We start from the raw sequence: 72,089 nt of genomic DNA, 5'->3' as shown, positions 1-72,089 counted from the left end.
ATGTTAATTTTTTTATTTGCCGAAAGTAACGTGTCTTATGACAAAATGACGTCATTAATAATTTTATTTTGTTTGATTTGGTGAAGTTGTCTCGCACAAGCACCCATTGTAAGTATTTAATTATACTGAAATTTTTTCGTATTCCACATTATAAAAGAGTTGGCTTAATTCCAGAGTGGTCTATACTGTTGTTGTCATGATAACCATAGAAGATTTGTTGAGTAGATAACATGAAAGGAATTGCAAAAGTAGGTGATGGTAGTTTGATGGTGAAGAGGACTATTCAGGAATAAAAATGAATAGAAGGTGGGTTTGATTTTAATTGAAATCTATTTGGATCAAGGCGCAGAAACCCGACCACTTCAATAACGTGAATCCAAATACAGGTTAATTAACACCTTCAAAGGCTTGGATGTTTACATGTAAGCATGCGCATAACCAGAAATATGGAGAGTGGGGTTTGGGACCAACTGGGATTATGAGAAAATAAAAAAAATTTTGGAATTACAAAATTGTATCAAATTAGTTATTTAAAAGAGTAAAAGAATATATATGAATAAAAAATTTACTTAAAGCTATTATTCCCACTAAATCATACTGAAAGTTGTAGTGCAATTGAGATAGTTCAAAGAAATAGTAATATTGAAGTTTCCAAAGGATTATATTTATTCAACAAGAAAGCAGTTTGTTGATCGGCTGTGTACCACTCAAAACTATTATTCCACCCACATTTTTCTAAAAAGTTGCAGTTCAATTAGGCCACTTTTTAGTAGTTAATGCAATCTGTTAAAATATCTTTGCCTGTAAAGTTAATGATGTAGTATTGCTAATATATTTTGTTTCCTTGTGAAACCGATACTCATTTTTGTCAACTGAAATGCATGTCCTTAGTGAAAGGAGACTGTAAAATTTTAATTGCTTGTGTTTGTCTATTTGAACAACTTAATGCAGTTAGCATTAGAACTGAACAGATACATTAAACTAAGTTGATTCCGGCAGAAACATGAACAGCTATTGTTAAATGCTCTCAATCGTAAATAAACTAAAATAATCAGCAAACAGAAATCAGAAATTCCAACTGCGTTTCAAACGGCAATTGCAACTTAACTGATGCATTTTCAAAACGCTCCTCTGAGCTCATTTGCGTATTGCATTGTCAAGGAAGCATTTAATATTAAAATGAAATATGCATGACACATCATTATCACGCCATAATCACCAACAATTTCAGAAAATGACTTTCGGTCATTTTGTCTATCCGAAGTCGTGTTGTGGTTGAAATTTAGTTACTCGATTTAGCTTATGTTCATTTGAAATTTACAAACAAAAGCAGATACTCGTTCGCTACCGCATGTTGTATCCATATCTGTGAATCTGTTCGTGCTTGTATCTGCAAAGTGACTGACATCATGATATGCGATATCAGGTTACAAAATCATAAAATTTGCACACATAATTGCAGTTGCAGCAATAGTTTCGGTTCGTCTGCGAAAGCTGATTAGGTTGAAATGTACTGAAATTATGTGTTGACAATTACTGTCCGTAAGGTCCCTGCATAATAAATGCTACGAACACGTCATAATAAATACACCCCACTGTTGTCAGACAAGGACTTGTTGAAATGTTATGTTATAAAATAGTTTAAATATTTCTTCAATGTTTCATACGAAACCGCAAATATTAGTAAAAAGTATATCTTACACTCACATACAAATAAAATGAGATCTATTTAAATCAATATCACGTTCTATTGTTAAAATTTTCGCAACTATGCTACAAGATTATAATAAATCAATACACATATTATACACATACGGATTTTTACATTAAACGAAATAAGATGCATTAATACATAATACAAAACCACGTCATTACTGCCTTAAGAAGAACATTATCTCTTCAGAAAATAACATAAAAACAGAGCAGGGAATCTGTTGAAGATTATTATATATGAATAAAGTAGTTGTAAATTACTGATATGTAAAATCTATTTCTTTGGTTTATAAACATTTTGTCGTTACATACATTTCATCGCGGCGTATGTGCCTAAATGAACACTAAATTGCAATGAGTTGTTTACCATAATGAAATATTAGGTGCGGCGTATGTGCCTAAATGAACACTAAATTGCAATGAAATTACGATGAGATGGTAAATAAAATGAAATATTTATTGCAACAAATGCGTTTACTTTAATAGCATAAGATAACTAAATATGTTTTTGATTGAATTATGATTGAATTACTCTAAAGATAGAATTATAGATATATATTTATACGTGACATCATGTGATATACATGTATATGTTTTAATTAATTTAATGAGAAGTTGATTATGATTCAATTTTATTTATTTTCTGTTTTTATAACGAATACATGAACACATGTAAGAATGCTCCATAACTTTTAATATAACTCTCCTAACCCAAATGTCTCAGTAATCTGGATTGAGCTGAATTTTAATGGATCCGGATTAATGGTTTTTTTTTTATATATTTATTTTCATTTTTTTGTTACTTTTTTATTAAATACTTTATTTTTTTACTTTTTCTGTTATATTTCAATATATGTCAATATATCTTCTTAACTGTAATATCATGATTGCATTTTCTTATAGCTCCTATATTTTTAACATTTATATTAATAAACTTAATTTTAAGCATTGTCTTTTTCTGCAGATTTGCTTGATGACACTTTTTCTTATTAGATATTGAGGTTCTTTATTTAAGAGTGACTCTGTTTACATTTGAAGTGGAGTGTTATCCCTTGCTTTTAGTGCTATTATGCATTAACATGGAATGTGATAAGTTACCAACAATATCAACAGAAGCCACAATACTGACTGTATACTATATTAAAATGCAATATATGCTAACAATATTCTTCTATAGCTGTCTATATTTTTTATTAACAAATATCAGAAAACTAAATGAGAACTATATTATTAAATATTATGAAAAATTTTTCTATTTATAGTGCTGTTATAATTCACTTTTTATGTGTTGGATTTCAGTTAAATGTTTTTAATTTGGTTATCATTATTGTGTGCTGTTTATTTTAAGATTTTTCAATACAAATGTCTTAACATACAAACGTTAAATATTGTATTGTAAACAAATTACTAAATAAATTGGAAAATATTTAACTATTATTTTGTTGATGAATTTCAATCAGTTTTCCTTGATTGTTCCGTTCAAGCGGTCGAGTTGTGGATGGAGCAGCTCGTAATAGACAATTTTCTTCCAAACTCGTGAAACACTTAATATAATATTGTTTGCTCATTAATCCAGGCTCTGAAGTCAATTCAATTGATTATATCATTGAATTTAGCGGAAACTAATTTATGAAATTTATATATTGCTTACTAAAGCAAAAATCGACAATCCATTTGTTGTGTCCACCATTAGCTTGATGATTAAGTTGTATAAACTTTTGTTGTAGTCAAAAGAGTAAATTAGAATGGAAAACTATAATCGCACCACAAAATGCTTTCTACAGTTTTACAGCATCAAGAACATGAAACTTCACTTCATTTTATATTGCTACATTAAATATTATATCGGAATTCAAAAAGGATCCACTTAGGCCTATTGTGTTACTGTATAAGGTAACACATCACATTAATACAGATGTTAATTTATATTAAAGGAAGGATGAGTAACATTTAGAGCGTAAGTTTAAGTTATTCAAAGGCAGCTCCACATCACAATTGCCTACTGAGCCTATAGTAGCACCTATTAGCAATAGTGATTCTTCGTCTTATCTCCAGACTGATATCCTTGTTGTTTGTTACGATAGGTAAATTCTTGACAGATTGGAAAGTATAGTCGCCAACCACTAATTTACCGTTTTGCTACGCATGTTTCTTCCAGTAGCCGACATGTACTCCATTTTGCCCTCATTCACCGCCCGTTAAGTTCATTTTTGCAAGTTCCTTTTTCTATGAAGCATTTTTCTGTGAATGTATATGTATGAAACTCAAAAATTAAATAAATGTGGTTAACAAATATTTCTCTACTTCCTACTGAACCACATATATGTCCATATATTCAATATCGTAATACTTAAAAATTTATTTCCAAATAGAAATTAAATGGAAATTCGTATAATATACAACATCAAATACTAAAGTTTCTTTCAAAATGTACACATTTCCTAAAGCAGTAACGTTTTCATTTGAATCTAAGCTTATTTGCATATGCTCTGTAATTTATATTATAATTAAAACTACAGTCATAATTAAAACAAAAGTTTTTGTTTGAGAAAACAATGAAATAAAAGCTAACAAAAAGCAAATTGAATAAACTGCATATAAATTAGTTTTCACCTGTCATCGCCTCACAATGTAATCGCCTGCAAACTTGGAGCTTGGAACGAGACTCAAATATTAACTATAGGAACGTAAAATGTAGTTAAATTTTCAAGCTGTGTCCCCATGCCTCAGCACACAGGAAGTACCAAATGCAAAGGACACTTGTGCATGTTTTACACAATTTTTTCACACTTTTGGGCTCATCTTCAACTTCCATTTCCGACCTAACTAAGCGAATAATTACACAACAATACGAAATACTCATGGAATAACATGAGGAGATAGTAGCAGCGAAAGTTGTGCAGATTTCCAGACGTACTTTCGAGACAATGTAGACTTTTAACGACACAAACCCACAAACAAACAGAAACAAATTTCACAAAAGCATGAAGATTATTCACAGACAACAACAGGTTAGACTCTTGCTTCAAATTTTGAACTGCCAGACAAAAAATCGCACAGATCGACAAACAAATCTCTTGCAAGGACATGAAGATGTACCCGAATGAGTATTCAAATTTGTGGAAAAGCAATGTCTCATCAGGAAATTTTCACTTTTACTGGAGTCAGTCATTTTTTCTGGGCTATTTTGTATGCCATGCACGAGTATTTATTTAGTTATTTTTATTTATAAATAATGTGTACTATATATTAAAATATATATATATATATTAATATCAGATCTTAAAGCATTATATCGATTTAAAGCATCTTCCGATTTATAAAATCTTTTCAAAACAATTTCTAATAATTTCTTTAAGTCACAAACAAAAATTTATTTCATTTTTAAGTAAAAAAATCATGTCACAAAATATTGTTGTTTAAATAAAACTATAATAATATATTTACGGTTGAAGATTTATAATAAAAAAAACTACTTCAGATCATGTAGCGGTTTCATAATAATATATTCTAAGCCTCAATTCTTCGTTAGAATAAAATAAAATAATTGATAAACAGTTTTAAGCAATTAAATAACAATCCTTTAATACTTTCAATCATGTAAATGAATGTGAAAAGTTTTGGAAAATAGTTCTTATATAGTCACAACATATTTGTCCGCATCAATTAATGCATTCTATAGCACCACTTAAAATGACACCGCTATAGCCAAGACACGAAATATATATGACATATAAGGGGGTTCATTCATAATGAAACAGGGCCTCGTGGACAAGTTCACCATGCACATGCCTTTGATATCAGTTTATAGTTCTGTAATTACCATAAAATTTATATTCAAAAAATAATAAGAATTGAATTATAATCTTTCCGAAACATTTAAGACCAAGAACGTATTAGGCGGCAAATTAGAGAATATTTAATGGACTAATTGGTGATTTGATCTATTTACTTTTGGCGAAAGTCTTTTTGTGAAAAATTTACTTTTTTACCTCGAATATTGGTAAATACTATTCATAAAAATGAACACCCCTCCAAATGCATATTTTTTCTGTTAAATATAAACACGTACGGTAATTGATGCTTACTTTATTTATATGTTAATAATGTGATTATATCACACAATAAACAAGCTTTTCTATGTAATAAATGTGATTACATATATACGATTTCAAACACTTTGCAGAATAATAATAATAACAATAATAATAATAATTTTTATATGCAAAAGTCACAGTTATTTGTGCGTTTTAAAATAAAAAACAGAATTTTAAGAGTTAAGGCCCAGTTAGACGGTAGGTAACGTAAGAACTTAAGGAGAAACGAAATGAAAATATTAGTGCTGTTCACATTATTCGAAGTTTTTAAAAATTCGAAGTTCTTCGAATATTCGAATATTCGCATTTCAACGAAGTCTTCGAAGTTGGAAAAAACTTCGAAGTTTTTGTGAATTTTTGTTCTCGAAGTCTTCGAAGTTTAAATGTAGTGAAAAACTTCGAAGACTTCGAAGACTTCGTAAGCAAAAGGTGAAGTGAGAGCGCACAATGCAAACAAACGTGCATCACACAAATTATTTGAGGGATGAAAGCGTTTGCTTTGTTTGTACGGTTTTATGTTTTTGTTGTTATTCTATGCAGAAAATTAAAAACATGTTTTTTTGTTTTATTTTATTACATAAAATTTATTTTTTTATTTTATTATTAAATATGTATTATAATACATATTATTATTAAATATGTTATTATTAAATATTTTTTATATTAAATAAAAAATTCACATTTTAAATAACTTATATTTATTATTTATATTTAAAAAATTATATTTATGAAAATTTTTAATATAATATAAAATACATGAAAATTTGATGGAATTTCTTTTATACAATTTTGCTTATACACTAATTTACATTTTATTTAGATACTTCCTTATAATATTATGTATTTCTTTTCCTAGAATAAGGGATTTAAAAATTTTCCATAAACAGTAAAATAACTGTAACTACAACAAAACATTCAAAATTTTATAATGCAAAAATAAATTTGCGCTTACCTGCGTGATCATCACAGCTCATACAGGTCAAATAATTAGGCATTAATGAGCGAAACTCATTTTTCCATAACTAATTTTCAAGGTTTTAATTTGTGATTTTCTTTTTAAAGGAAAATGAAAATTTTTATAAAATTCCATTACTAATAAAATCCATCAATATCAATATTTTCATATTATTACGTATATATTTTATATTATATTAAAAATTTTCTCAAATATGATTTTTTAAATATAAATAATAAATATAAGTTATTTAAAATGTGAATTTTTTATTTAATATAAAAAATATTTAATAATAACATATTTAATAATAATGTATATTATAATACATATTTAATAATAAAATAAATTTTATGTAATAAAATAAAACAATAATATTTCTGCATAGAATAACAACAAAAAACATAAAACCGTACAAACAAAGCAAACGCTTTCATCCCTCAAATAATTTGTGTGATGCACGTTTGTTTGCATTGTGCGCTCTCACTTCACCTTTTGCTTACGAAGTCTTCGAAGTCTTCGAAGTTTTTCACTACATTTAAACTTCGAAGACTTCGAGAACAAAAATTCACAAAAACTTCGAAGTTTTTTTCAACTTCGAAGACTTTGTTTACTATTCGAATATTCGAATTTCTTCGAATACTTCGTAAATTCGAATATGAACAGCACTAGAAAATATCGCTGAATTAAGTCGGTGTTAGACGGTAAGCAAGCAGCTGATTTTGTTTACATTTGAACATGTAAGCAAAATATTTTCAAAAGTTCCAGTTGGAAGTTTTGTCCGTAATTTCTATATTTTCTTCATACGAAAATATTTGTAAAGCGAAATAATTAAAATGAGTAAATTATTGTGAAATGTGAATAATCGAAATGAGTTGACTGTGCAGGTTTGTAATATATTTCTAAACATATTGCGGTGGTACAGCAGGAGAAATCAAAAGCGCAATAGAAGGTGGCGAGTCCGTTCTATTAATGTGGATCGTGCTCTACATGGTTTTTACCGGACAACGTTTTTAGCCATAAAAGAAAAGATGATGAACAATTTTTCGTCATACACGGATGTCTAAAGAAATATATACTTTATTATCGAACTTAATAGCTCCTTCTGCGAAAAAATTTGAAAAGCAAATAAACGCTGATGAACATTTATCACTTACTCTTAAGTGTACTGTTTTATTAGTAATTTTAAAAAAAGAAGTTCTACAGGTGTAGACGCTACTTCGTCAGATGAAGTCAGCCATGGACAACATTGTGATGACATTTGTAGCAATGTAGGCGTCACACTCAATTCTTCAGCTATTTCCTTCCAAATTGCATTTTTCTTGTCATTATTTTTAAAGTCATTATGACTTTTGTCGTATAGATTTGAATTTTTTTCAACTCGATCAATTAATTTTTCTTCATTCATTTTTTTAAAACTGATAAAAAAATTTAAAACCTTCAGTCTTTTAAACAGAAAAATATCTTTTTATTTATTTTAAAAAAATTTATGAAATTGATCCAAATTTAAGACTTTCTTAATTTAATTTAATTTAAAAATTATATATAAAACAGTAGTTTTTTAATTATGTTTGTTACGTTTAACAACTTTTAACTGCAATAAAGAAAAATAGCACACCCACCGTTGACAAGATTTCACGAACAACCGAACATGTGAACAAAATATTTTCAAAATCTCCGCGTAAAATAATCACGAAATTATTTTATTTAAAATTGAAGACAAATTGTTAATGACATTATCTTTCATATGTTAAAACATTTTTATTTCCTATAAAATAAATTGCATTATAAGGAAAAGAATCAACTGTAAACATTAAAAGGTCCAACCGGTAGTTGCTTGTCCGCCAGTACAGTGAATTTCTATATTTCTATAAATATTTTTTGCACGAAATTACTTTTAAAGTAAAATAATTAAAAATATTTCTTGTGAATTATTTTTATATATGACTAATATCTATTATATTGCTTATCTCAATATTTTTTCATTATATATTTTAAAATTGCATTTTTAATATTATTTATTATTATTAAATAAGTAAATAAGTATTTCTCTTCAATATTTATTATAAATTAAATACTTTCTACTGACTATTGATCAATATATAAGATATTATTGATTATTGATAAAATAAAATATATATATATATTATTAATATTTTCACCTATTGTACAAATTTTATTAATAAAATAAATTGATTAAAATATTTTCTGCTGATTATTTTCGTTATATGGAAATCCAATCAATATGTAACAATATCAATAAAATAATTAAATGAAAAAATATTAGTTAGAAAACAAATTCATAAATATATTAAACCTCTAGTTGTAATAAACATAACCCGCACATCATTGCAACACACCCACCCTCATCGAGGTTTCGCGAGCAACTCAGCACAATTTTTAAATTTGCCAAACTTCAAAATCTAATTGAATTTGATTTTTCTATTTTGTTTCTAAAGGCTCAGTTAGACAGTAGGTAACGTAAGAACTTAAATCAAAGCAAAATGCACAACCAACCAAATGTGTATGTTCGATAGAAACGAATTAATTTCCTACGTTACCTACCGTCTCACTGAGCGTTAAGTTCGCCGCTTTTGTTTATTTCGTTCCTATCAAATACGCAGGTTTAGTTGGTTAATTTCTTACGTTACCTACCGTCTAACTGGGCCTTTTACTTCTGCGCGAGAAAATAAAATGCACATAAAAAATTTGATTTTTGAGAAATATAATATAAAGCAAATTTAATTATTATTTATTGAATTTTATAAATTTTATGTCCATAAATAAAAAGTATGCATAACATGAAGGATAAAAGTTGAGTTTAGACAATTTTTTGTTGATGCTTTTCATTATAAAAAAATTTTGTAATAACTGTAATTGTCGGTCCCTGGGAACTAATAGAATTTAAAAACTATTTGTGGTTTGTGTACAAGCTAAAGAAAATATTTATGACTTGTGCAGAAACTTTGATTTGTGTAAAAATTAAATGATTATATGGTTATGTTTACTGTCTCTATCAGCTGAATATTAATGATAAATGACATTATAAAATTTGTTATATTATATGTTTTTGTTATTGTAGGTTTTATATATAGCATAACAACTACCGCTCTGAGTCAATTGAGCCTCTGTGTATCCATCGCTGTGCCATATAATTAATATTGAATTAAAATAAATTGAAATGTGCACTTTGAAACTTTTGTTAGATTTGAATGAAAACATTCTTAGACGTGCAAGTGTCATAGTAGTGAACTATCTAATAAAGTTCATTGAATGCAAGTCACAATAGTTAAGTTCATGACACCTGTCAAAATTGTCACTAATCAAAGTTATCACTGACTGCTTTTTTTTGTGTTGAGGCTGTGTTGAAAAGTTTAACACCTATTTTTAATAGGAGCAATATGAGTGACATGGAACCAATTAATACTGAGGTTGTTAAATAAAATATTCTATTATAACATGAGTGTAAATTTCAAGCCTTATATAGATCTCGACAGATGCAAAATTGCAAAGTATGAACGCATCGGATAACGTCCTAAAACTATGTGAAAGTGATTCTAAAAAAATGCAGCCCGAAAAGGAAGTGAATGCTAATAAATTAAAAGTAAATGTGGCAATCAATTTATATATATATATATATATTTAATTATTATGTTAATAGCCTATTGGATCATCAGATGAACTTTATGCGCTTTTGCAAAGACCACCTAATAACGAGTCGCAAGTTAGTTTTGAAGATGGAGAGTTATTAGTAAATATAAAGCACAATTTATTTAGATTTTCTTATAAAAATATTTCTGCAGGACCCTGTTTCGTCAGATGATTATGAACCTTTGCAACGTCAAAACACTGAATTCTCAAAAAATAATTTCTTATCTGATAGTGAGAATTCATCTCATAGTGAGAATTCATCTGATAGTGAGGATTCATCTGATAATTCATTTGGCACTCTAAAACCTTTAAGAGTTGAACAAAAAGTTCAGAAGAAGCGTCCTATTATGGTACGTGTTAATACGCCAAATGAGACAGGCACAAAATTTAAGAAAAATAATATTTGGGTAGAAACATTAGAAAAAGAAACCCTTAACGAAACAATGCGATCGATAAACGTTTCTTCTGATTTATTTAACAAAAGAAGTGTTGAAAGTTATCAATATCCAAGAAACCTGAAGCGAAAAGGTAGATTTTCAAGAAATGACTTTCATTGTCATCGTTTTAATTCGAAACAGCGTCGTACTGCGAGCAATAAAAAACAAGATGACGCTTTCGATTTTAGTCGTTTGAAAAATAAGCCTCCACATAATAAAAAAAGGTATATACGTGATCTGAAGGACGTAGAAGGGCGTGATGTGGCCGATATAGCCAAAGAAATGGCCAAAAACCTTCATGAACGGAAATCTCATTTAATAGGTAATTGATGAATAAGATTGAATATAATTTAATATAATTTACGATCCAAAGTCAATAGGACTTTTTTCGAAATAACAATTTATAGTCAGACTATCTTTGTGTAATTACACATATCGGTAAGAAAGATTCTATATTAAAGTACTATACATGTTTTAGTTGTCTTTTTTGGTCAGAGTATAAACAACATTTTTAACTCTGGTCTCACAATCGTGGTCATTATTTGTGATCGCGTTCGCTATGGCATTCGAAGTCACTACACCAACTTAACTGTTCGAATCTAAAGAATTTGACATCGTGTAGCTCTTACTGATATTCTGAAGACAACACGTGATTTTAACAACACATTAGTGAAGAATCTACCTTACCGATGCAATTTAATTTGCAATATCAATATTTTAAAAGTCTCAAACACCAAGAAAACTAAATCAGTCTATATTTATTGACTTTATTCAAATAACTTAAGATTCAGATTATCGGGTGTATATTGTAATAAGATTATATATGCATTTTATGAATGATTTCTCTAAAAAAACTTAAAATATCTATCATATACTTTCAGAACGAATTTTAACTATATTAGGTTTGGAGATTCCTATGGATATATATAAAAAAACACAGGCTATAGAAGAAAAAGATGGAATGATGATTTTGGTAAGAACAGTTAATATATTTGCTGGTTTATTTAATTGTTAAAATTCTCCTACATTTTACAGAATGGAAAACGTAGAAGAACATCTGGAGGAGTATACTTTTATCTTGTCAAAGGCGACGAAAGAATTTCAGAAAAGATACGTGATGAAATATTTGAAGTCGATAAGCAAAGAAATTCCAAATGCACTGAATCAATGAATAATGAACCACGTGATCGAAAAGTAGAAGAATGTTTAGGAGACCACGAAAATTTTCTTCAAGGTTCTGATTTAAGTACAGAAAATAAAAGTGGTGATTGTAAGTATATAAATATGTTCTTTTAGTGAATTACATATTATATTTATATGCATATTGTAGTGTCCAATCCACCTCCATTACAGTTTGGTGATGATAATAGTTCCAATGTTGTACCTGAAGTAAACTTGAAAAGTTCTGTTCCTTCGCCGGTTACACAAAATAATGTTTCAACTGAACCAGAGTATTTGGATAATATTGACTTTAATTACAAAATGGATTTGTCTTGAACAAATATACTGAATAATGATAGAACAAATTAGATATAATTAAAAATGTTTTTTTAAATTTATATATAAATTTATATAAAAACCAAGCTATTAAAATAAAAAAAAGTACATAATTTATTTTAGTTTTATTATTTAATCTCTTGGTACTCCAATAGCGTTTTCGACTGGTACATCTGGGGTAACTTTTTTTATTGAGATTTACAAACACAACTACAAAACTTTAAGTTACTCTAAAAACGTTCGTTAATTTAGAAGACTCTAGATATTACCTAGAGTCTTCGACTTCACTCCAAAATATTGCTTATGGAAATCCATCCCTGCTCAGAACGAATTTTCAATTTTGATATTCGCCATTTATTTCATTTATTTCTTATGAGGTGAACATACCACAAATAAAGGATCCATTAATTACAAGTGGACAGCTTCTTGTTGTAAGTAACTTTCAGATTGGATTCTACGAACTTGACGAATTTAAAACAATGGAAGAGGTCAATGGCACTCCCAAACGTTTTGATGATTTGATGAATTGTATCGCAATGACGTTAGTATTCTTTACATCTGTGAATGATATAGTTTCTAGCAAGTATAAAAACAGTTCTGTACTTGCTACAAATTCTTATGACTTTTATATCATTTTTTTGGTGCAAGTGTATTGATGAACGTATATTTCATGCTTTGAAAATAATGGAAATGGAAAATCAGGGACTAGAGAGACAATACAGAAATATGAAGAATAATTTACAGGTAATATTGGAAAACAAGTAATGTGAGCAGGAATAAATAACCTGGAAAAATATTTAATATAAAAGTTATTAACTCCAATTTATTTGTTATTTATTTCATAACTGTAGGCTTGATTGTATGGGATTCGTATGTATCTGTCGACATAAGAAACTAACTAATTATCATTTTATTTCCAATAAGGCTTTTGGTAGCGTTTCTCAAAAATGTTATGAAGCAGATCATTGCGATTGTGAAGATGAACTTAGTCAAGTGAATCTAGTCTGAATTTGACAATCAAAAACACTATCCATAATTTTAGGGAAATTCTACTATGTACTCAATAAAAATAACTAAATAACTTAATTTAATTGAATACACAGTATTAAATGAATGAATATGTATATATTAAGATTGTAATAGGTATCATATCATAGGTATCATGATTTATTTTTTATTGAGTGTTTCCTTCGTCTCCATGTTAGGTCGATCCACACCGGTGTAGATGTTTGGCCACATGCCTTCACTCTCACATTCTAACAGTGGTCTTGCTAGGCGTAAGCTTCGTATGTCTGAAGTTCTCCTTTGGGTTGAGCCCAGATCTTGAAGATCAGGAGGTTGCACTATATCATCAGACAGGTAGTCGATACCCGCTTCTTTTAGAAGCTTTTCTATTTTATCTTTACACTGAGAAGGGTGTTGTAACTCACGTTTTTTCTTCAAAACACCTGGAGCACGTTCTCCACTCAGCGACATTCTGTATGAAAGAAACGAAACAAAGTTATATATGGTATTATAAATTAACTTGAGTGAGTGTCTACCACTTCATATAATTCGGTCATTAGATTTAATCTATATATTTCTCATTCAATGCGGTAAACGATAATTTAAAAGTTAAAACATGTATTTATTTTCTGTTGATTTGATATTGAAGTATTGCAATTAGCGTATTTTAAATTTAAATGTAGTCTCCGACTAAAGTTCTTGTATGGACTTGCAACTAAATTTCGACTTAAACATATATAATACTTTTTTCCCGAAAAATAGTAATTGAAATATTTATACACATACCTCATGAATGCATCAACATTTGACAAATGGGTGGTAGATGGTGGGGTTTCAACTGGTATATCTCTGAAAAAAAATTATATAAAATTATAATATTACACTTAATACATTTAAAAAATGAAGAAAAAAAATATAGATTATTAATCAATAAATACTTCATACTTATTAATATACTTTGCACGAGCTGTTTCGATTAACGACTTTTTATCGATATTAGGAGTAATTACACCTTTTTTGCCGTGTTCCTCCTCTAACATCTCACCGTAACCATTATTTTGAACCCGTTGTGCCTAATTAGTGAATTAGTGAATTTTTAAGAATTAAAAATCTTTATCTTTCACAACTATTTTTTAAAACAGCGAATTATTATTACAGCGAATATTCAAGAAATAAATACCTGAACGGCAGCCAATTGTTTAGATGACATATTCATTGCTATTTCGGAATAATCAGACATTTCCTGAAATAATATGAAAATAATGCACTTTTATATCGAATATAACATTTATTCAGATCTTTGTTAGAATGCAATTAATATATTTTATATAAGACAAATTTGAATATTCGATAAAAAACACCTTCAACAACGGTCGAAAGCTCTGCTTACTAAAAACACACCTCTTATATTGTTGCACTATTATTTATATTTATTTGTTATTTAAATTTAATGAAATTTTATTTAAAAAATAATAAATTAATAATGAATTATCTTGAAAATGTACTTACTATGAAATTTTCACAAATCAATTCACTTGCATAAGAAAAAATTTTGTAAGTCAAAAAATTGACAGTGCAATTCAATTTTTGACAATCAGGGTTTTGTTTAAAATTTTAATAGGGTACTCCCAAAAACTCCCAAAAAGTCCCAAAAACTCCTAAATGTCTTTTATATTACTAATATTCTGGCAAATATCTTGAAACTTGAAGTTTCTGCTTCATGCAATTCGCCGTGAATAGTAACTGTGCAGCAGCGCAGATGAGATGAGTATGAAATAGATAGAAATAGAGCAAGCAGTAGCTCTAGAGGTATGCTGTAGGTTTGTTTAGTAGGTCTAACAATGGAGTACAGAAATAAAGAAACAATGTTTTTTTTGTGTAATTTTTTTTTTGCGATATGTAAAGTATATTGATTATCGGAATTAATTTGAGTAGGAAAAGATAAGAAAGGAGGAGTTAAAAATTTTTTAGATTGGTTAGAGCTTTTAGGTTTTCTTTTTGTTATTAGAAAAAGAAAAAAGAAAAAAGAATTAGAATTTTATAATTAGTGTGGAGTTTTTTTTTGTTTTCTTTTTGTTATAAAAATAAATGAAGAGGAATTAAGATTTTATATTTATATTTGTTTTTATATTTAAATATGTCAGCGGTGGTAACTAAGTGTCAAAAACCCCATCCCAAAACCGGCGACCATACCAGCCCTGTCACCGTGTCATGCTAGACACCTAGTACCACACCAATGACAAGGCTGATACAACATAATTTCAATAAAAAAAATATTTTTATTATTTGCTTAACTGCAGCTGGTGGCATAAGTTTTGTAATTACTAGTACTTACTACTACTTACTACTTATTACTAGTATTTACACATAATATTAATATACAACAACTTATTTATTTATTTCATTTATTTATTTATTTTTTATTTATTTTATTTTATTTTATTGTATTTGATTTTATTTATTTATTTGTTTGTTTTATCTGAAAATAATTTAAAAATTTACATAAAACACATACATTTAAATTAATAACATTTTGAATAATTAACTAGAATTTTTATTATATATTTTAATTAAATGTTTGTAATCAATTAAGACTTTTACGTACCTTATATTATTTTCATTATATAGTTGTATTTATTTATAACTTTATTTTGTTTAATGGAGCAAATAATATCTATATTAATTCGCAATACCAACGCAGATGTGTTTATATATATAAAAAAAACTGAAAAAAAAACTTTGTGCTTTAAAAAAAATTTCTTTGATAGAGTCTTCGCTAAAGATAAGCAATTTGCTACAAAAAATTGTCGCTCTAAGGGGAAAAACGGAAAAAATTCGAGTATCTTCAAATCGAATTTCTTCAAAAAGATGAAATTTCTTAAAAAAAAATAAAAATTTTCGTTAAAGAAGAGAAATTTGCTTTAAAGAGATTCACTTCAAATTAGTTCATATAATCGAGCCATAACAGGGCACTGTAGACTAAAATACCGCCTTACGAGACTAGGTATATATACAGAGGCAAACTGTAGAGTCTGTGAAGAGAATGAAGAGTCAGTCACACATGTGCTATTAGAATACCTTGCATTAATGCAGAAACGGATTAGATTCCTGGGTATATATATTCTTAGAGAAGAGATAATAAAACTATGTAAAGTAAGTTTTATACTACTTTTTATTGACGCAATAGGGTTTAGAGAGACCTACTTTGAACCTAGAAGGGGGCAAAATAGACCCGACGGTCGCTGTGCCACATATCCTAACAATAATATAATATAATAAATAGTTCATATAAACAAAAAGAGAAATCTGAAAAAAGTCAAAATGACTTCAAAAGAAATGTGGTAAAAGTATTTCTTACAAGTGTACTTAAAACTGTTCGTCAAACATATGTTTTCCTATAGCTGTCTTTGCGTTATAGAGAAGTTTGTCTGTGCTAATATTAATTTGTAATTAATTTATTAATATTTAATTTATAAACAATTTAAGCATTTTCTTTCTTTTTTTTTAAATTTTACAAAGAACTGCTTCATTATTTATTCAATTTTGTTTTAATCCTTTTTATAGTATTTGTTAAGATATACAAATATGTGTACAATATATGTATGTGTATATATATACATAATATATACATACAATATATAAGTCTACATTATAGACCAAGGCTGTCCAGACTATATAAGACCGCGAGCCAATTCGAATTACTGAATAGGTTGGATGGCCGCAGATATAGATACATACGTTCATAATTTTGCGGGAGAAAAATAAAAATAGAGCGATAATGTAAATTTAGTTTTTCTATCAATATTAACATTATTAATATTAGTTGTGACCATAAATAAATTATGGTCATATAATTTATTTAAAATAAATTATTTAAAACATTTTAATTAATTTATTTAGAATAACATAAAAATAAAATAATGTAATGTTACCAAAATATAAGAACGAAAAATTTGCCTACTTGAGGTGGATTAGATACATGTCGCGGCCTGCACAAATATTAGCCGTGACCTCATGAGGCCCGTGACCTATGCTTTCGACACTTCTAATATAGACAATCACTAATCGTACACTAAGGTTGTGCAATTAGGTTTTGATTATTAATTAGACTAATATGTATTTCTTTTATTTTTGGATAATTTTTTATCTATGTAGACTATTCATATATATATTATAGTGAAGGTTATTTTTGAAATAGAGTAAGAATATTTTTTAAAACATTTTTATTCGATTGAATGAATCTACTATATAAACTCATAAATTATGATTATAAAACATAAGTTTTTTCAGTTTATAGATATATAAATCATATGACATGAACTCTTGTATTACATACAAAACAATTTAATTGCAGAAAAACAATTTATTTCACAAGCCATATTAACCATTAACTGTTGTCGTTAATTACTTAGAACATCGTTCAATTGATGATATACCCATATATAGGTATTAAGTATGAAATTAATTTTCCTACATAAAAACAATAAGTTAATTTAAATCCAGCTGCAATTTAACTTATTTAATTAATTTTTCCTTTATACATTGCCATCATAACAGGAAGCTCAACTCGTATTGCAATTAATGGCAAACTTAAAACTATTAACAGTTTTTTCCTTAATACCTGCACAGACCAACTCAAATTAAATGGGTTACACTTAGGGCACGTTTTTAATATTAATAAAGTAACAAGCGCACGTCTTCGATGTCTATGCAATATGGCAACAGTTACATCAACTACAGGCACCAGCTTCATTGCCAGCCATCACCTACGAGTATCAGTAGAGCGGTTATTTGACTTCGGGAAACTGCAATCCTGCCATTTTCTATTTGTACAACTACTTTATTGTTGTTGCTTTTGTGGTCTGCCTCCATTAAAAGCCAGATACTAAAACTAAAGTATTTATTTCAGCTCTCCTTTTATGAATCTATTAAAAGTAAAACAATATAAAAACCATATTTCGCTGCTACTATTAAATACGTTCGTTTCGTGTCTTTCATTTTATGTTTCAGCTCCAGCCTCAGCTCCACCTTCTCCAACCACCGAACTAAAGCAGTCACAGCATTTTGATATTCCTCATACAAAGCGTATTTCCTGGCGACCTTATTTACTCGTTTTGCAGCGATAAACGTGTCTGGAATCAGTAATTATGTAATATTTATCAAACCTTTTCCTTTTACTAAAGATTTTTAATTTGAAGGAACTTTTAAGGAGACAAAATACTTCTAAATAGCCTTCTTTAATCGTTTAAAGCAAAAATAAAAAATACGAGTACTTTAATTTTATAAGTTTAGGAATTATAAAAAATGCATAAACATCTGTTATATAAGTTATTAGACATTAAGTGAAGATAAATCCTTATTAAAAACGAATGACTATCAACAATATATGGAAGACTTTAAAGTACCTTAATTAGAGCTTATCGTTTTGCGACACACTACGTAACTGCCGAACTGATTAATCCTTACAACTACGGTAATTTATCTGTTTTTAGTAGAGAAGAAAGCTGAGACTATTGAGAACTTATCTAAAAGGTCACCTAGTCACAACCAACTCAACAAGATTGTTAAAACTGGATTTACAAAATTTGCTTGATGGCTCTATATCAGGAAAAAAGCTCTACGACAAGGTCTACTATGATTCTACATGGAGTCACTGAAAAGCGACCAAAAGCGCTACAGCGTGTCGGTTTAAATTAATCTAACAAAAGTTTGTTTTCAGTTTTCTAAACACTGCAATCCATTTTCAATACTTCAATATTATTCAATCAATACTGCCTTCATTAAAATTTTCCAGCATCACTCTGGACCACCAGCATACAAATTGTTTATGCATGCAAAACTAATATTTATGAATTATCTTCCAGTAAAGTTTAGCATAACCTGTTGCCTTTGCTCTGAATAAATATAAAGTAAACTTTTAAGTTTGCAAAGTTAATGACGCAAAGTTTGGAACAAAATCACTGAAAACTCCATTCAAAGCCAGAAACAAGCTCACAAATTTAAAATAATTACTTGGAATACACAACAAAACTGAAATGAATAAAATTATCTAAAATTATAAAATGAAGTAAAGGAAACATGAATGCACAAAACAAATATTCAGTCGTATTCAGTCAAATATTCACAAAAACTTCTCATGACTGACTTTACTACCGACAAATCCTCGAACTCAATAAATGTTAAAAAAGAAAACCACATTCACCGTAGTCAGCAGTGCAGTGAAGAATTTGTGAGCTTGATAAAACGTCTATTTAGATTAGGTGTGCCAGGCTTTTTCCAATAGCTGCAATACTAACTATGAGTATCATCACAGATTTTTATATTGACTACTTCAAAGTATTACAATATAGTCGTTAGTCCTTACAAATTTGCATTGAATCATCTCAATTGCAGACAGCACGGTTCTTATTGTTCCGCACCAAATCTATACGCCTTAGAAATTGTACAATTCTCGCCCATGCTTTCTGGCTTAGATGAATCTAGTCCACTAGATATTAAGTCTATCTGTTCTCATCTCTCTCCCCTGATTACTGGAATGAAGTTTCTACATTGCTGTGGAAATCTTCTCCATTTATTCCTAAGAAGTGGTTTTAATGGGTTCAAGTCTTACACTGTGTCTTTCGATGATTTCGAATGGGATTGTGAATATCATTACAGCAATCTCTAACAAATATCGTGAATGATTTGGTTAAATATTGGTCAATAAAACAATTAAAAAAATCGGCAACTTTAAGCAATATTGTCGTTATGTCATTAACAAATAAAAAAATGCCTGATAAAGCATAGGTGTGAACATCATAAAATTTCATTTGGAAGTTAAATTTCTGTTGGGAGTTCACAAGAAATATTTTACGTGGATATGTTGCGGCCTTTAATTTCACGTTAAAAATAAATTGTAAATTATATATATAATATGGTATTTATTCATACAGAATTAAATTTACAATTACACTCAATTAAATAAACATAAATAAAAATATGAATAACAATATTTAAATTTATATTAAAATTATACGATGAGATTCGATGCGAATATTTGAACAACCGTGCTTTTTCCCAACCGATATTTATTCATCATTAAAATTTTAAAGCAATAATTAAAAAAATATTTAAAAAAGAATTTTTAAAAATATAAAACCCGAATGTCAACACTGGAAGTGACATTATTAACACATTTAAAGCCGCAAATGAAAGCAAATGATGCTGAATTGTTGTCAATACAGCTTTCGTCTCATAATTAAAAATGCTAAAGGACATAATTAATGACAAACAGTAATCGAAAAATTTGTACCAAAAACCAAAAAAACAAGTGAAATTAATTACAATTATTCGTGTGGCTTCATTGGTTTACATTCCAAGTTTTGTTACAGTGTGATTACAAAATTGGCAATTCTTTATATTGAAATTATTATTTATGCATATTAAAGCACTTAAGCTCATTTTAAATAATCAAAAGTAATTAATTTAAAAATTTTACAAACAATTCTCATCAAAAAAATTATACAAATAATGATTCACTATGTGAAATACAACTGTGATGCAGTAGAGCACAGAAGAAACAAAATTTTAGGTGCATACCAATTAGAGAATGAAGACCTTCGAAAACTCCCTCCGTAGGAGCTGGTTCGATTCCTCGAGATACTAAATATCTAATAATTAAACCTATCTGTTCACATCTCTCTTCCCTGAATACTGGAATGAAGTTTCCTTAATGCTGTGAAAATCTTCACCATTCATTCTTACGAGTTGGTTTTCCTGAAGTTTTTGAAATGCATTAGATCTGCTTTTTCTAATAGTTAGATATAAGACCATATATCTTCATTGTTCCAAAGTCAACATTCAATGTCTTGAAAGTTTTACTAAAGTAATAATATGTTGCTCATTAAAAGTGATTCTCTTTCCTTCTACACTATAACTAGTTATGAGGAACTAACAAGTAATTTACCTAAAATGTTTTTAAAAACTTTTCTTACTTTATGTGAAATACGAATTAATTTATGTGGTTTCTTTCGATAACGTCGTGAAAATAGACCTGCAGTGTTCAGAAATCTGCCATCTTTTTCGTTTATATAAGTTAACACCCGCGTACCCCAAATCCGACCCTGTGCTTAGTTTCATTAACGGAGCAATCATGCGATATTGTTCGAACGCATGGTTGCTACCAAACGGGACATCCACTTGTTTGTCTGGTAAAGTCCCGTTTGGCTTCGGTAGCTCCCAACTTAGCAAAAGTGCGCTCGGTCTCTCCTGCTTTAGCTTCCGAAGAAGCAACATCAATACTTCTGATTAAATAAAAAAATATTTAACTTTTAATATTATATTAAATAAAAGAATATTTAACTTATACCGCTTAGAATGAATTTTCTTGTCCTTAAATTACTTCAACAACTGTTGAGTTGTTAAGGACTTGATTAATATCATCATCACTGTGAATATACCATGAACTTTAAACAATATTTCGAATAGCTTCATTTTGAAGTCTTTATGTTAATATTGTATTGGGTGACACGGCTCCAAATTTATGCCCCAAAAGACCATATTGGCTAGCTCAAACGTCGCCTGTCCGTAACACTGCGTATATTGTTGGAATATTGTGTCTAAATTTAAGAGGGTCATGGAAAAAAAAATTTAAGGAATCACTAAGGTACTAGTCCTGCAATGACTTAAGACTCCTAAACCAACTTCAACTTCTTACTACAATAACAGGAAAATTTTATAAATTATGTACAAGAATGAAAACAAACTGCAATAGTCATATCAAATATCTCAGAGTTTGATTTATATATCGTAAGCACATTTAAATTGTAAGGCTAAGTTCGTGATATTAAAAGGAAATATTGCACTCAATCATTAAAAAAAGTTTTAATCCACTCCGAAGCCTTACTCTCTAAGCTGGTAGTAGTTGTGTGAAAAAGGTAAGTAATTATACTTATAATTTTTTAAACAAATGAAAATAGTTGCCATTAATCTTAGTATATGTTAACTTTCAGTGTTTCTGTTTTTGGCACAAACATAAAACTGCGTTAGTTTCAATGCAAGATATGAAAAGCATGATTTCTCAGAATCATAAATTTTCTGGCTTACTTCTGAAGGCTTGGTAATCCGGATACTTTGTTTCGCTTGCAGCACGAAATGCAATATATCACGCAATTCTTGATAGTTGCGTGCCAACTACAATAGTTTTTCAAAGTTTTATTAAAATGCATTAGTTTACCAAATACACTTTGTACACAGTGAATGCCTTTTAAATATTTAAAAATATTCAAGCATTCCATTTAAAAATGTGTTACGCATCAAATCTATAGGTATAACTATAAATAGTGGGTAAAATGAATTGAAATCTGGAATCGATTTTGATTTCACGGGTACTATGAACTGATAACGGATTTTAGTATACTCATATATTTCTCTATTGTATACACCGATATAGTTAACTTTACGAGATATCAGAGTATGAAGCTTCAAGAGAAAAATTTTTCGGAAGATCTATGGTCCCTTACGTCTTAGCAGAAAGTATTGAATTAGATTCGCTGGTTTTGACATGCGGTGGAATGGAAGAAACTGCTCAGTATAAAAAAGATGTTTGATTCGGTATCCCGTGATAAAAAACGCGGTAGGGAACTTCCAAGTGACCAACGATATGAATGAAAGCAATCGATACCACCAACTGGCAATAGCAAGTAACTGATTGGGCAGGCAAGATTACTGAACGCGGGCAAAAATGACTCACATCTGTAATGATCAACTAAGCAAGTTAGTATATAAGCGCAACTGGGCACTTTTACTCTTTAATATGTGGGGGTACTACAGGGTCCCACCCATCTCATTGACTAATTTATGTATTGCCTATAAGCTTCATGATTATTTAGTGATTGATTGTTAGTAATAACAATTTATAATACACAAAAGTATGCACTTATATCTTGAAGGTCTTACAATCTTACTTTAAATGCATTGAAATTTTAAAATATACTTGCATTTTAAATTTATTTGCTTTAATATTTACTATTGAATATATTATATATATATATGTATATACTATTGCATTACAAAAATTTTTTACAATATAATTTTAAAACATTTACAAATTTTTCTTCGTGTCAAGCTTTGCCATAAATAAATATTTCATATTCGCATCAATTCGATGGTGGGTACAGTCTTGATCCATAACTTTTTAAATAAATTTTTAATTGTCTCCAACAACATCTCAACAGTTTTGGTCCATCTTTTACATAGCTTAAACTTTTTATATTCTGCATTATCAGTTATTCAAGAAAAGAAGTTTTTACTTACCGCATCATTCTGAATGTTTCTCAACCAATGGAATCAAGTCATCAATAAGCATAGCCAAGACAGCTTTCTCGTTATCACGTATAATGCTTAACATGGGCGGACATTCATTACAGATTTTACGTAAAACTGCACCAATTATTTCTGGAGTACGTTTCATTTCTGGCAGCATTTTTATAAAAAATTTATTAGTACGAAGAGCTTCTAAAGGATCCTCAACATTTACGTCATACACCATAAGTGGTGTGTGACCGTAACATTTTCTTTCAATAGTCATCTTATTCCTTTCGATTTCTTTGTTAATGTTTAACTGGGTTGGACTATGAGTAAAACCATAAGTAAGATCCTTTGGACGCATAAGTAACTTAATAGATGTATTAGAGTTCTCCTATACAAATAAAAATTTAAAAAAATATATTTTAAAAAAACTATTTAAATATAATTTACCTCTTCTTTATTATCTTTTCGGATACCTTGAGCGAAATCTTTAAAAAAATATCTAATGTCTTCCTCACTCGAATCAAATGATGATCCACCATTTGCAGCGTAATTAGCCTTAGGCGGTTCTTTAATTGCAACTATGCTATAATGTTCTTTAAGTTTTGCAGCTGCTTGAGAAGTAGTTGGTTCTGAAGTCATCCTAGGTATCTTATAAGTAAATGTTGTGATTTCTTCTGATGGTTCACTTAATTTAGGAAATGGGCTATGGGTTTTATCATTTTCATTGGGGTCGATGAAAACAATACTATTGTCTTCACATTCTCCATCAAAGATCAATTTATTAATGAAGCGACTTTTACTCTTGGAGCGTTTCAGCACATTAACCTTTAAGTCCCAGTTTGAGTCATCTTTAACAATATCAATAGTAAGGGTTTCACCTTCAACTGTTTTGATATTGAGTTTTAAATTATTCATATCTTCCATTTTTATTTAACAGATTTAAATGGAAATACAGGCTATATAAATAAAAAAAATTAATAAATAAATATAATTTGTTATTAAAAAACTGTGTTGAAAAAATATTTTTGAACTTATATATTAATTCAAACCAAAATTTTCTATGCATATCCTTGCGGGATATTGATTGTGGAGGTTGGAACAGCATCATTGCTTAGGGTTACGGATGCACTTAAATGAGAAAACAGCAAGCCTTTTCCGACAACTTCATCGGAAGAAGACACGCGTTTTAAATGTCGCTGGAGTTAAAGGAGTTGAAAAGATGAAAGTCCCAAAAATATAATAAATCAGTAACGATAAATCGATAATTACACTTCGAATTACTTCTCCCTTTGCAAATTTTAAAAGGATCCTCTTGGGAAAAAATTCGGGTTGCATAAAGTATTGACTATTTGGAAGGTCTCGGAAAATGATTCCACTTTTATAAAATATATTTCAATTTAACGAATAGTATGTAGTTGTAAGGAGCTAAATTAAGTGAATACAGTTCAAGAAGTCTATAAAGTACTATAATGATTTTGTACGATAACGAATTGGGACTCAATCTTTTGAAACAGCTCATCGAATTCTAGCTCACAAGTGTTTTAGAATTCTCAGCTACTCTTCTGTGTTCAACGTTTAACTTTTTTGGATGAGTTCAATGTAAACTCATCCCTTTGGGTGGAAGAAAACGGTCGGCTAATACGGTCATAACTATGCTGCACTTTCACATTGTGCTTTCTTTTCAAATTGGGAAAACAACTTTTCCAATATTATTACAAATTAGAATGGATGATATACTAATAACATATCGTTGTAATATTGAACTCGCTAGTCTTTTTAATTATCTGTGGAATAAAGCGCGCACATATCTTCTTTTTGATAGATTGCGATTCTCAATATTCAATATTTCTTCTCGATAAATATCACAGATATACTGTTGTCACTTTGAGTAATCTTTTTGACTTCGTTGATGTTTAGTTCAATGCGAGTTGTTTATGGTGGAGGTACTCGATCATTGTCCTCTATGAATGAATATCGCTACGAATACGGCCATTATGGATACGGTTAAATCAGCAGAAAATCTGTGCATGAGACATTAGTAAGTTTCTGCGCCAATTTAACGTTGTTGATAACGGAATGTGTAGAGAATAATATAAATCGCTTAGTTTTTTCATTTTAGATTTACAAACGATGTACACAAAGTACGGCAAGTGTATTCTATCAAGTTTCTATAATAATTTGACGGATTATATGTTACACTAATCATCTACCATCACTCACGAATAGTTGTAAGCTGGTATTCTAAAAATTTTTAGGGAACCACTTCCATGAGATTAGATCAGGCTGTGGGTATTGTTGTATCTTTTTACTCTTCTTAACACTCTAAGAAGTTTCTTAGTCAAAAATTATGAAAACAATGTATAGATTGTATATTAGATTTTATTAGAAAAGGTGCTATAAAATTAAAAATTAAATTATTTTAAATAAGTCACGGCACTTGGATAAATAGCCTATTAAAGAAAATGTTCTGCATAAATGGTCAATTAAAGGATCTTTAATTTAAAGTTACTGTGGTTCATTGGGTTTTGCTGTATCAATGTATTTTATTAAATTTTTTTTGAAAATTTTTTATATGTACTTTTTTATTGTTTAAAGATAAACAGATACTTTCTAATGATTAGGTAAGTTAATAAACTTTATTACAGAGAATGATTTTCAGTTGAAATAACACAATGTTAAATCAAAAATTTAGTGATGTTACACAGCAGTGTTTTCCTTCATAAACGAAAGATAATGAAGTGCAAGGAAAAAAGGACTAAAATGATACACTTACACCTTTTCAAAATAAAAAAATCAGAATATAAAAATTAAACTACAGAGTTTGTTTTGATTGATAAAAATTATTAACAATTTTATGTGGAATTTTTATGACAATTTTGTTTTCTCATAAAAATAATGCAATGAAAATTTGCTGACTATATCTATAACAGTCAATAACTGCTGAAATCATAAGTTTTATGTTCATTTAATGGTAATTTTAAAATGTTGCTCATTTGTATTAAAAATTTTTATGACAAAAATATAAATTTTTTTAATAAATTCTTTAGCTTTTTAGGCAGATTTTTTTGTTGAGCTACTACCAAAGAGTGGTCTCAACCGCATCTGTACAGTCAATAACCTATCACAGTATTGGATTCAATAATTCCACATATGAAGTCAGTTGCTTATTGACATGAGTCCCTTACTTAATAAATCATCATATTTATTTATAATTAGAGAGAGTATAGGATACTCAAGTATCCTCGAATAACCTGTAAACTTATGGTTCAATACGTGATGGAATCAAGGAATAACATGTTAGATATACCATTTAAAAGAGCGCTCCATATTATTGAATTTTAAATAATTGAAGAAAATTTTATAACCAAATATATTTCCGTGGACTTTTCAAGTTTCATAATATAAAATAATAAATATTTTTTAATCTTTTAAGAGAACTTACCCAGTAAAATGTTTGCAAATTTCTATTCGTCAACTCTCAATAATTTTGCTGAAATTTAGTTTAACTATACTCTGACTCTAAACCGCTTCTAAGAAAAAGATTTTGTTAATAAATTATTTGAAATTATTTGTAATTGACATATAAGAAATTCTTTATCTGAAATAAGTAAACAACTTTTAAGTTTACTTTAATATTTAATCTAAATATTTTAAAAATATTTCAAAGCTATTTTGATTAAAAATGTTTTCAAACAATATAGCTTAAGAATCCTAAATAATTTTAAAACCGTTGACTTTTCCAACAAAACTGAATTTACAATGTTTATTTCAGCAACAAAATGGATGGTGGCCTATAGATGGTTCAAAGAGCACACAAGATAAACCATCATAAAAACGACAAGATTCTTCTACAATCATAAGAAAATCAAGCAATTATCTTATCTTATGGTCCACACTAATACCGCATTGACAGGAAATTATTTTAGAAGCAGTTATCCCGACAGAATGGAATCTCTTTTTAGCGACTACAATAATAGCTATAGTTGAGAGGAGTAAGTTGAAAAGGTCACTTCGCTGCACTGTCACTCACCAGCATTTACTAAAAGGCGTTTATCTACTTTATTGATGGACACACTCTTTATTATTTATCCGATATTGCACATATAAGAGTCAGAGATATTCTCCCTTTCATTAGAACGATTCCCTGGAAATAAGTAGAGTGTCCCAAAAATTTATGGGAAATTGTATCCTCTTGTAAAATAAACTGCCATTGCTATCTATCTATGGCCGCATGGAAATCTAAATACAACCAAAATATATGTACAATAAGTTATGAAAATATCATTTCATCTGTCACATTTAAGTACAACGTTCAGTACTACTAAAACGTTCAGTATGAATAACATTGTATGATCAATAAAAGTAATGTCAGATATTTACAAATATGTGGAAACGCCTTATCCACTTATTTATTTTAAAATATGTGAAAGTGTATTAATAAATATCATAAAAATATTATTATGTGAATCGTTGTGGTAACTAATTTTAATCATATCATAGTTGGATCCAAGCATCTTGGATTGTTACATCTTGTCATGGTGACCAAGATTTAAAGTGCTTTATCATTTTTTACAGAATCATTGCTAAAGTAGTTAAAACTATAGAATTTACTTAGTCAAGGTTCTATTTTTCACTATCAATTACTATTGGATTTATCAATATGTTATAGTCATCTCGCAGATAAATATAGATGAGAACATGTGGAAGACCCCCTGTAACATTTAAAACTGCAAAAAAATTTGCACAACTTAAATTCTGTCTTGGTACTGGACTGCTTTGTGGTTCGTCTCATCCAATTTATTATTATACATATTACCCTGAGACAAGTTCGGAAGGATTGTACCATTGATGGCGGCGCCGACTTAATATCGTATGCAAATAAAACAGGGTGTGTAAAGAATAACTATGTGTGGCTGTAAACCAAAAACTATATATGCATTTGTGCATTTCTTGTATAACCTTAACTAAAGCTATACTTTCAATTATCAGTTTAAGACATAATTTTTAAGGCAGAAGTTGCTATTTAGGTCAGTGAAATAGGAATAAATGAATATTTGCATTCTTAGTACACTAAGCATACTAATCAACTAAATTACTCTTGAAATTGTAAGTGAGATATGATACAAAAAAAAATACTAATTTACTCTAAACGGATCTGTCTTCCCCAACAAGTGAGAAGCCAATGAGACAATAAAATAGTGCTACATAACTTTATGTTATATTACAACACTACTTTTTAGGGACTCAACTAGGTTCGTTTTTTGATATTGGCTATCAGTCATTATCTGTAGTCTTCAAAGTCTGCTTCACTTTCTTATTTAGATAAAATTCATTAACAACAGTGTAAAGTATATAATAAATTTCATTAAATTTTCATAAATAAATATAGTTATAAATCATACCTGAGAGACCTTTTCCCAATCTTCGGATCTTACTTTATGAAGGCTTTAAATTTGGTGATCACTAATTTTAAAGAAAATGTACTATTTGTTGATTTAATATTAAGTGATAGCGTCTGCCAATTTTGTTAACTCTAAAAGAGTGTCCAAAAATGAAGAGCTGAAACCAAATTTGAAACAAAAACTACAGTGACATATGTTTTATGTTAGAAAATATTTTTAAATAATTTTTGTTTTTTTAAATTGAAATGTTTTTCAATGATATATTATGCATAAAAAAATTTATAAAATATAAAACAAAAGTAATCAATCTGTTTACATAAGAAAGCATTCATAGCAACTTTCACCTCGTTCAGTTATATATATATGTATCTACATATATATATATAAATAACACTATGTCATTTGTTAGTTGTCAGGAATTATGATGTATCCTCAGAAATTATATACTGATTTTTTATAACAATAACTAAACTATGGAACTCTCTATCTGTTAACCAAAACTTAGACATACAGTCTCGAAAACCATCTTAGTATGCCGTAGCATTACAAGGCCTACAAAAAATAGTTATCAAAAGTTGATACTTTTCAGTACAGACATCACTCCACTTGCTACTTAAAATTCAGTGAAAGGAAGTATATTTCTTTTCCTGGAAATTTACGCGATTATGAGAATAAATCTACAAAATTATGCAAGCATAACAAATGTAACATTTGATAACTTATTTCTCAAGATAACCAATCGCGAAACCTTGTAGAGGCTTTCACATTAAGTCTAAAGTACTTGGACAACTTATTTAAGTATTCATAAAGGTGTTTTCACGATAGAATGCTAAAGATTTATAATAATATTTTATTATTCACAATCGTAATAAATCAGACGAATGAAAATCCAAATTAATATTTAGGAACTTTGGGATACGCGTCCTATACATAAATCACCTTCACCTGCCAATATTGTATTAGTGTGATTATTTGTTAAGACGTTGGAACTATACGAATTATAACAACAACATTTGATATCCGAAAAGTATCCGAGAATCAGTCAATAGAACAGTGTAGTGACATTCTTCAGCTATATTATTGACAATCCAAATATATATGTCTTTAAGTTTCATAATAGACAAATTTAATAAAATTGTTAAACTTTTTAACTCAATTAGTATTGCGGCTTAAGAATATTTCATGGTCTAAAGTCTACAGTTTCTCCAATACTATTAATCTTAAATGATCATCATTCTATTATATTGTACTTGACGTGTTGAGTAAGGTTAACTTATTCTTTACTTCCATTCACGATTCAAAGCACCATTTAGTCTTCGTCCCGAAATTTCTTTACGACAAATACTCTCTATGTGTAGGTCCTGAAATAAGTTCCAGGAACAAAATTGTCAATTACCATATCTAAGTATATAAGAAGCATTTACACATATAATAAATAAACACTATACATCGAACAATTTAAATTACCGTACTTTTCTTTATTTGTTTGTATAAATATGGTTACAGTTTATAGTATCTATAATATATATAAGTAGACAGTATCTAATAAATACCATAGAAAAAATAAGTCAAGATCCTGTTAAATGGTGTACAGTTTTAAATTATTTAAATAACATAAGGTAATGTATGAGTGTTTTGTTTTGCTTTGTTCTCACTTTATGAGATGATTCTTTGATAGAGATACGGGGGAAAGAAATTAACGTATACTGCAATACAAGATATCATGAAAAACTCTATCTAAAATAAGGCTTGATTTGAAAAACCCATGATATATCTTGATACTAATGCAATTAATTAACTTCATTAATTAACTGGCATGTGACTTAATTTATATTTTAAATCAATGAATCATCTACTAAAGCCAAAAAAACTTGAAACAAAACACCCTGTAAAATTAAACATATAATATATAGGATACAATAATTTTTATGAAATGTGGATTTGTGATTTATAGATCAATTTTAGTAACGCCCTTGAGCATTTGATTGTGCGCGCTTATCGCCTGGAGAAGTTCGAGGATAGTTTCGTCTACGATGTGGTAAAATGGGTCTAAAAAAAATATTAAAGATGATTTTATAATACGTTTTAACTTATAGGACATAGAATATAAATTGAAAATAATTAAGCTCAGGCTAAAGTAATTGTCTCAGCTTTTTGTTATTAATACAACTCTTTCGAAAATATAACTAACTGAAGATAAAAATTAATAAAATTTTCATAAATTATTTTAAAGAATATAACTTCAAAATAATGATATCTTTCCAACGTATTTAGTTAACGTTATTTTTGTTAAATATACCTATAAACTTGTTGTGCTGACGAAACCTGTTTCTTTGACAGTTGTAGAACCAAATTTTGATTTGTAGATTTTGTTTTTGCTGCAAAATTTCTAAAACAAACAATGTTATATATTAAGCCTCACTTAAACTAGCATAGATATTTTTTTTTTTAATTTTGAATTCAAACGAACAGTAATATTTAATTTAAAACTTACCTATAGTGTCCACTATCAAGAGAGCGATATTCATTACCATCTGCATAAACTACATTTTCATTACTATGAAATCCACTAGGACGCAACCAATTAGCATGACGACCATCATCGCTATAACTATACATATCATCATTGACTCGAACTACTTTACAATGAGCACAAGAATTATTTTCACAAGCATTGTGCCTATCATAAGCAATAAGATGACCGTCTTTGCTAGAACGATGTTGTTTAACACCAAGACGAGGTCCAGCATAACTTACTTGCAGCTTTCTACCACTAACACTAGGTCCATTACCACTTGTATAAAGCCTTTCACCACCTAGACAACGCCTATCATCAGTAATTTGGAGCATTTTATCACCAAGATGAGTTTTATCTTCGCCATAACGATGCCAACCACCTACAGCATAACGACATTTCTTACAATAATGGTGCTCACCTCTAACACCGTGAAGCCAGCGCCCACCTACATATTGACCGCCACCACCTAAATTAAACCAACCTCCACCAACATAAGGGCCATCGTTGGGACTTCCACCAAATCCATTACGTCGATAGTCATCCCAACGAGTACGGCCGGTTGCCATTTCAACCCGAAGTTGGGTGCCGCAATATAGTCTGCATATAAATTTTTCAAATATTTAAATTTGCATAAATTTTGTCAAATTGAAATTTTTGTATCATTTCATAAAGTCAACTGAATTACAAACTTACGCGCCGTTTAAAGCACGAACTGCATTCTTGGCATGATGGGGATATTGGAACTCTATAAATGCAAAACCAGCCGGTTTGCGCGCAACCCATATATTTCGCAACGGTCCATAAACACTAAATGCTTCTTTAAATTTTGCCTTAGAACCAGAATTTCCTAAATTTCCAACATACACTTTACATGCGATGTCCCACATCGGCATCTTATTCACTTTATTATTGAAAAAAATTCACTAAAGAATCTTTGCAGAATCACGATTTCTAGATATTAGGAATAAAAAACCAACAAGAATTTAAATGACGTATAGACGTTAATTGACAAGAAATATTCACAAGGATGTATTTTATGTTTACCGTAAAAATAAAGTCTTATATCAATATTAACACAGTTTACGATTAAAAGTAATGAAATAGTTTTTAGATTTGATTTAAATAATTTTTCCACTGATTACTTAGTAAGTTATTTAAGTAACTTCAAGATTTAGTCGTTCACATTTGGCACAAGTTACTTATGGCATGTGAAAGAAATTTTATGTGTCAGAAAGTTCTTTAAATGTTTAAACAGAGTTTTATGTTTAGATAAATATCACTCAATAATACACATACAAACCATTAAACTAATACTTGATGTATTAAATTATTTATATAAGTATGTATTTTATAAATCTATTACATATTCAAATAATAAAAACAAAAATTATATTAAGTACTTTTATTCACATTTTACATATAAAATATATGACAAATAATTAAAATTTTGGTAATTTGGTTTGTGAGAATTTTGTTTTTTCGACATTTTTGGTCCTATTCTCTTAGCTTTATTTTTAATTAAGTTAAAAAGTACCAAAGCTCGTTGTATGGTTAATGAAATAGTAATTGTAACTTATCAACTAAGAGCATGTTCACACTGTCTCATTTAGGCGATTTTGCTCATAGCCTCTAATAAGGATGATATGCAAATCGCTTTCATACAAATGAGCTCATTATAAATAAATTAGCTCAATTAAGGCCAAAAATAACGAATGAATCCCTTAAAATAAATTTCCCACTAGGGAAGTTACCAAATATGAAATGTACCATATGTCATATGTTTTCTATGTAAAATATAAATAAAGAACAGCTGAGCTACAAACAAAGGCACAGAGTAAGTACGTATTTAATAAAATATTTGTTTTTATTAATTAAATATGTGATTCATACATAAAATGTATATAAATGATTTAAAATAACAAGTGCATATATAATTTTTTTGTGTGATATAATATTTAATGAAGTTTATAAATGTTTGTTAAAGTTCTATCAGCTGCATAAATGAGCTCATTGTAATGTGAACGATCACTCATTAATATAAATAAGCTAATGTCTAAAATAAACAGTGTGAATGTACTATAAACATTGGAAACGTACTATATGTTTATGAAGACTAAATCTAATTTAAAATTTTTTGATCCATTTATTAATTTTAACTGTCTATAATTTGCGCCTTTTGGGGACTTTCAGCTAAGTTTTATCCGGAAAATATCAAGTAAAATTTACTTACAAATATTTTATTAAGCTTCATGTTATGCAATATAAATTTCAAATTTAAGAAATAGTATTCTCATTTTGAGGGTATTACGAGATATTTCGAATAAATCTTGGCATAGACTTATTTCCTTGTCAATATGTATTCCTTGCATAAAGCATAAAATTAAAAATTTTGATACGACTTTTTTATATACAGTATATTACAGTAACCATTCTTCATATGGATGTTCATATAACACAACCCTGACCAGACAATTTTATTGTCATAAAAATGAAAAATGACATAAATTCACTAATATGAATGTAATGATTATATAATGATAATAAATAGTCTGGTAACAGGTATATAAATTTATATCTGTAACCTATTTCCTCACTTAAATATTATCATATTTTTCCCAGAATTCCAATTATATCATTTAAGAAATAATATAGCAAAAATAAGAATAATCTTTAACTCATTTTGCAGAAACTAGACGGCAAAGTATTAACAGTTGAATGACCAGGTTTACTAGTAAACAGTCCAATAAGGGCTTTGTTTTTTATCTCTCTCTCTCTCGCTCTTTCACTTCATCTCATTCATAAGACTGTGGATAGACTGTCCAGATAGTAGATGGACTTACAAAATAATAGATGAACTTACAAGATAGTAGATGAACTGTCCAGATAATGAGTGAACTTTCCAAATAAAGTATTATGACTTAATGTCAAATCAAAAAAAAAACAATCATTGCAGTATAGAGGGCGGGAGCAAAAAAATTTGTCCAAAAAAGGAATTGTAAATCCAATAGCAAAAACTGGAAGATCCAATAAACTTCTTGACAATAAAAACACAATGAAATTACTTAAATAGTGAATATGATTACGAGGGCCCAGTCGAATTAAACGACTACAGCTTCTTTATGTGCTCATATATATAGCATGGCTTAGGAATCTATTTGTGACATTTACTGCCATTAAAAATAACATTTTACCTAACTAAATATTTTAAAAAATTGCAACCTTTTAAAAACGCAGACGTCTTTCTAGGGATATTGGTTTACGCTTTTCTAGAAATTGTCAAGGGAGATACCTATCTCCACTTGCTGCAGCAAACTAATAATAACTGGTCGACCTGCTGGTCGAGTCCATAATATCAGGCTAGTTCAAATTCTTTCAGGTCATTGGTGTATAGGAGTCCGTGCAGATAAATTGCGCCTTTTATTCAAGATTTATTGAAAAAGTTGAGAAAACTTGGACAAAGAAGAAGTCCTCTACTTTTTCTGTGACTGCCCAGAAAAACAGAAGAAACAGATTCTTTTAGAAACATTTTCTTGACAATTTGTTGGATCGAGCTTATACAAAGGGGGTAGTCGTCGCGAATATTGCAAAATCGCCTTTTGTAGAAAAAATAAAATATATATAAAATAAATCGAATTTAAACAATTAATATTGATTTCTATTCTATCTTTATAATGATGGATATTGTGTCATTTTCCACTAGCATAACTGTTCCTCCATAGAAATTTATTGTAATGACCAAGGACCAACCTCTGAAAATATCCCAGAAAACTATCACTACCACCTTGTGTCATCATAATTTATTGACATTTTTATGTTTTCTCTAGAAAATAAAATATCAAATGAACTAAAAACCATAAAATGTGAATAAAAAGTTAATAGAACAGGTGAAAACGTAGTAAATCATTTATATATGACAAAATGCCGACACATGAGTGCATATGAATGCACATGTGAACGTTAAAATACTTTTAACAAAATATCTAAGGTGGCAGGGGAAATGTACTTATTTAAAGCAGGAAGGAAATTATTATGGACAGGAAATAAATTATTAATTGCAAACTGCAGTGCAAAAAGGGAATATAAGATGACTGGAAAAATATGTATGCAACTGAAAATGATTTCAAATTAAAATTGAGCAACTGTGTTTCGTACCGTATGAGTGATTTTAATTAAAAAATTTTCTGGGACCCGCACTTATAACGTTGTAAGCTACAAAAGTGCAGAAAACCAAATAGAGAAAAAATTTTAAATTATTACTAAAATTTAATATCTCTTATTGAGTACAGATTTTGGTACGGTTTTGACATCTGCATCAACTGCAGACTCTATTGTTCTATTGTAATTGTAATTGAAATATATTATATCGAATAATAAAAGTTGTTAATCACATTTAATCGTCTCGATTAGACATGATGCGAATATAAGAAAAGTACCGTACATTGATCTGCACTACTATCATTATGATACCATGTTTACATTACAGACTTTGGTGGTGAAATTTGACTTTGAGTTTAAGACCATTTACTAATTTTAATTCCACATATAAAAATAGGCTGAGATTCATATGAAAATTAGATTTTCTTTGAAAGTAACCATCATTTAACACCTTTTACTTTTACCAGTACTACTCTTCTACTTTTATCAGTACTAGTACCTTTACCAATACTTCTAATTTAACTAATACTTGTACTTTGTACAAGCACTTTTACTTGTACTAGTAAAAAATACAAATACTTTTACTAGTAAAAATACTTTTACTAGCTTTTACTAGTACTTTTACTAGTAAAAATACTTTTACTAGCTTTTACTAGTACTTTTACTAGTACCAGTACTTTTACTAGTACCAGTACTTTTACTAGTACCAGTACTTTTACTAGTACCAGTACTTTTACTAGTACCAGTACTTTTACTAGTACCAGTACTTTTACTAGTACCAGTACTTTTACTAGTACCAGTACTTTTACCAGTACAAGTACTTTAACCAGTTCAAGTACTTTTACCAGTACAAGTACTTTTATTAGTACAAGTACTCTTAGTAATACTAATTCTTTTATTAGTACTTGTACTTTTATCAGTACAAGTACATTTACTAGTACAAGTTCTTTTACTAGTACAAATCCTACTAGTATTACTAGTATCTAAAAGTACTAGTACTTTTAGATCTACAATTTAAAGTTCTCATCTTTAAAACTGTTTGGAATTTCAATTAAGTTCTTAATTAAAACCTTTTTAAGTATTTCTTCTTGTCTTTGAAGTTACATTTTTGTAAAAGAATGTTAAGTTTTCAATAAATATTGTATTTTTTAAATATTTTTACAATATTCCTTTATAGAAATTTTTTTCTACTGACATAATTTATGTATTTTTCCGCTGAACTTTGGCTTCATAACTTTTCCGCATACTGTCGTAATCAAGGGATGCTGCAGTTTTGCAGCTTCACTTTTTGAAAAATCCTCGTCAGGATGTGCAACAGTTACCAACGTTGCATTGCAAATAATGAAAAATTCAAGCTTCTCGCTGCTTTTAATTATTTTCTTTTGCCTTTTAGTTTACCACTATTTTTTCATTATCCGCTGTGCATTAACAACTTTTTTTTATAATTATCCTGATGCCAACGTTACTGAAGTGTACTTAACATTAAATTCCAATGATAAATTTGTATATTGAAAATATTCATAATAGATGAAAACAGATGGCTTGAAAGAAAGGCTTGAAAGCTTTGAAAGATTCGAATTTGTCTGTGATTTAATCATAAACAAAGGTACTTACTGCTATATTTGCATGTACAAAATAATGAAAAATTATTATTGATTAATTTTACCACGTAAAGTAACCAGTTTAGTAAGGACTTTTATCCAAGAACCTAAGATTTATGACAAAGAATAAGGGATTGCTCAATTATTTTCTTTTGAGCTTTTCAATCAGTCCGCAATCTGTTATTCTAACAAACTTTTAGAGAACTACTTTCTGTTTCCTCTTATGCAGCTATCGTGGGGACTATAAACTAATGCGAGTGGTCCAATACAGTAGTACTTCATTAGTGATTTTTGCAACTATAATGACTGGTAGGACTCATATACCAGCACTTTTAGTTTCAACTTCGGTGTCTCGTCGCTTAACTTTATGGTATTTATTGACTTTAATTACTTGAATTATTAAAATATCATATCTTAGTTCCAACGTAGTGGTACTAAGATGATATTGAAATCTTTATACGTTTATGTCAACACCTTTGTTATCCAAGTTCCGCTCGTTTTCACATAAGTGTACTAACAGAAACTTCATTGATAACTGCAATAAAAAAGTAATATTTCATTTCATTTTCTGGCAATATACATAAGATTAAGATGAAGATTACCTTATCGATAGTTTAAACATCTTTCCTAGCAGCTTCGAGACCTAGTTGTCTCCGCCATGCATGTATCGACTGTCCTCTTCGTCGGCTGCCTTTTGAATTCCAGTCCAATTTTTTTGGGTTATAGGTCAATTTAAAAGAGCAGTTTTAACTTATTTAGATTATTAACTGTGTACACAAATTATTTTAAAGGATCTACATTAAGGGTTTTCAGACCAAGCTATGTGAGTTCATGTAAATTTTATATGAATTATCTGTCAAATAGAGATTATACGTAGTCAACTTTATAAAGAGTTACAGTGCTTGGTCTAAATGTATGGTAATTATTTACTTTATCAAAATTTTTGCATACGATAGAAATTGTTCAGTAAATTAACTGACTATGTTACTCTTTTTAAATTGATTAGTTTAATTATATTTAAATTATGTTTACACATTTTTAATTTTTAATTTATTAATATTAATACATCATTATTTTCAGATTCATCGAGCTATTGAACTCTGTGTATTTATTGCCAAAATATTTTTTATTGCCCCATGGAAGTTTGGCATAATTAAAAAAATAAATTATTAACAGTCCATCCCATCCCATCCCATATATTTATTATAAAAGCTTTCATATATTAAATAAGTGTTAATTTCCATTCCGTTTGTTGTTGTCAATCAAATCTCTCACTTGTTTATGCAAAATATTCTCATACTTCAAGCACTTGTTCGAACTTTAATCTAATACAAACTTTTAAATACTTCAAAATAAGTACAAAATCTCAAATACACGAGGATAGGAAGTTTAATGTTAATAAGCGCAAGTACAAAAAACGGAAGAGGAAGGGGGAAATTTAAAAACTCATTGTTAAGCATCAAAAGTGAGGATTTTCTCACATCTTCGAAAATGCGCGTTCGATAACGCGTACAGCATTATTTTGCATAAAATCGATTACCATGTCGTCATTCCCATTCAGATTCCCATTCCCATCATCATCATCACAACCAGCCGTGTCTCCTTCATCGCCTTCTAATAAAACTGCCTGATGGTATGATTTCTGCTACTCTTGCTCCATTGAGCTGTAAATTCCAACACTCACACGTTCAATACAATTGCTGTTATTACCATGAAACCGCCTTGTAGCCCAGGAGCAGCTCCGGATTGTGTACTTTTGTGGCTGCACATTAGCATAACCAAAAAAAAAACAAGGAAAAGGAAAAGGGAATTTTATGGCGTGTTTGCGAAAGAGGGTGGTTAAGCTGCGAAAACAGCTGCTACGGCTGCTTAATCGTACAGATAATGATTCTTTATCTTTTGTATATATTTGGAGTTGTTTCTTTTAACACCACTTTTTTTCCTTGCTAGCTGTTGTCAGCGACATCTCCAGTGCTGGTAAATGGTGTTTAAGTCGAATACGCGTAACGAAAAAATAAAATCATTAAGGTGAAGTGTGGAAACAAAAGCTGATGCGAGAATTCCCCAATGTGATTCACAGATTAACAGATTACAATCATTTATATTTGGAGGCATTTTTTTTTATAAATACAAAAATATTTTAATTTATATGCAATTTTTGCCTTTATTTTATTTTACCTATGGTTTTCTTTTTAGAACTTGTGTTTGCTTATAAGAAAAAAATATATGTATATAATATATAAAATTTATTTATTTTAGGTAAATGCGCCTTTCAGTATTTCCAAAATTGTACTATTGTTTATTTTATCCGAATTTATACTTAATATAAGTACCACTAACAATTTCAATTATTACCGAATATATGTATATATATACACTTAAAAAAAATTTGTAAAGTTACTGTACAGGATCATCCATTTTGTGGTCCCATAAGTAAACGCAAATAAAATAAGTTTGTGATTGAGATGTCACTAGAATATTTATACAGCTTAATATTACTAAATGTATTGACTGCACCATTTAGTGTAAAAAATATAATTTAAATATGTTTCACATAACATCTATAACACTGAATAGTTTTGGAGGAAAATCTTAAAGATTTGTCGGCACATACGAGCCTTTACCAACGACTCGACCAGAACTAAAAATATTCATGAAGATTGTCTACAAAAACACGAGCTTGTATCTTCTTCTTTGCTTGATGAAACGCGAGTTAATGTCTAAAGCACTTTCACTCAATAGTATCTGTAACCACTTTGGAGATCTACTACAACAACTCCTGTGAATAATAAGGAGCTCTGTGATCTTCTAAAAGTATAGTTTACGCCCAGCATGAGAAAATATAGGTATATTGCAGCTGTTTTAAGAAAATCTTTGGATAACCCAACAAAAACGGTTCAATTTGCATAACTTTGCAGGTCTATTCATATCACCAAAACATATTATGTGACACGATAGGAAAATTTCTCGCACAAGAAAGTAAAAAAACAATATTTTGGTTAATGGCACTATTCTGTTAAAATCATATAACTTTCATAATTATAACTTTAATTAATTAAAAAAAATTGTATTGGGTTGTAGCGAAGCATGTAACAGCTGTGACCTAATAAAATTAGGGACTTTGCTAAGTTTAGAACTTGTGAGATTAGTTCACTTTTATTTGAATTGGAGGATCGTACCTTTCAGCACTGTTTATACACTAACCACTGTTTTGCAAATTTGTTTAATCACGCCGATGCAGTATAAAAGACTGCCTCCAAGTCTTCGAAAACGACTTCTTCAATGGGGAGTGTATATACAATAATAATATACTATTTAGACAAGCGCATATATAATGCATATACATGTGTACAATCGTTATATCATAATGGAAGTTCGGTTGGAGTAGTGCTCTTATATTCAAACCTCACTTGAACTGACATAATAACCCATTGTGGCATATATTATGTGGCCTATAACATCTATTCTGAGGCCCGATTTCTTAAATAACCTATTAAACCATTAAAAATGTGTGTGTCGTCATACCCCAAAATCTTTTGATTTGTCTTCATTGAAATTAATATTCTACGACTTAATACTTTTACATATGAGCGACCCAGATAAAAAATGATGCAATATAAGCAATATATATATATATATATATATATATATATATATATATATCAGAATATATATATTGCTATACATATTAGTATATATTGCTATATATACATACATATATATCTATAAATATCAGAATATATATATTGGTATATATATATACATATATATCTATATATATCAGAATATATATATATATATATATATGTTGCTTATATTTCTTATCACATATTAACTAATGGCTTAATTAGTAAATAAAGAAAGTAAACATATGTTAATGCTTTTCCAATTATTGCACTTCATGTTCCAATTATAGGTATTAGATAATTAGACTACATAATGTTATATGTTCTATGTTTATTTGATATATAAACATATGTTTTATCACCATTTTATATTCGTATATACATAACCATTAAATTTAAAATTTTGCATTAAAAAAAGAAAATTCTTTCATATATTCCATATTCGAAAGTTTGTATTTTGCAATTTGCATCGTTGATTACTTAAATATGTTCGAATATATCGATTTTCAACCACGTGAATAATATTTATCGATAAATCTTAATGAGAATAGTCCTTGACGCTTTCTCTAGCTTTTTAGGTTATTGGATTTTGATGCAGGAAATTGATCAAGCTAAGAAAAGAATATGCGTGAGGGATTCCATAAATGTTGCGAATGGAATAGTGCTTTCCAAAATTAATCTATCTTATTAAATTTATAAATTTTTCATTATAGCATAAATGCATAACAAACTTACCATTTCTATCGGTATACTGCGTTTTAGATTGTTCACCCATTTTTAATGTATCTTCCAAATTCGGTAATGCAATTTTTATTTAGATATTGCCTTACACTTTTTATTTAAAAATTTTTTCATACATAATAACACTTTACGAAATCAAAAGCCGTCGTGACTTTAAATAATATTTTTTAAAATATAATTATAATACAAATATTTCCACGAGCCCAGACAATGCAAAACGCAACCACTCACGTCGCTAGAATTCCGCAAATGGACTCTATAAAATCTTTTTCTTAAATATATCAAGTTAAACTCTCTTGTGTTGAAAAGAGAAACTATTGTCGTCAAACGAAGAACAGATCGAATATACGCTTTAATGAGAGATGTCTAAATCAAAGCAGATAAAGAAAAGAAACTAAGAATTATTTAAAAAATTGTGTGTACAATTTTTTGGATTATTCGAATAATATTCAAAATTTTGTGTAATGGGGTGAAAATATCACGTGGTACAAACGCAAAAAGCCTATTGCTTTACAATGGCGCATGATCATTTTCCCCACCCGATCTTGCTATTTTGCCCACCCTGGTTCCTACTCACCACGATATTTGCTGAAGAGCACTTTCTGAGAAATTTCATTGTCTGTTTTGGTTTCTTAACATTAAAAATCCGTTTTGAGAAAATACGCCAAAGTTACCAGATTAATACATAAATACCAGATTAGAAATTAATATAAAATATACAAAAGCATTAAAAAAAGTAATTATTTCACAAAAATTTACGAATTAATACTTAATGAAAATTTATTTACACATGAAACGGAAGTGCGTACTTGGATGTATAAATTTCAAAAATCTCTGTATTTTTCCGAAAAATTATCGAAGGTAAACTATCAATTAAATTACTATAAATCATTAATTATTATGATTAATTATTGTTTAATTAAAAATAATACAATTTATTATTGTGGAAAAGAGTGAATACATAAATGTATTAACACATTAGAGAGTAAGATGTGTGCCAAAGTAGTACATACAATAAACTACCGATCAATTTGCGCATGTTTTGAAAGTAGTATAATACTATGTTCAGATAGCCATTTTTTTAATTTCATAAAAATGAAATTAAGTTAATTTCAAAAGTGTTTATACTGCCCCAAATTAAGGAAATTTATCTTACGCATAGTTGGATTTAAAATGCCCCTTAATTTCAGCTTTCGTGTCAACAAAATTAAGGTAATTTCGTTCTATCCTTTAAGCTTCAGAAAGCACTTAAGTCATATGCGACTTCCAGGTTTACATGTCCCACTTATAATAAAAATAAATGGTCGAAGGTCATCAAAAGGGACCGCGTGAACACTGCAAGGCTTACTGCAGTTTTTACTGGTCATTGGTGTGAAGGAACTCACGCAGAGAAACTATGGAATGCGCAGAGGGAGTAGCTGTGGCGTTCACTTTGCCATCTACCGGTGAAGTAAAACCAAAAATGATCTTTTTTTTGTGAATAAGCAACCAACTTCAAGTAGACGAAAAATACAAAATAGTCAATCAGCAATGAGTGTATTTTTTATTTGTATAAACTTATCGCTCAACAGCCATAGCAGAAATTTCTCAGTGAGTGCTCTTAAGCAAATATCGTGGTGAGTAGGAACCAGGGTGGGCAAAATAGCAAGATCGGGTGGGGAAAATGATCATGCGCCATTGTAAAGCAATAGGCTTTTTGCGTTTATACCACGTGATATTTTCACCTCATTACACAAAATTTTGAATATTATTCGAATAATCCAAAAAATTGTATACACAATTTTTTAAATAATTCTTAGTTTCTTTTCTTTATCTCTTTGATTTAGACATCTCTCATTAAAGCGTATATTCGATCTGTTCTTCGTTTGACGACAATAGTTTCTCTTTTCAACACAATAGAGTTTAACTTGATACACTTCAGAAAAAGATTTTATAGAGTCCATTTGCGGAATTCTAGCGACGTGAGTGGTTGCGTTTTGCATTATGTGGATACAAGGAAGTTTTTTTTATTATAATTATATTTTATAAAATATTATTTAAAGTCACGACGGCTTTTGATTTCGTAAAGTGTTATTATGTTTGAAAAAATTTTTAAACAAAAACTGTAAGGCAATATCTAAATAAAAATTGCATTACCGAATTTGGAAGATACATTAAAAATGGGTGAACAATCTAAAACGCAGTATACCGATAGAAATGGTAAGTTTGTTATGCATTTATGCTATAATGAAAAATTTATAAATTTAATAAGATAGATTAATTTTGGAAAGCACTTTTCCATTCGCAACATTTATGGACTCCCTCACGCATATTCTTTCTTTAGCTTGATCAATTTCCTGCAACAAATTTCAATAACCTAAAAAGCTAGAGAAAGCGTCAAGGACTTGACTTGACGCTCAGAATTTTAAGACTTATCGATAAATATGATTCACGTGGTTGAAAATCGATATATTCGAACATATTTAAGTAATCAACGATGCAAATTGCAAAATACAAACTTTCGAATATGGAATATATGAAAGAATTTTCTTTTTTTAACGCAAAAGTTTAAATTTAATGGTTATGCTTATACGAATATAAAATGGTGATAAAAGATATGTTTATCTATGAAATAAACATAGAACATATAACATTATGTAGTTTAATTATCTAAAGCCGAAAAATTACGTTTTACTATGTATTCGAAATGCATGTTATAGAATATCAGAATTTAAATTGTAAATTTTTAAAGAATATTTTAGAAAAACCTTTTAAGGCATATTTAAATACTTAATAACGTTTTTACATCAAAATATATTTTTCAATGAAGGCAAAATAGTTAAATTTCTTAACTATTAACCACTTAATTACAAAATGTTAATTATAAAATGTAAAACCTTAAAAAATCAATACATTATTAATTTATAAATTTAATTATTTAGATTACTTATGACTAGGTTAAGCGTTGAAAACGTTTATATAAAAGTTTATTACAAAAATTTTTTTCTTATTCTCGACTTTTTAGTACTATTAAGAAGCAGTTTTCGATATTTCGAATTTTATCATTTTTTAGTTTTGTTAATTTCTGTGTGAAGCAGTTCACATCATTAATTAATTACTTAAATGTAATCATTAAATTGTATTCAATTTAGTTAACGACAACAGATTTAAGCTAATTCATCGATTTAACAAAGTTCTCCAGATATCGAAACTTTATAATACCTTGGATATTGTTAAACTTTTCGATTTTGATTAAAACAATTTGGAATAATTTTATTGAATTTTATGAAATAGATGATTAAAAACATAAATTTCAACACAAATTGATGATTAATAAAATATGACTCAGGTCAAAAAAGGTGCATTTTTATATTTAAATTGGATTACAATAGGAAACTATATATTCAATTTAGCTTATATAGTAAGAAACCGTTAATATATAAAGCTAAATCAATCAGTATAAAATTTTGCATTGTCATTAAATATTATTTATATTCATCATATAAATATTTATCTTAAATAAGTAAAATATATATTGTGTATGTAGTTTAGGTTGAAGTATTGGCCTTGTGGCCAAAGCCTACATGAACTTAAATAATAGTCCGCTCTGATAGCATATTTTATGTATGATTAGTAAAAATTTTTTTCTAATAATAAACGCGTTAATATAATGAGATTTTTATATGACTACAGTGGTGACGGCAGTGAGTCTTGGCAACGAAATTCTTATTTTTCAAAAAGTCGATGCATCAGTTGAGCCCTTGTTTTAAAAAGTAAGGATTTTCATACACAGAGCACTTGCATACATAATAGGTGTACGAGAAAATCATTTGTAAGAAATTTGGCGTCCACACTATATTTTAGTTTAGTTATAATAAAGGAAGTACTTTTATTTCAAATTAAAACTGTTATAACATATATTTAAATGAGTACATTCATACGTTTTTAGGAAGAATATATAAGCATATACTTTGCTCAGACCTCCACTTTATACTGCTTCTTAATGGCGTTTTCGATTGTTAAATCTGAAATTAATCTAGATTTATTCTAAATCCCTCAAATCGAACATTTTTAGAATTTTTGCAGTATTGTTAGTAGACATTTATATATTTCAGAAATACATATATCAAATCAAATCACAATTTAATTGTCGTCCTATAAAACAGCTATTAATTTCATGGTAATCTTGCTACTTTGGTAATATATCTTCTTTCCCCTAGTGGGGTAAGAAGATATATCTCTTAAACTGCACTCTGTTAGGTGATTCTTTGCATATAAATCTCGAGTGTTATGCCGATTTACCAATCGAAAATAAATATTACATTAAAAGTGAATCTTGATTATAAGAGATTTATCAGTCCAAAACATTAATAAAATTAATTATTATTATTATTTAAAAGTTCGTTTTAGGCAATTCGGTATTTTCAATAAACCCATGCAATATTGACTATGCGGAACTGAATTATTATTATTAATAGAATTATTATTATGATAGGATCACAACAACAAAATTAAAGCGTTTATTGTAATTGAAAGTGTATTACTACGAATTTTAATAGAATTTTATTGTAATAGAATATTGTATTATAATATTGTGAATCCTTTTATAATAGAAAAAATCGAAAAGACCAATGTCGGAATGTAGGTATAGACTAAAATATATGTGTGTATTGATTCTGTTGATGTAGATTAATAACACTATGAAAACATAGTTTTTTTCTATTAATCACCCTTTTAGAAATTAAAACCCCTTTTTAACTGGACACCTCTTTAGAATGACGATTTTTGTTAAAAAGTATTTGCTTGAGATAATTTTCATTTAATATAAAATTTAAAAAATCTACGGCTTTGTACACCGTCTTATAAGTAAATATCTTAACAAATAAAATTCTTTTTAAATACTATTTAGTATGGGTAAAAAACTTTCAGCCATGCCTAATACTCATTTACTCATAATACTAACACTAATACTCATATTACCTACTCTCTCATTTTGTTGTACTCTAATATTAGAGCTACGAAGTCCTATATATCATACAATAAATTTTTAAAACTTTTTTTAACTTTAGATTTTTTGAAAAATCATTACACATAATCTAGCACATTAACTAACCTATAAAATTTCATAAGCGTAAGCGTTACCGATTTTGCGTCACTGGTTGTACGTAAGTTAATGGTCCTTGAAAAACAAGCCAATAAGGAAAGTCTTCTAACAATTATTATTAAGTAGGGCACGTAGTGATAAAAAGAAGAAGGAATACAGAAAGGCAACGTAGATATCTGAAAAAAAAAATAAGATTGGAAGCTATAGCCCCAGGGTCTTTCGATAATAATGCCCAAACACTCAATCCATATTAAGCTGGTATGACGCACCAACTCCAAAGCTCCAAAAATTTGGTTCATGTGTAATCGTTGATATTTTGAAACTGATTTGTTCGAATCATCGTCTCAAACTCAAAAATCTGTTCAACAGACCAAGGTTAGTACCATACTGAATTCTATTTGAGTTTTCAACTCACAAAACATACTCATGTTCCGATGGTTATGGCTTTCGCACACTAATGGTCAGTTTCAAAGTGCCGGTTTGCATAGATTTTTTTTTTTTTTTTTTTTTAAATATATAAATACAAAAATCAAAACCATACGGTAATACTCTTTCAGTAATTATTAAAAAAAATTTTCCTATTCCTTACCCTTACCGATTATTAGGCATCTCTATTTAACATTATCTATATTATCTCATTTACAAAATTCAATTTAAAAAATGCTTTGTGCTTGGTTCTTATCTTCATTAATGCATATTTATATCATACTAAAATTAAATAAAATATTCCTTTTTTTTTCAAAAGGAACTTTTCTAAAATTTCATCCATCTATACCCGAAGAAGAACGGATTTTTTATATGAAAATGTACTCTACTATTGATCAAGTACGAGACAAAAAAGTGCACTGTACAATATGTAAAGTTCATATAGGCACTGCACCGGCTCAAGAAAAATTTATTCGAATGCACCCAGTGTTACATGTGACACAGTGCGGTAAATGCCATGATTACTATAATAGCGGAGAATTTATTACAGGCGAAAACGGTTCTGAGTTATGTTGCCGTTGGTGTGGTCAAAATGGTGAAGTCTACTGCTGTTCAAATTGCCCTTATGTTTTTTGCAAATCATGCATAGTCAAGAACTTAACTAGGGACGTCGTAGCTGAAATTGAAAACAGAGAAAACTGGATATGCTTCAGTTGTGCCCCCAAAATACTTTGGCCTCTACGAGCAAGACATTGGGCACTTGTCAGTTATATTGAAAAACAAAAAAGGTGAGTTTATTGTAATATCCACAATCCTTCACTCTGCATATTTTTCTTTGTGCTATAAGTTAGTTAGCTTTAGTTAGTTACAAAGTTAGATTTAAATTTAGAGTTATTGTTAGTTCACTTTTTTAATTAATGTAATTTAACCAATAAAATTCGCTTATATCAATCAAAAATATTATTTAGTCAAAAATTTTGTGTATTTATTTAATTTTCTTTATTGTTTAATTGCTTTTTTTCTATAAATAATAAGCCTTCATTAATATTATTTTAAAACTCTTAATTAATTGAAAATTATATATTATTTTTCTATGATAAAATAAAATCAAAGTTTTTCAATGTCTTTTGTGGAAATAATGTTCACAAGGCATTTAACAGTTGATCATGTTTCTAATAAACGTAGACAATTGATAGATAATATCACCGCTAACTATCACAACTAATTTGTTTTGTTTTGTTTATTTTTTAGAGATATAATGGCAAGGAAGCTTCCAGAAACTGAAGAAAAAATATTATTTGCGATTGATCGTAGTAATTGCTGTCGACAAAGTAGAGCTAAATCTGGTTATATATCAAATTTTGTTGAAAGTATTGATGCAATTCACTCAAGAAGCAGTATGGGCAATAGTAATCAATTAAAAAAGCCCTTCAAATCAACTGATTCCAATTTCACATCATTAGCTAAGCGTCCCAAAACATCTTATGATGAAATTGTATGTACACCTGATGTTCTAAGTATGTTAGATCTAGATCGTCAGATTACGGTTTCTCCAAAACCACGCCCATTGGTATCTCCAAACACATCTACTCAAAAATTGTTAATAAATGTAACTAGTTCTGACAGTTCAAGTGCACAACAAACTAAAAGCACTACAGCTCCATCGTCACTAATGTTGCGAAACATGGAAAATCAAATGCGAGCATTAGGCACATCACCTATAATGCGACAAATTGTTATAGCTAAACGAACGCCTTGTGCAGGTAACGTTAGTGCGGTTCCAATCTATCACACAATTAGTGGTTATCGTGTTGATCTGAATTCTGCTGCACAACAAGAAAAGTTAAGATTACCGAATGGTGAACTAATACAAGTCAAACGTACTAAATCCCAACAGCAAGACACGACAAATCTAAATCTTAATTCACGTCCCATACAGATAAGACCAGTGCTACCACAAGCACATTTTGCTAATATAACCCAACAGCATTCGGTTTCATCAGCAACTTCCAATCAACAGTCACAAATAATGCGTTTCAATAATTTTATAACCAATAACAGTAACAGTCCCGTGACACAAAATGGCACATATTCACATATTCAAATGATCAATGGTGCACCAGCTGCTCCAACTCAAGTTCAGCAATCTCCAGTTATTGTACGACCATTTTTAATAAAACATATGTTCCCAAATACTTCTATTGGGCACGCACGTACACAATTACAGGAACAAGTCTTCAGTGCAATTGATGTATGTCAGCATTTTACCGGTAAAATTCAAACTCTCACGAATTCTAATGCTTATAAAGAAGCACGCAATTATATCGAAATCAAGGAACTATATATACATCTATCCTATTTACTAACCTATGCCTCTGGTCGATTCAAGAGCTTACAAGACAAGTGCATTACAGATATGCGTCAACTTGGATTTGGTGCTGACGCTGATTGTTTAGAAAATGGACAATTAGCTTCAGGTAAGCAAAAGTTTTTAAATCAAATATTCTTGAAACCAATTTCAAATAATTTTCTTATTAAAATGTTAAATATATAAAATAATTTCATTTAACATTTTGTTAAATTTCAAGTTTCGTTAACATTTTTATATTTAAAACTATAACGATTTATTTGTATTATTATGAAAACGTAATTATTTTGTCAAAAATTTAATTCCATACGGGCTGATTTAGTTTTATAATAAATCATTTGAAACCTTATAGTAACTTTTGTTAACTATCTCCTTATGAAGATGCAATTAAAACACACTGCCACTTGTGGATCGGGCATCTTCTCAGACGATGTCTTACGATTGTCAGAAAACGGATCCAGTACACTTGCATCATTCAGCTTTGTTTTAACCGAATCATGACTGAGGTTTATCAATAATCTTAATCTGTTTAGTCTAGAATTGAAAGCTTTATTTAAAGTCTTCGCTTCTTCCTCTCATACTTTATTATTCTTTATCTTTTATTCGCTATTTACGTCATCATTAATTTCGTTAATTAAATCTTTATTATTTTAATATCCCTTAATTTTTAATATTACATATATTTATTAAAAATTTTTATCAATTTATTCTTCCATTCTTTTGTAATTTTTTCTGATAGTCTTGTTTAGATGGCACTTTGGACAATGTTAATTTTCTATATATATATATATATATATATACGTTATTTACATACACATAAATATATATATATATATAGTGAATAGTATCTATATACGAATATTTATTTATTATTGGATACTAATTTGATATTGTATAACTGGATAGTGTAGCAATATGTCACTACCCGGCGCTTTATAAAATCTTATGAAACTTTCTAGGTATTGTATTGTATTTTTTTTAAGTTTCTTTTGAATTCAATTCTTATAACATTTACACCGTAAACATGTCTCTGGGCTATAGCAATCCATACAATATTTGTAGCAGATCATAGATTGTACTATTTGTGTTTCGCCAAAATATTTATATATAAATTATATATTATACAATAATAAATAAATGATATATTAGATATAGATATATTATAATTATGTAAATAAATATATGTAATATATTTACATAAATATATGTAAATATATGTAATATATATATGTGATGGTATAATATTCATCTCAATAATAGACATATATACATATATATAACGCATAAGTATATAAAGTTAAGGAAGGTTGTAGAAAACTATCGGTATAGAACTTTTTATATGTCGTGTATTTTTTTATTTTGTTCATTTATATATTTATTTACAAATAATTAAATAAAATAATTATTTTCAAGACCACTGATAATGGGTGTTTTGTAACCCTCGATACAGCTGTATGGTCAGTCAAAATTCCAATTAATTACTGTTCAAAATACGTATAAACAATATATATATTGTTTATAAATCACATTCATATCTATATTACTTATAAGTTTGGTGTATTGATTTATATCAGTGGATCGTATTTCTTTGAAAAAAAATAATACTGAAATTACTGTGAATAGAGAATACTATTTAGAGATTCTCTATAGAATGAATTATGAGATTTTAACTTGTAAGATATATGGTTTCAACTTTTTTATTTGAGACAAAAGTTCAAAATACATATATAGCTCTTTTCTGATCACCTTTAAAAACATTTTAAATTTAAATAATTTTTAAGCGCTTAGAAATGATATATTCCTTTGAGAAGAATATTATAATTATGCTTAAAAGTCAAAACTTTATTAATATTACACATTTATACTACCATCAATGAATTTATATAGTTTATGTTGGCTTCAAAAAAAGGTAAAAAGGATATTGAAATATTGTAATTTTTATTAATTATTAATTTTTATACAAAGTTATTAAATAAATGTATATATATATATATGTAAGCTTATATATTCTTAGTATTTTTAAATACTTATTAAATTTTTAAATACTTCAGGTAAACAAGCATCAGACGATGAGTATGATGAAATAGAAATTATAGAACCCAAAACGGATACAATCAATTTAGATTCAGATAATGAAGATAATGAACCAGTTAAAGCACCAACGGCACCAACAACAGCAACTATTCCTAAAAAGAAAATCTTATTACCAACAAATTCTAAGATGCAAATCATACGGCAAATTCCAATGCAACAGATTCAAATTGAACAAAATGATATAAATATTAATCCTTTAAAGACAAATACACCAAAAGGGACTCCAGTAGAGTTAAATGCATTTCAACCAAATTTAACAGAACAAATTCCTGTGCAATCATTAATGCCAAAGGCTTCACAACTACCAGAAGAAACTGAATTTTTGGACGCTGCTCAAAGTATCCTAGCTAGTATGCTTGATATTGATGAAAAAGAGCAAAAGGTGTCACCATCTTCAGGAGTTCTAAAAAAAAAAAGACCACGAAAAAAGATGACAAATATACGAAATCCAACTTTAATTAAACAAAATCTTATACTAGAACGTGAACGTCTTGAAGAATTGAAACGAAGTGACACGAAACTGAAAATGAAGTGTAAGGTTTTAATAAAAAAGGCTGAAGAGGAATTTCCAGATATAATAGATACAGTCACCCTTACTCGGAATACACCCAGGAAATAATTTTATAGTTCTGTGTACATTGTTTATTAATAATATACTTTTTTTTATTAAATTAAATTTATTCACATATAACATATAAAATCAATATTGAATTATATGTAGAAATAAAACTCATGCTTTGGCTTTTTTTTAATATAGCATATAATAACTATTGACACTTATTTAAATATTTCGAGAGAATCAATTTTGAAGAAATGTAAATTCGTAAGCTAATATAAATAGTTGTTTTTATTTAAATAATAAAGTTATTGATTTTATAAAATAGGAAACGTCATTTTTATACTAGAATATATAATCAATTCTTATATTCTTAATTCTAATTTATTATACTCATATATGTCTAATAGATTGTAATTTAAAAATTACTTCTAAAATTATTTACAACTTAAAATTATATAAATTATAATTATAAAATTATATATCTATACTTTTTTATTAAAAAATTATATAAAAATTAAAATAAATAACATTTTCATGAAATGATTTTCAGGATTATTTTTTGTGTACTTTTTATAAAGAGGTTTTTTTTTCAAACAGTAGTAAAATAAAACAACAAAAATTTTATTTTTTATATTATTTTAATTAATTGAATTTGTGGCTGACCATACAGCTGTTTCGACTTTTTATTAAATTTTAAAAAATTACCGACTTGTTATTACTTTGTATTTAATTTGTTCATATTTAGTATGCCTCTGCTCCGTGCGCGCCTTCTCCAGTTTCGTACATAAAGTCCAGTTAGTGCTCCCTCAACTTGATCACTGCACTGGAGACACGGTGTACCTCTACGTTTTCTTCCGCTAACCACCGCTTCATATATCTCTTTCGCTGGAGCATCTTCATCCACTCTCATAGCATGACCAATCCAGCGAAGCCGCTGGATGTTAATTCGCTGAATTATATAAATATCGTGATAAAGCTCGTATAACTCGTGATTCATTTGTATGCGATAGTCGTCGCCAACGCGTACAGGACCAAAGATCTTACGAGGAACTCTTCTCTCGAACACTCCCAGAACTGCTTCATTATTCTGTGATTACGCCATGGTTTTCCCCAATTGCCTATTGAGCCAATAGCAGCAGCTTTTTGAAGTGGTGATTTTTCGTCTGATCTCCAGGCTGACTTAAAAAAATTTTAATTTTTTTTTTTTGAAACGTCCTTTATTGGATATGAGTATTTAATTAATTTATTACTATTGCTGAATTGTACTTAATAGATATTAAGTAATACGAGTGCGGATTTACTGAAACAGTGTTCAGCTCCTACACAAATAATTTATAATACAATATTATCTATGTTAACTCATGGGGTTTTGTTCGCTTTAGTCTTCTCAGTTCATTGGTAATATCCAGAACTTCAATAGCCTCTACATTGATATATGTTAATTGAGAAATCATTTTTCATGCCTACCAGCTACTTTTTGTGCGGTTTCTTTGACTGTTGTAACTTTCAAGTGTTTAGGTATTTCTTGGTTTGTTACATATCGATAAGCATTTGTAATCATTCTTAAACATTTGTTTTGACTTCGCTGTATGATGTCTCGGTTCGATAATTTCATTCAGCGTCACAGCCCCATAACTGTATGCCATACATCCAAATTTGTTTCACAACAAATGATGTCCAATTAGCCAATACCTATGTCGACATTTGTACTTGATTTGGTCAGATTTCTGTTTGACATAGTATTTAATTTTAGTGCATTTCACTTTGAATTAATTTCTTACGTCACCTACCGTCTAACTGGGCCTTTTACTTCTGGGCCTTTTCGGTCCCTGGTTACTAATAGAATTTAAAACACCAATTGTGATTTGTGTACAAGCCAAAGAAAATATTTATGATTTGTGCATAAGCTTTGATTTGTGTAAAAATTATATGATTATATGATTATGTTTACTGTCTCTATCAGCTGAATATTAATGATAAATGACATTATAAAATTTGTTATATTATATGTTTTTGTTGTTGTTGGTTTTATATTTAACATAACAACTATCGCTCTGAGTCAATTGAGCCTCTGCGTATCCATCGCTGTGCCATATAATTAATATTGAATTAAAATAAATTGATATATGCACTTTGAAACTTTTGTTAGAAGATTAGAATGAAAACATTCTTAGACGTGTAAGTGTCATAGTAATGAACTATCTAATAAAGTTCATTGAATGCAAGTCACAATAGTTAAGTTCATGACACCTGTCAAAATTGTCACTAATCAAAGTTATCACTGACTGCTTTTTTTTGTGTTGAGGCTGTGTTGAAAAGTTTAACACCTATTTTTAATAGGAGCAATATGAGTGACATGGAACCAATTAATACTGAGGTTGTTAAATAAAATATTCTATTATAACATGAGTGTAAATTTCAAGCCTTATATAGATCTCGACAGATGCAAAATTGCAAAGTATGAACGCATCGGATAACGTTCTAAAACTATGTGAAAGTGATACTAAAAAAATGCAATCCGAAAAGGAAGCGAATGCTAATAAATTAAAAGTAAATGTGACAATCAATTTATATATATATATATATATTTAATTATTATGTTAATAGCCTATTGGATCATCAGATGAACTTTATGAGCTTTTGCATAGACCAACTAATAACGAGTCGCAAGTTGGTCTTGAAGATGGGGAGTTATTAGTAAATATAAAGCACAATTTATTTAGATTTTCTTATAAAAATATTTCTGCAGGACCCTGTTTCGTCAGATGATTATGAACCTTTGCGACGTCAAAACACGATTACAGAATCTTCAAAATTCAATTTTTTATCTGATAGTGAGAATTTATCTGATAATGAGAGTTCATCTGACAGTGAGAATTCATCTGATAATTCGTTTGGTACTCTAACACCTTTAAGAGTTGAACGAAAAGTTCAAAAGAAGCGTCCTATTATGGTACGTGTTAATACGCCAAATGAGACAGGCACAAAATTTAAGAAAAATAATATTTGGGTAGAAACATTAGAAAAAGAAACCCTTAACGAAACAATGCGATCGATAAACGTTTCTTCTGATTTATTTAACAAAAGAAGTGTTGAAAGTTATCAATATCCAAGAAACCTGAAGCGGAAACATAGATTTTCAAGAAATGACTTTCATTGTCATCGTTTTAATTCGAAACAGCGTCGTACTGCGAGCAATAAAAAACAAGATGACGCTTTCGATTTTAGTCGTTTGAAAAATAAGCCTCCATATAATAAAAAAAGGTATATACGTGATCTGAAGGACGTAGAGGGTCGTGATGTGGCCGATATAGCCAAAGAAATGGCCAAAAACCTTCATGAACGGAAATCTCATTTAATAGGTAATTGATGAATAAGATTGAATATAATTTAATATAATTTACGATCCAAAATCAATAGAACTTTTTTCAAATTAACAATTTATAGTCAGACTATCTTTGTGTAATTATATATATCGGTAAGACAGATTCTATATTAAAGTACTATAAATGTTTTAGTTACCTTTATTGGTCAAAGTATAAGCAACATTTTTAACTCTGGTCTCACAACCGTGGTCATTATTTGTGATCGCGTTCGCTATGGCATTCGAAGTCACTACTCCAACTTAACTGTTCGAATCTAAAGAATTTGACATCGTGTAGCTCTTACTGATATTCTGAAGACAACACGTGAAATTTAACAACACATTAGTGAAGAATCTACCTTACCGATGCAATTTAATTTGCAATATCAATATTTTAAAAGTCTCGAACACCAAGAAAACTAAATCAGTCTATATTTATTGACTTTATTCAAATAACTTAAGATTCAGATTATCGGGTGTATATTGTAATAAGATTATATATGCATTTTATGAATGATTTCTGTAAAAAAAACTTTTAAAATATCTATCATATACTTTCAGAACGAATTTTAACTATATTAGGTTTGGAGATTCCTTTGGATATATATAAAAAAACACAGGCTATAGAAGAAAAAGATGGAATGATGATTTTGGTAAGAACAGTTAATATATTTGCTGGTTTATTTAATTGTTAAAATTCTTCTACATTTTACAGAATGGAAAACGTAGAAGAACATCTGGAGGAGTATACTTTTATCTTGTCAAAGGCGACGAAAGAATTTCAGAAAAGATACGTGATGAAATATTTGAAGTCGATAAGCAAAGAAATTCCAAATGGACTGAATCAATGAATAATGAACCACGTGATCGAAAAGTAGAAGAGTGTTTAGGAGACCACGAAAATTTTCTTCAAGGTTCTGATTTGGGTACAGAAAATAAAAGTGGTGATTGTAAGTATATAAATATGTTCTTTTAGTGTATTATATTTTATATTTATATGTATATTGTAGTGCCCAATCCACCTCCATTACAGTTTGGTGATGATAATAGTTCCAATGTTGTACCTGAAGTAAACTTGAAAAGTTCTGTTCCTTCGCCGGTTACACAAAATAATGTTTCAACTGAACCAGAGTATTTGGATAATATTGACTTTAATGACAAAATGGATTTGTCTTGAACAAATATACTGAATAATGATATAAAAAATTAGATATAATTAAAAATGTTTTTTTAAATTTATATATAAATTTATATAAAAAGCAAGCTATTAAAATAAAAAATAGTACATAATTTATTTTAGTTTTATTATTTAATCTCTTGGTACTCCAATAGCGTTTTCGACTGGTACTTCTGGTGTAACTTTTCTTATCGAGATTTACAAACACAACTACAAAAACTTTAAATTACTCTAAAAATGTTCGTTAATTTGGAAAACTCTAGATATTTTGCCAGATTAGCAAGATTACCTTAAAATTAACTGCTGTTTTATACGATTCGACAGATAAAATGTGATTTGATTCGATGTGTGTTTTTCTGAGCTCAAAACTATTTTATTGAACAATTCGAGCAATTGTTTTCATTATTATTTTTATTTATTTTCCTCATCTGATTCCGTATAGTTGACTTGTACTCATTAATATTTCTGCAGATAAATGATAGTATATCCTATAATATTAAAAATTTCAATTGATCAATAATCAATGTCATTCTAAAATAATAGCAGAAATCGATTTTATAGTATATTTTGTTAATTTGTGACCGACTTTTACTGATATTTACTATATCATCAAAGTTTTTACAATGGAATATAGACGCTGCTCTGCTGTTGTGAAGCTTATTTGACAGAACATAATTCAGAAAGCATTTTGAAAGTAAAAATAAAGCACAAAAGACTAGTCTGATAGAATCATCAAAGCTTTAAACTGTCAACAGAAATAATAACTGATTATTTCTGTTGAACTCAGGACTATTTATTCCATTACATTTGTCTTAAATCAATAGACCATACCATGCTATATTCACCAACAATGATTGATATCTGTTTCTATTTGAAATAATAATCTTTTATAGAGTAAATTCTACACAAATTGCATTGCACTGTTTTTCTGTAATTTGTAGTTGCCACGCACTGATCCACAATTTCAGTGAAGTGTTTCGAATTTCAATATTCATGTGAGGATATGCCTAGAACCACAATATGTTCAAGCGATCATTGCCTTAATATTGTACAATATAATAATATTGTCCTCTGTAGGTATTAAAACTGATCAAATCGATTTATTATAATAAATAAAATGAATAATTTGGTTTTTTGCTATTATTACGTATATCTTTCTGGTAAGACACATTTAGCACCAGAAGAGATTTCAACAGCTGTTTTTCATCATTACAATATAACGTTTACTCTAATCAAATGTGAAGAGAACTTATAACGACAGACATATATATATAAAAGCAGTCATTAATAATTCAAATGATTTATTTGGTTCTAGAACAATTTCCGACTATATTCATTAAAAAAAATTAAAGTACGTATCAATAATTGTTGTAAGAGAAAGCAATAAATGCCTTTTTATATTTTTCAATTTTCAAAATCTTTATTCTCTATATACATTATACGATGTATATATCAGGCATTCAAAAAATTTTTAAAGTTTTACTAATACCCCAGTTCTTGAAATGTATTAGAAGTAAAAGCTAGAATTGCTCTGTTATGTGAAGTAATCATTGGATGATGTAAGTGAAATCTATGATCAAACTGATCGATTAATACCATGATATGATCAACTTTAAATTGATGTACTGGAACTGGTCATTATCATGATAAATAGTAACTTACCCTCGTATAGTAACTCAATCAATGTCCTTGGTAATATAAACTAAATAATATAAATTATTACAAGAATTCACTAAACGAAACAATGTAGTTTTTTCTAAAAACATTAATGTATTATATTAATAAAATTATAGAACCCTGAAGTTTTTAATAAAACTCAAATCAATATTGAAAAGTTTTTAACCCAACTCAAGTAAAGATAAATGTAATGATTTTTCTGATATTTACTTTATTCCAACCATTTCAATATTTCGACTACAATCTTCTATTATTCCATATTCCATATTCCATACTTAATTTATGCAATATGCACATCCTTCGAAAATGAACGGCAATTTAATAATATTTATTTTAAATTTTAATTTTAATTGATGACTGATAAGGCAGATCCTTACCAATGTTGTTCATTGCATATTTCTTATTCTAGTTCAATAATCTCATCTTCATTTTCCAATGGATCTGGTGTTGCATTGGATTGACGGTCTTTAACCAACAAATTTTGATACTCATCTTCGGTCAACATTATACGATTTTCCCAACTGAAGTTTTTTGTTATCTCCTCAAATTCCTGTACATGTTTCATAAATTCACCCCAAAACTCTACCCTGCCGTTGAAGTTCAAGATTCTCTTGAATTTATTGCATAAAGTTACGCCATATTGACGTATTATTTTAATTTTTTTTCTGTCTTTTCTGGTTTCTTCCATATAAGAAGGATGCTGTTTCCGTCCACTCCCATAAGACCGCAGTTTTCGAATGTGATCAACAGATTTTGGATTCCGTAACAGGATTAATCGACTTAACTGCAAATCCAATATATCATCTAATAACTTCTCACACTCATTAAAGCAATCATATTCGAGTTGCAAATAATCATTTAATAGTAAGCATTTTTTAATAAAATCACGTTCAATAACAAGTAAATTTTTGCGCTCTAATGCCACAATTCCATCAGTATTGTTTTGGGACTCAGTACCATCGGCAGTTGTGGCTGATTCTGATGATATCGGACTAGATTCACTTGCGCCTGCAACTGAAATAGAAAACATTTTTATATAACACCACAATGTTACTTTAGTGACATGATTTTAACGTGATAGAATTAAACCGTTTTCTACTTTTTATATCCATCAACAAAAAAACCCAGAACAATAAGAGATACTCAGTTTATGTAGAACCAATGAGACCCAAAATATAATGTGCGCATAACATATTAATTTTTTCACCGATTTCAAAAAATTAATACTATTGCCAAATATATGAGTATCCTTTATAAAATTGAATTGATTTAAATTGATTTTAATTATATAAATGGATGTGAAAAGTATTGGAAAATAGTTCTTATGCAGTCACAACATATTTGTCCGCATCAATTAATGCATTCTATAGCACCACTTAAAATGACACCACTATTGCCAAGATACGAAATATATACAACATATAAGGGGGTTCATTCATAATGTTTACCGAGAAACAGGGTCTTGTGGACAAGTTCACCATGCACATGCTTTTGATATCAGTTTATAGTTCTGTAATTTCCATAAAATTTATATTCAAAAAATAATAAGAATTGAATTATAATCTTTCCGAAACATTTAAGACCAAGAACGTATTAGGCGGCAAATTAGAGAATATTTAATGGACTAATTGGTGATTTGATCTATTTACTTTTGGCGAAAGTCTTTTTGTGAAGAATTTACTTTTTTACCTCGAATATTGGTAAATACTATTCATAAAAATGAACACCCCTCCAAATGCATATTTTTTCTGTTTAATATAAACATGTACGGTAATTGAAGCTTATTTCATTTATGTGTTAATAATGTGATTATATCACACAATAAACAAGCTTTTCTATGTAATAAATGTATTTACATAGGTATTTACGATTTAAAAGTCGTAGTCCACATTTTACAATAATGTACTTTGCAGAATAAAGCATTTACATACCTTCGGCCGGAATTTCACGATGTGCCTGATGTTCTGCTATTTGTTCGTCATCCTCGGAATAATCAATTCTGATCCTTTTATTCTGATGTCCGTTTTCTTCCATTTGTGGGTCATCAATAACGGGACTATTGCTTTCATTTACGACTGTAGCGTTCCTCGAAATATTTTTGGTGGATAAGTCCATTGGCATAGATATCTCATCCTTTGCAGCTTCAATTGCCATACGATAACTGGCATTATTTAAATATTTCTCCATCATGGATTCTTTATTAATTTCTCCATACTTAAAAATTCTTTCAATATTAATGTTAGCAATTAATCCAGATCCAAAAAAGCGCACCCTATACTCGTTGTTATGGTAGCCTGTTATTTTAGCGGGCCATGGTGAAAATCCTTTTAGTAGTTCTACAAAAACCAGATCACCAATATTGAATTGGCCCTTTTGTTGTGCCATTTTTGTTTTCTATAACGATCAGTTACAAAATTGAGAAGCTATAGATTATATACACTTATTACTTAAAGAAAAGCTACCAATTACTATGGATAAATTTTCTTCACATAAATTGCGCTCAACGTTTCTCTGCAATTTGTAGTTGTCATGCCTTGACTCAATGTTCCCCTGGGAACGTAATGGAATGAAGAATGAAGAAGATGACTTGATTTACAATCTTAGTGTTGTATTTTAAATTTCTCTACACATGTGACGTTATGTCTGAAAGCTCAATATCTTCAAGCAAGCATTGTTTTAATATTGTACAATATAATAATATTATCCTAACTAGGTATTTAAACTGATCAAGTCGATTTATCATAAGAAATAAATAAAATAAAAGGTTTAATTTTGTTTTTGGCTATTATTACATATATCTTGCCGGTAAAATATATATAGCTCCTGTAGAGGTTTCCATAGATGTTTTTCATGAGATACTTTATTCACTATTTTTGCTATTGTAAATACATATATAAAATTTTACAAATTTTAATTTTATTAGTGATATATTACACGGTGCACGATAGTAAATAATTTTATTCATTTATCAGGTGTGTTCCTTGATATACCCGTATGTACCATGTATATATAAAAGTTACAATTATTATATAAGATTTGTTCTAATCAGATATGAAGAGATATTATGACAGATACAGTCATTAATAATTCAAACGATGTATTTAATTCTAGAACAATTTACGAATATGTTCTAATTCCGGTAACAGAATATATATTTTACCCATCGTGGTGGTTTATCAAAAAAATTTTCCAAATCACCACACCGATTTTGTTAAAGATTTCGGCAATTAACTAATTGGAATTGACCTTTCATTTGGACGATTTATTTGTACTCTCTAAATTATTATAATTTAGACCAGAATGCTTACCTGTAACCCAGTTATACAATTGCGGTTTCCATAATGTCTTTCATAGAGTTCACTTTAAGGTATTAAAAGTAAATGACGAAGAGGGCGGGAAGACAAGAAATGGGACAAAAACAGTAACCTTCTTCCACTCATTTGTTTTCATTTTGGTTTAGAAATATTTGTTGTCAAAATTCCAAGACTTTCTGTATCCTAATACCTGCTTTTTCCTTGATTAATAGACTGCATTTCTGTATGAATCATATGTGCTCCAATGGTTGAAGTTACAACAATTACAACCATCCTCCTTAGTGGAGAGCGGAATGAAAGTAAATAAATGCAGTTATTCTATCCACGTTGCTTTGGGTTTTAATTACAGCCACTACGATACTTCCGCAGTCGAAACCCCTGCCATCAATGTGTCCGGGTATCTCTGTTTAGTGATATACTGAGAACATGGCCTTGTAACTATTATTTTGATTATGAAGGCATGAGGGCGACAAATCTCCAGCTTGGTCTGAGAACTGAAGGGTTGGGTGCAAGAAAAAATAAAAACAGCACAGTACTAACTTGTGAGCTCTGAGTCATTTTGTTTCCGGATATTAACCTGAAATAAATATTTTTTGTTAAGTAATATATGATATTTTATGATGATTTCAACTATATATTTGATTTATAAACTTATTTTTTATATTTTTATATATTAATTATATATTTTATTTCTAAAAAACAAATGTTTAAAAAAATTCTTACCTCTTATAGGAATACGTTTATTCATAGCTCAGCTGTTCTTTGTTTACATTTTACATATTAAACATATGGAATTTATTTCAAATTTCAGTAATTTCCCTTGTGGGGAATTTATTTTTAAGGGATGAATGCGACTTTTTTGGCTCAATTTTCTTTACTTAATTTGTAAATAGGTAAAAAAGCATGGAAGCTCTTTGCATGGCTAATGAAATTTTTTTAGTAAATCACACACAGCAGAAGAATGTATAACGAAGCTCTTGGAATGTGCTTATAGAAATGAGGTAACATTCATGTGGGTTAAAGGACATATCGGTATTGAGTAATAGGAAAAAGCAGATGAATTTACAAAGCAAGAATCAAGCTGCAGGATCTGCGGCACAGTGTTCAAAATACGATTGGGCTATAACATGACTGTAGGTTATGTTGATTGCTTCATCTCATCTTAACAGGTGGAGAGAAATAAGCACTTGCAAACAGGCTGAACTCATGATGCCACAATGATGCTATCCGCGGAGCACCCTGACTAGCACTGCTAAGAGAACACAATTGGGACACAATTGGGTTGGTGATGACTTGGCAGCGAACCTCAAACCTCAAAATAAATGAGTAAATGACTTGCAATAACAAAATGTGTAGTTATGCGAACAGAAGTCACTTTCGCTTTAACTCAGTAACGACATCCGAGAATCGAAGAACGTCGTTTCATGATCTATTTTGGTTAATCTTTCACTTCAGTGGGACCACTTGGTGGACAGTACGCAGACCAAACGTCCCAAAATATGTATAAAAAAGGCACACTTACTAAATAAGCAGTGGACACATATTATTAACAAATAAAACTTTCTTGAAGACTTGAATCATGCCGATATTTTGTTTAGAGCTTCATTTTCATAAAACTGTAAAATTGTATTCTGTCTTTACATTTTCTGTTGCTAACATAAGCAACAGTAAATGCATTTTCTACAAGATATATTTGCCATGTCAAGCTTATATCACATTCACACTGTCTCATTTAGGCGGTTCTTCTCATTATAGCATCTAATAAGTAAGATTTACCATACAAAGCGCTTTCATATAAATGAGCTCATTATCAATAAATCCGATCATTAAAGGCCAAAAGTGACGAATGTATCCCTTAAAATAAATTTCCCGCAAGGAAAATTACCAAATATGAGGTATGTGTCATATATTTTCTATGTAAAATGTAAATAAAGAACAGCTGAGCTGCAAACAAAGGCACTGAGTAAGTACGTATTTAATAAAATCTTTGTTTTTATTAATTGAATATGTAATCCGTTTATAAAATGTATATAAATGATTTAAATGTTAATTATTTGTGACCAAAATATTTTAATAAAGTGTTTTTTTCAGGCTAATTGGTCAAATCTTTTGTTTTTTATATTGTTGTTAAAAATATGAATAAAAACTAAGAAAAAAGAAATCACAATTTAATTTTGCAATAATTTTTTTTTTTTCAATATTTCGATTTTAGTCTAAAGTTTCCTGAAGATGACTTTAGACTTCATATAATTGATTTTATATATAATGTACATATATAATTTTTTTGTGTGATAAATTATTAAGTGAAGTTTATAAAAGTTTATAAAAGTTCTATCAGCTGCATAAATGAGCTCATTATAATGCGAACACTTACTCATTAATATAAATGAGCAAGTGCTTAAAAGAGACAGTGTGAATGTACTATTATACTATTAATAGCACTATATGGTAATATTTATTTTTTGTAAAGCTTGCAATTTACTCATCAAATTCTTAAATTCTCTGCATCCATCGCAGGATTTCTCAAAGTACTTTAAATAATGTGCTATGCCTTTTTTTTGATTATATGTTTAACATATATTAGAATATGAACTTTTATAAAATTTTGTTTTGTATATAACAACTCTGCTTTTCTCAGCAAGTCTGCTAATTTTGTCATCACTGTCTGCTGTCACTGTCATTTTTTTGGTTATAATTTTTGAAAGTTTTAGTTTATAATAAATTTTGTAAAGCTCAGTTCGGATGTGAAATTTTAATCGAATTAGTTTTATTTTTTAAAAATTTTCTGTATGAAATTTAATTTCTGAGTTTTGGAAAAGAAAAAATTGTTTTAATATTTGGTGAATAATTAAGTGTTTATTAAAGCAGTTTAAAATTTTAAAGTTGTTTTTGCTAATTAACAAACTATATTAGATCTCAAAATATTTGCAAATTGTAAAGATGAAAAAATTTTTTTTTGTAACAAATTAGTGAATATAATTATTTTCTTTGGATAATTCGAGGCGAAGGATTGAGCGCCTAGAAAAAATTGATTTCCTGGTTTCGGTAACTTTTAATCAGCTGGTGGCGTTTTCATAAATAAAAGGCAAGCCATAAAGATTTTAATTGGCGACTTTATTTATATTATCTTTTAGTGAAACCTTTATAGGTATGTGTACTATTTATATTATATATTACACTGTTTATAATGACTTCCTTTAAAGTAATAGAAAAAATAATATATTTTCAAACTTAACTTCTTTTTATTTGAGATTCTTGGAAACGCTGCGTATATTTATGCAACACATATTAACGATTTTACTAAATCGTCTATTATATTAATTTTATTAATAAATATATATATATATATATATATATATATTAATTTTCTGTTAAAACACTTATACCGCTTATAATGGTTTCCTTTTATAGAAGTAATAGTTCTGATTTACGTATCACATTCTGATAATGTTGCTGACGTGGAGATAATTCATACTACTGATTTTATCTATAGTTTATAATAAGATAATTTATATAGACGATTTCTTTGATTGTCCTAACGTCTTACATACTGTGGAGAAACTTTCAGGTACGTCTACTTTCTGTTTTAAAGATTATACTAATTACAATGCATTCCTTTTAAAGAATTAATAGTCTTAATACCTTTATTAAAGATACCAGAAACTCTATTTATATTGAGATAATTTATATAACCAATTTACTTAATTGTCTTAACGACATACATCCTGTGGAGAAACTTTTTGATATGTCTATTTTGTTTTCAAAAACTCATATAAACTTAAGATCTGTTCCTTTTAAAGAATTAATAGTCTCAATTGATGTTATTAAAGATTCCAGAAAATCTATTTATATCGAGATACTTTATATATGCGATTTACTTAACTGACGTCTTACATCCTGTGGAGAAACTTACGGGTATGTCTTCTTACTATTTTAGGAATGGTGCCGCTTATAATATATTTCTTTGGAAAAGTTAATAGTCGTAATTGCTTCCATTTTAGATTCCCAGCAAACGCTACTTGTATCGAAGAGTATTATATATATGGTTTTGCTGAATTGTCCAAGATTATTATCTTTTGTTCAAAAAATTTTGTGTATATCTGTTCTTTTTTTGTTAAACTTAATCGTTTAAGTTGTTATCGTCTTTATTAAATTCTTATTACTTTCATAGAAAAGTTTAAAACAGGTATGGATATGTATGTGTGTGTTAAAGGGTGAAGAAGAACATTGGATAAGTATGAGGGAGATGAGATAGGTGCGGGTGAAATAAAGAGTTAAAAAAGGGATGAAAGTGCAAGTAGATGCTAATTGAAGCTAGCAATAATAGAAGTGATGATCAGAAAGAGGACAAGAGGGATATTAAAAGAGATTTATTATAGCCAAGATTTGAAACTAGTGCAGGTCAGATATCAAGGTGAGATTGGAGAAGAAAGTATTGTGAGCGATAGTGAAACAATAATAGAGAATGTATATACTAACTAAAGTAAGCCTGAGTTGAGAAATCTGACCACTTCTATGGGTCGGAGCGATATATCTATGAAGATTTGTACATTTAGATATGAAAACAGATGACGACATAAGAAGCAACGCTGCAACAAAGTGTATCCTAAGTAATAATTAACAATTTAGCACTTAGCATATTTTATATCTGGTGTTTTCGTACTTAATAATTTTTTTTAGTTACTTATAGTTATGAATTTTTTTCTTACCTAATTATTTCTAAATTCTTTAAAATTTAATATAATTTTAATTTTGTAAGTAAAGTATTAAATTCTTTTTTTATTATGTTATTTTTTAATATTTTCAGTTCAAATTTGATCGACTTTAATTGTTTGCATCATGGACATAAGATCTAAAGTGTCGAACACTAAACATTGTTGTTATAATCTGTTCAAAAGGGCGGACTATTGCAGTATGTATAAAAATGCTTTTTCTAAGATTAAAAGGTGCCCAACCAGTCGCTCTTTGGATGGTAATGAAAAAGAAAAAAAGACTAATTTGGAAAACTTCAATATATGTTATCCAAGTAAAATGGATCGCAAACTACGGAGGCGAATCAAGTCTTGTTTAAGAAAAGATAAGATACACAATAATTCAAAACGATCCGATTATTGTGATTCGAAACGAGAAGTATCTGATTCAGATGATAATGAGTTACCGCGTAATGCAAAGCAAGTTAGCTTCAATCTAAAAAATATTAAGCTGCACCATATGCCAAAGATAAGCCGTCGTGATACAAAGCAGAAGTTGGAAAGGAAGCTAGACAATTATATGCTGAAAATGCAACGAAGAGCTTCAATGCAGAAACTTTGTTTGCGTAAGGCTTCTTTGGCACATATACCGAAAGATATAGGTAATCTGAAAAATATAACGTACTGCGATCTAAGCGATAATAAACTTAAGGCCTTGCCGGAATCATTTTACAACTTAAAATGTTTAAAATACTTAAATTTATCTAAAAATCGCTTCAAGGAATTAAGTTTACGCATTAGTCATTTCAAGAATTTAGAAGTATTCATATGCAGCTTCAATTTTTTGACTAAATTGCCACATTCGTTTGGAAAATTGACTCACTTGAAAGAATTGGTATTAAGCGATAATCACATATCGTCGTTACCAAGCACATTTTGTGATTTGACTGCACTGAGAAGTATGGATTTAGCCAATAATTCATTGCAATTATTGCCGGAAAATATGAAGCAAATGACAAATTTGAAGCATTTATTAGTGCAGAATAATTTTCTTAAGGATCTAGGATCCTTAGCTGGCTGCGATCTATTGACATTTTTTAATGCATACAATAATATTTTAACGAAACTACCAATGGATTGGGGCTCAAGTCTTAAAGTGCTGAATTTGGGCAGAAACAAACTTAAGGAGATATCTTTTGATATATACAGATTCAAGGAATTGCGCAAAATAAATTTGTGTTGCAATCATATTAAGAGATTGCCGGTGACGTTAGCACATTTATGCAAGCTCAGTGAAATTAATTTGAGCGGGAATCCAATCTCATCTGTATTTTCTCTTTTGATCTTAACTGGTAAATACAAAAGAATTTCTCTAGTTAAACGCCCAGACGACCATGGAGAACAATTTATGACAATGGTATTTCATAAAAGCCAGTCAGAAGAGGTTTGCTTAGAGAATATAAATAAAATGATGCATCAATATATGCCCGCTTTTCGAGCTGACCAACCATTCTACAGTGCAAACTTTTCCGGTAAAAATCTAAAATTTTTACCAATCGAATTTGAGTTTATTTGCCAGTGTGCATTAGAATTAGAACATTTTTCAAAGACAAACGGAATATCTAGAACTCCACTGTTCATGCAGAAATTTCTGGAACTCACAAAAGTTAATTTGTCGCATAACAAGCTAACCGATTTGCCTCCATCTTTCAGTGTTCTGTCTGAGATAACACACCTTGATTTATCCTACAATCAGCTTTGCTTTGTTCCCAATTGCGTATTTATGTTGAAAAATTTGGTTTTTCTGAATGTAAAGGAAAATAATATACATAAGGTTGACGTTAAGAATTTATCGCTGCTCACGAAACTAACAACATTGAAATTGTCTTGGAAAACTATTACCATTTCGCAAACAGAATTGAAAAAACAACTTAGACGTAAGCCCTCAAAAGAGTCCATAAAATGTGAAGAAAGTGACTCCAATAATGAATTTATAAATTGCGATCTAGACATAATGGAGGAGGCTTATAAGCATGTTAAAAAACTTTTACTGAAAAAACAACACAAACAAGGCAGATCTTAAAAAAGTGAGTTCAAATCTGATATTTATTAAGTACACAGAATCTTCCATAGCATATAGAATTCTCATAGCGTATATATGTCCAAGTAACACACATTATTTGATGTGCTGACAGTACCCTTAAAAAATAGATATGTGTTCTGAGGAAATCACAGTCACTGTCAATAGAGTTTGTCTTTTGTAAACAATCCTGCTAAAAATATATTTTTGTACTGAGGCCAACTATTCAGTTACTTCAATCAAATTTTGGATGAAGGGAAACAGTTTTGTGGACATTGTAGTCACTGAAATGGCTTGTACTGGTGTTCTAAATGATTGCTATTTTAAAATTAATAATCTTTGTCCAAATATCATATAACTTTGGCAGTGCATTAATGAAGAATCTATTTTACTGACATATGTTATCGGGAATATATGACCTCAATAAACATACCTATTTTTAAGTGTTTTGTTTATTTTCAACTCTACTTTAAATGTAAAACCAATTAGATTTAAAAGTTTATAAGAATTCTTAGCATTATAGAACTTTCTTTAATATTTGTTCAAAGATATTTATTTATTTTATTTATTGAATAATAGGCTATGAATGCAACCCGACCTAAAAGATTTACTTTGTGCCTGAACTAAGACTCCAACGAAAAGAATAAGAGACTATTACTAAATTAGTAATCGCTGTAGGCTTAATTTTACTTATTTGATTTGGGACCAAGATCCCATTTTTAAGGTAATTAAGTCTATGTCTAGCCGTCGTTGGGCACTTGCATATAACATGTTCTGATGTTTTCTTCTCCTCACGACAGGATCAATAGGAATAACTTTCTATCGCACCCATATTTTTCAAGTGTTTCCAGATAATTTGATCATACAATATTCATTAGGCATCTTTTTGAAGACCCACATTAAGCTTTGAAAGCTTATATAAATTGTTACCATTATAGGACCAAGTTCACCAAAGGTTTCTTTAATATTTATTCCGAGTTAACTCGATCATAAAATATCCGTTAGTCATATTTTTCGGAGCCACCATTAAGGTGTAAAAGCTTATATAAATTCTTAGCATTATACCACTGTTTTGACTAAAGCTTTCTTTAATATTTTTTTCCAAACCACTCGATCACAAAATATTCGTTAGCAATTTTGTACATTTGCTTCAATGCATCTTAACCGAGGGCCTCCTTTGAAACCCTCATTAATAATTTGCTGTGATATTATTTGTTTGATGATTGTATACTGTGATCGGCACATTATAAAGTCCAAGTACGATTATATATATGCTGAGCCTTTTTAAATTGAATCATTGTCTTTTTAATCCTTCAACTGTAAATAGTAGTTTTGTATAATTTCCATTTTTTATATATCAATTTTTTGTATACGAGTATTTTTGTTAGTGATACCAAAAAGTGGAATATTTTACATGACTCTTCGGTTTTTTCATATTGTAATTTTGAACCTTATGAATAGAGATACAAATTAAAACGTCAACCCAATAACTTTTTTTCCAGTTGCCAGTTTATTGCACTGCCAATAGCATTTACTATTTTGCTTACCGACACTACAATGTTAACCAGAACATGCACAGTCAGGAGGAGTCCTGAACCAATTGCCTGTCCAACCAAATTATCGAATGTACAGTTTGACTTCGGTGTTGATAACGTCATTTCCGTTTACTGACAATTTAATCGATTTGGAGCGACGCGGCGCTCCGAAACACTCGAAGTGTAAATAAATTTGTTGCGGTTTAAATTTGCCTGCACTTTGCGTCAAACAACGAAAAATAATCTTAATTAAGCGTGCAATTTCGAAGAAAACTTATTAATTTATTTTTTTCAACTTGTCAGTCTGTCTACTTGTCATAAAGTAAACTAATAATTTCAAGTATTTAAGCTAAATAAATAATATTATATATGGTATATCGTTTGCTATTGGGGATAGTAAAGATTTTTGAAATAAATGGATAGAGTTTCCTTTGGCATACTGTATTTTAGATGTCAAAGATGCAGATTCATTTTTTGAATCAAAGAATAACCTTCTGGATATATGGTATATTGTTACAAATAAGTTCTTTAAATTAACTATTTAATAAAACCTTATTATTTATTCTCCTAAATCAATTTCATCGCTTCAAAGTACTCATCTCGCCAATATTTTCACTAATTCTGAAAACGAAATTGAAAATTGATTTAGGAAATAGTTTTTAAAGCGCACACTAATCCGGTTGTTATTTGCTTAATCATATGGACAGAGACTCTTGAACCTAAAGAACAGCTCGCAATCCAAATCAGGTGAATACGATAATGATCTTGATGATCATTGAAATGGTGAAATGATCTTGATAAACCATAAAAAAAACTACGGTATTTGCTATAGAATTATTATATATTTATAACCATTATAATATATTGATTTTTTTTCAAATAATAATTTTTTATTTACAGACTTACAACTGCTATTTAGGCTGGTTTCTTCACACTTAAAAAAAGTTTAACATCTTTAATTTAATACCAGCATAAATAACAAAATCCTAACAACTAATGACAATCGCAAAGAGAAAGAGAGAATATTTAACCAAGGAACCAATCACTAGAACAAATCTCGACTGTATATGACGAACTGACTATAGCTTTATATATAATAATTAAAAACGTGTTACAATCCAACATCTAAAATAAAATAATACAAAAACTAAAACTTCAACTAATCCCAACTAATCTCAAATGAAATCCTCCTAACCTCAAAAATATCCCAACTAATCTGTAAAATCGAGCAAAATCAAGAAAAAAGAGTGAATTTACGAAACATCGACTGCATTCAAAAAATTAAATTTAAGATTTTTTTCTACAAAAAGTTTATTATTCGTTATTTTTACAAAATTTTATGTAATGGTGCACATGCGTGCCAAAGGAACAAATTTATTTAATTTTTATTTTTTATGAAAATGTCATTTTAAAATTATTCAAGATATCCCAAAATGAGACAAATTTTTATTAAAAAAATCAAATTGTTAAAACCACATGTATTTCTGGCAAAACTATTGAAATAAAAAAATTTATTCTGAACAGAAAGGCAATATTTTATTTTATTTATAAAAGTTATTAAAAATATTTTAATCTGAATATATATTACTATAATATTTGTTATTGTGAACATTCATGATTTTAAAGTTAGTGTAGCACACACTCTAATGGACCATCACACAATGGGTCGTTATTTGAGCTCTAATTCCCTCTTTTGGAAACAAGGCCACCAGTTCAACCTACCTACACACTCTAGTTTAGTTAAAACTAGTTTAGTTTTAACAATATTTTATTTTTATACATATATCTTATTCTTTTTGTTTTATCTTAATATCTAATTTTCTTAAACATTTATAATTATTACAAAATTTAATAATTATTACAATGATTAATAATAATTAAATGGTGACTGAAGGGAAATCTGTATTCTTTTGCTATAATACCGTTCTTTTCTTAGTCGATTTATCGATCTGTCGTATTTTTGGGGGTAGTACGATGGTATACATTATTTTATAGAACTTACATAATTTTTTTAAGAAAGTCTTATATTGTGAATC

The 72,089-nt window shown here is 28.9% G+C and overlaps 8 protein-coding genes and 1 long non-coding RNA gene across 12 annotated transcripts; 4 read left to right on the top strand and 5 right to left on the bottom strand.

Moving 5' to 3' along the window:
- The first annotated feature begins 10,059 nt into the window (after positions 1-10,059).
- On the top strand, positions 10,060-12,370 carry LOC119689771 (phosphorylated adapter RNA export protein-like). Its single transcript, XM_038104673.1, has 7 exons — positions 10,060-10,193; positions 10,250-10,366; positions 10,424-10,513; positions 10,566-11,172; positions 11,732-11,823; positions 11,886-12,120; positions 12,181-12,370. Exons 1-7 carry the CDS (start codon positions 10,164-10,166, stop codon positions 12,345-12,347), a joined length of 1,338 nt encoding a protein of 445 aa, XP_037960601.1. The 5' UTR covers positions 10,060-10,163; the 3' UTR covers positions 12,348-12,370.
- A 1,082-nt stretch (positions 12,371-13,452) lies between these two features.
- Positions 13,453-14,900, bottom strand: LOC119662138. The gene is made up of 5 exons (XM_038071694.1): positions 14,862-14,900; positions 14,533-14,595; positions 14,298-14,425; positions 14,139-14,201; positions 13,453-13,824 (listed from the first exon to the last, which is right to left on the bottom strand). The coding sequence occupies exons 2-5, from the start codon at positions 14,590-14,592 to the stop codon at positions 13,515-13,517; spliced, it is 561 nt and encodes a 186-aa protein (XP_037927622.1). The 5' UTR covers positions 14,593-14,595; positions 14,862-14,900; the 3' UTR covers positions 13,453-13,514.
- An 8,523-nt stretch (positions 14,901-23,423) lies between these two features.
- LOC119662637 lies at positions 23,424-29,246 on the bottom strand. Of its 3 annotated transcripts, none has more exons than XM_038072299.1 (5): positions 29,045-29,246; positions 27,085-27,172; positions 24,090-24,598; positions 23,646-24,030; positions 23,424-23,577 (listed from the first exon to the last, which is right to left on the bottom strand). In XM_038072299.1, exons 3-4 carry the CDS (start codon positions 24,564-24,566, stop codon positions 23,650-23,652), a joined length of 858 nt encoding a protein of 285 aa, XP_037928227.1. In that variant the 5' UTR covers positions 24,567-24,598; positions 27,085-27,172; positions 29,045-29,246; the 3' UTR covers positions 23,424-23,577; positions 23,646-23,649. The 3 variants fall into 3 exon arrangements, with proteins under 3 accessions (XP_037928227.1, XP_037928225.1, XP_037928226.1); XM_038072297.1 differs by having other exon boundaries at positions 23,425-23,594; XM_038072298.1 differs by having other exon boundaries at positions 23,425-23,588.
- A 1,285-nt stretch (positions 29,247-30,531) lies between these two features.
- Positions 30,532-32,637, bottom strand: LOC119689206 (serine/arginine-rich splicing factor SR34A-like). The gene is made up of 5 exons (XM_038103983.1): positions 32,607-32,637; positions 32,256-32,513; positions 31,539-32,159; positions 31,344-31,433; positions 30,532-31,093 (listed from the first exon to the last, which is right to left on the bottom strand). The coding sequence occupies exons 2-5, from the start codon at positions 32,453-32,455 to the stop codon at positions 31,006-31,008; spliced, it is 999 nt and encodes a 332-aa protein (XP_037959911.1). The 5' UTR covers positions 32,456-32,513; positions 32,607-32,637; the 3' UTR covers positions 30,532-31,005.
- An 8,764-nt stretch (positions 32,638-41,401) lies between these two features.
- LOC119662788 lies at positions 41,402-42,273 on the bottom strand. Its single transcript, XR_005250902.1, has 3 exons — positions 42,263-42,273; positions 41,680-42,051; positions 41,402-41,623 (listed from the first exon to the last, which is right to left on the bottom strand). It is a non-coding gene; the product is annotated as an uncharacterized LOC119662788 (long non-coding RNA).
- A 1,527-nt stretch (positions 42,274-43,800) lies between these two features.
- On the top strand, positions 43,801-52,282 carry LOC119686995. The gene is made up of 4 exons (XM_038101129.1): positions 43,801-43,884; positions 47,514-47,982; positions 48,446-49,671; positions 51,614-52,282. The coding sequence occupies exons 1-4, from the start codon at positions 43,845-43,847 to the stop codon at positions 52,273-52,275; spliced, it is 2,397 nt and encodes a 798-aa protein (XP_037957057.1). The 5' UTR covers positions 43,801-43,844; the 3' UTR covers positions 52,276-52,282.
- A 2,205-nt stretch (positions 52,283-54,487) lies between these two features.
- Positions 54,488-56,770, top strand: LOC119689953 (phosphorylated adapter RNA export protein-like). Its single transcript, XM_038104905.1, has 7 exons — positions 54,488-54,592; positions 54,649-54,765; positions 54,823-54,912; positions 54,965-55,577; positions 56,141-56,232; positions 56,295-56,529; positions 56,590-56,770. The coding sequence occupies exons 1-7, from the start codon at positions 54,563-54,565 to the stop codon at positions 56,754-56,756; spliced, it is 1,344 nt and encodes a 447-aa protein (XP_037960833.1). The 5' UTR covers positions 54,488-54,562; the 3' UTR covers positions 56,757-56,770.
- Positions 56,771-58,638: 1,868 nt separating this feature from the next.
- On the bottom strand, positions 58,639-60,978 carry LOC119689853. Its single transcript, XM_038104774.1, has 2 exons — positions 60,365-60,978; positions 58,639-59,447 (listed from the first exon to the last, which is right to left on the bottom strand). The coding sequence occupies exons 1-2, from the start codon at positions 60,816-60,818 to the stop codon at positions 58,834-58,836; spliced, it is 1,068 nt and encodes a 355-aa protein (XP_037960702.1). The 5' UTR covers positions 60,819-60,978; the 3' UTR covers positions 58,639-58,833.
- Positions 60,979-64,607: 3,629 nt separating this feature from the next.
- On the top strand, positions 64,608-71,542 carry LOC119661846 (protein flightless-1-like). 2 transcript variants are annotated; one of them, XM_038071349.1, is made up of 4 exons: positions 64,608-64,895; positions 65,159-65,315; positions 66,555-68,525; positions 70,954-71,542. In XM_038071349.1, the coding sequence occupies exon 3, from the start codon at positions 66,587-66,589 to the stop codon at positions 68,519-68,521; it is 1,935 nt and encodes a 644-aa protein (XP_037927277.1). In that variant the 5' UTR covers positions 64,608-64,895; positions 65,159-65,315; positions 66,555-66,586; the 3' UTR covers positions 68,522-68,525; positions 70,954-71,542. The 2 variants fall into 2 exon arrangements, with proteins under 2 accessions (XP_037927277.1, XP_037927278.1); XM_038071350.1 differs by lacking the exon at positions 65,159-65,315.
- The last annotated feature ends 547 nt before the right edge of the window (positions 71,543-72,089 follow it).

The sequence above is a fragment of the Teleopsis dalmanni genome, chromosome X (assembly GCF_002237135.1).
Source record: "Teleopsis dalmanni isolate 2A chromosome X, ASM223713v2, whole genome shotgun sequence".
Lineage (NCBI taxonomy): Eukaryota > Metazoa > Arthropoda > Insecta > Diptera > Diopsidae > Teleopsis > Teleopsis dalmanni.
This window is presented reverse-complemented; position numbering and strand designations above follow the sequence as displayed.

What these genes read in the sequence shown, in the direction of transcription:
- LOC119661846 (XM_038071350.1), top strand. Translation starts at nt 66,587, where the DNA reads ATGGACATAAGATCTAAAGTGTCGAACACTAAACATTGTTGTTATAAT.
- LOC119662637 (XM_038072299.1), bottom strand. Translation starts at nt 24,566, where the DNA reads ATGGAAGATATGAATAATTTAAAACTCAATATCAAAACAGTTGAAGGT. An exon ending in GAAAAGATAATAAAGAAGAG is followed by an intron (nt 24,031 to 24,089) that starts GTAAATTATATT and finishes TTATTTGTATAG; the next exon opens with GAGAACTCTAATACATCTAT.
- LOC119689771 (XM_038104673.1), top strand. Translation starts at nt 10,164, where the DNA reads ATGAGTGACATGGAACCAATTAATACTGAG. An exon ending in TGGAACCAATTAATACTGAG is followed by an intron (nt 10,194 to 10,249) that starts GTTGTTAAATAA and finishes AGCCTTATATAG; the next exon opens with ATCTCGACAGATGCAAAATT. An exon ending in TGAATGCTAATAAATTAAAA is followed by an intron (nt 10,367 to 10,423) that starts GTAAATGTGGCA and finishes TTATGTTAATAG; the next exon opens with CCTATTGGATCATCAGATGA.
- LOC119662138 (XM_038071694.1), bottom strand. Translation starts at nt 14,592, where the DNA reads ATGTCTGATTATTCCGAAATAGCAATGAATATGTCATCTAAACAATTG. An exon ending in AACAATTGGCTGCCGTTCAG is followed by an intron (nt 14,426 to 14,532) that starts GTATTTATTTCT and finishes TTCACTAATTAG; the next exon opens with GCACAACGGGTTCAAAATAA. An exon ending in CGTGCAAAGTATATTAATAA is followed by an intron (nt 14,202 to 14,297) that starts GTATGAAGTATT and finishes ATTTTTTTTCAG; the next exon opens with AGATATACCAGTTGAAACCC.
- LOC119689853 (XM_038104774.1), bottom strand. Translation starts at nt 60,818, where the DNA reads ATGGCACAACAAAAGGGCCAATTCAATATTGGTGATCTGGTTTTTGTA. An exon ending in TCGTGAAATTCCGGCCGAAG is followed by an intron (nt 59,448 to 60,364) that starts GTATGTAAATGC and finishes TTTCTATTTCAG; the next exon opens with TTGCAGGCGCAAGTGAATCT.
- LOC119686995 (XM_038101129.1), top strand. Translation starts at nt 43,845, where the DNA reads ATGGGTGAACAATCTAAAACGCAGTATACCGATAGAAATG. An exon ending in GCAGTATACCGATAGAAATG is followed by an intron (nt 43,885 to 47,513) that starts GTAAGTTTGTTA and finishes TTTTTTCAAAAG; the next exon opens with GAACTTTTCTAAAATTTCAT. An exon ending in AAATGGACAATTAGCTTCAG is followed by an intron (nt 49,672 to 51,613) that starts GTAAGCAAAAGT and finishes TAAATACTTCAG; the next exon opens with GTAAACAAGCATCAGACGAT.
- LOC119689206 (XM_038103983.1), bottom strand. Translation starts at nt 32,455, where the DNA reads ATGCCGATGTGGGACATCGCATGTAAAGTGTATGTTGGAAATTTAGGA. An exon ending in GTTCGTGCTTTAAACGGCGC is followed by an intron (nt 32,160 to 32,255) that starts GTAAGTTTGTAA and finishes ATTTATATGCAG; the next exon opens with ACTATATTGCGGCACCCAAC. An exon ending in TCAGCACAACAAGTTTATAG is followed by an intron (nt 31,094 to 31,343) that starts GTATATTTAACA and finishes TATTTTTTTTAG; the next exon opens with ACCCATTTTACCACATCGTA.
- LOC119689953 (XM_038104905.1), top strand. Translation starts at nt 54,563, where the DNA reads ATGAGTGACATGGAACCAATTAATACTGAG. An exon ending in TGGAACCAATTAATACTGAG is followed by an intron (nt 54,593 to 54,648) that starts GTTGTTAAATAA and finishes AGCCTTATATAG; the next exon opens with ATCTCGACAGATGCAAAATT. An exon ending in AAGATGGAATGATGATTTTG is followed by an intron (nt 56,233 to 56,294) that starts GTAAGAACAGTT and finishes TACATTTTACAG; the next exon opens with AATGGAAAACGTAGAAGAAC.